The 72,089-nt window shown below is 36.7% G+C and overlaps 1 protein-coding gene across 1 annotated transcript; it reads right to left on the bottom strand.

Moving 5' to 3' along the window:
* Nucleotides 1–28,291: 28,291 nt before the first annotated feature.
* Nucleotides 28,292–39,738, bottom strand: KCNJ3 (potassium inwardly rectifying channel subfamily J member 3). Its single transcript, XM_019628469.1, has 2 exons — nt 38,524–39,738; nt 28,292–28,536 (listed from the first exon to the last, which is right to left on the bottom strand). Exons 1-2 carry the CDS (start codon nt 39,226–39,228, stop codon nt 28,312–28,314), a joined length of 930 nt encoding a protein of 309 aa, XP_019484014.1. The 5' UTR covers nt 39,229–39,738; the 3' UTR covers nt 28,292–28,311.
* Nucleotides 39,739–72,089: the final 32,351 nt, after the last annotated feature.

Here is a 72,089-nt window from a genome sequence, read left to right as displayed (position 1 = left end):
TGGGTCTGTCTCTAGCCTTGGGCAGTTTCCTCATGCACAGGATTGTAAACCCCTGTGGATCTCCAAAGTGCCTTCTCAGTGCAGCTCTCTCCTCACCTGTATTCTGCCCTGTGAACTCTAGCCACTTGGCATTTTCTGGGCTTCCAGTTCCGTTCCTCCATTTAGGGGAAGCTCCAGATCCCACCAGGGGTACCCCACCCCCACCTCTGTAGCACACTCTGCAAGTGGTGTGGGCAGTAAGCAAGGGGTAGTCATAGGGCTCACCTTGTTTGCTTCAAGTGTCTCAGGGATCACTGCCCTTCCTTGTCTGATATCCAATGTCCTGAACATTATCGTTTCACATAGTTTGTTGTTTGTGAAGCGTTTTATGTTTTAGGTAGGAGAATACACCTTGTCCCTGTTGCTCCATCTTTGCATACACGGAAATTTTTTTGTTCTTTCACATATATAATTTAAAGAGTAAGAGTCCGTTCTTTTCTCCCCTCACTCATTACTCTTTATAATTTCTAATGCTTCATTAAATATATATATATTGTAAACCCTCAGGTTTGGTAAATGGTAGAATAAATTAAACTAGGGTGACCACAATCAGAATCCAATCTTTGACCTTTTTGTTTTGTTTTGTTTTGTTGGTTTTTTCTTAGGCCTAGTGACTCCTGGTCACTTTCTTCCACTTTAAAAGGCAAGATAAGATGTCAAGAATCTTTGACTCTCTCTTTGAAACTGGACATTAAAATGACCTGTATCAAGAGCTGTGATAATTAAATTCATGATTTATTATACCAACCAATGTACGACAAATTCGGGAAAACTGTATATAGTTTACAGCAACAAGAAAGAAAGATGAAGGAACACAGGAAACAGAAACTCCATGAATGATTCAGAAGACACTGCAAGTTTCCAAAAAGGAGTGCCACAATAAATTATACACACTGCCCTAGGACATTAATAGAAATATAGTGGCCTTTTTTTAATAGTCAAGAATTATAACTTAAAATTTCCAATTGAATTTATTGCAGATTTTATTGTATCAAATTAGAGGAATGGAACTTAAATTGCTTAAGGCAAGCCATAACAGCTTTCTATGACACAATCCAAGGCCTGTCACTCAAAATCAAAATTTCTCAGTTCTCTTGCTTCTCTTAGAAGATACTATAGGTGAAAGAGTAAAAAATATAAATGATGACTTTCTTCAGGAATTCTGACTGTTCTGGAGGAAATAAATATTAAAATAGTAATTAAATGAAGCCATTTGTGATAATATTGAGGAAAAAGTAAATTTTCAGAATAATTGCCAACATCTCTATAGCTCCACTTTAAGGTGAACTTCTTAATAGTCAAAAACATTTTGGATTAATATCAATAATTCAAACAAATTTAATTATGTTTGAATTATTGATGAAAACAATAATATTATGGATTTTACTAAGTATATTTCCAGTGTGTCCCTTCATTTTTGGAGAAAAGTTGCCACATAATTAAACCAATTCTTACCCTGTAAGGCTGATTATTGTCTTGCAGTCTCAAGGGGTTTGTGTCAACAGGAACACAGGTTAAGATATTGACTCCAGTGACTTGGTGACAGGCCCACAACGTGGTGCAAAGTCCAGCAAGTTAAAGTCATCACTACTACTTGACTGAACATAAATGGAACTTTTTTACTGAGCAGTCTGAACAGTTGTAAAAAAAAAAAAAAAGGCTCCTTTTTTCTCTGTTTTCTGCCTTTTAATTCACTCTGCTGGATCTTCATTCTTCAATGAATGACAACATCTCAACTTTCAGATACCTTTCAGGTATAGAACAGTCCCTTTTCTGATCATTACAATTCACTTTTACTACTAAATGATTCAGCCTTGTCTAAAATCAAACTTCAATCTCATATTTAATTTTTTTCACTCCTTATCAGTGGTCTGATCTTTCACTCTCCCCATCTCCTCCCTAACCCTCTTTCCATTTGTTGTTTCTGCAAAATTAGAAAGGGCATTGGGAGTAGGGATTAGAGGTAGGGGGTGAAATACTGGAACCTCTCTAGTTCCATCTTTATTAACGCAAGCTGGCTGTCTTGCTCTCCATTCTGGCAACTGTTTGTTGCTGCTGTTTCTATCATGGTGTGTGTGTGTGTGTGTGTGTGTGTGTGTGTGTGTTTTCAGGGACCCCATAATTTCTTATCGTTAGTACTTCATATTCTTGGTGGGGGGTTGCTGCAATGACTTCTTTTTCAGATCCTGACCATAGGGAATCATCTTAGATGTTCTTAACGTTAAGGTGACCTCCCCTCCAGCAGGCAGCCTCTTGGGCAGGATTTGCTTCAAGACACATGAAGCCCAGCTATTTCCTCTGGTATGTAGTTAGCTTATGGCAACATAACACACCCTTGCCATGCAAAACCTTACATGCATTAGATGTTCTCAGTCCTGCAGAACTCTGTCATCTCAAGCATCTCTAGTAAATGTCCATGAATTTTCATGAATTCAGCAAGCGTGAAGCAAATATTAGTTTATATTAGAGATAGGCGATTCATAACAATAACGAAATTTAAGCTCAGGATGGACTCCTTCCAAATGGGTCCCTTCCAAATCTTTGTAAAGGGACTTAGCAATGTATTCATATAGAAAAATAGTTTATGAAGTTTGCAAAATTAATATAAGGTGTAATATAACCAGACCCTATATTCTATAAGCTTTAGACCCTACAAAACTTGGATCTTCTGACATTCTCTATAGTCACTTATATTCACCAGACTTCATGAGGGACAAAGATATGTCAACTTTTCGTAGAGATTCTGATTAGGATTTCTCCTCTACAATCTTCTATGAGAAAGGATGGAGAAATGCCCCCAGCACAACAAACTCTTCAATACCCTGACAAGCTTTTCATTAATACACCTTAATAAGACCCTTCCAAACGGAAGTTGGAATTGGGGGTTAGTAGTCACTGAACCAGCTTTGCTATGTATCTGAAAGTCCTACATGAATGTATTTAGCACTTTCTGATGCGAGACCTTTATCACTTAGTAATTTCAGCTTTGAAGCTTCAAGCTTAAAATTCAGGGTAACAAGGAAATTTCATGTAACTCCCGATGATGAAAGCATGCACCTGAGACAACACAGGTGCACAGGTGATTATCACTGACTCAGGCTTCTTCCTCAATCCATAAGACAGCCGCAACTTAAAATAAAAACCATGAAAATATTTAGGAGGAGAATTTATTTTTTCTTTTCCTAGGAAAAACACACATTTTTCTCTTTAAGGCAACATAGGAATAAAGCTGACCATTCACTGAAATGTATATTATATCTCAACGAGAAGCAAAACTCTAAAGATTAAGTTCGCAGAAGGCAAAAAAATCTATGCCTTTTAAATTTAAATGTATTATTAATACTGAGTAAGAAAGAATCACTTGCAAATCAGTTTTAAGGGTAGGTAACCAATTCAAATACAGTAATTAAAAAAAATGACCATTTAATTTTGTAAGTAAGAGAAAGGTAAAACTGAATCTGTTGGGTATAATCTGTTTCAATACTCAAAATGGTTTCTTACCATAAGTAAATTGGCTGGTTTAGTCTCTTAAGTCTGTATTAAGGAAAGTAGATTTTGAAAAACAAGATGTATACATACCAACAGGTGAAAGCAAAAATCAATGTTAAAGTTTTTATATGTTTGCTTTTTCTTATGTTAGCCTGGGCTGACTTGACCTCTGTTTCCTAGAAATGCACTCAAAACCTGATTTATTTTCCACTTTTAAAGTAAATCACTGGTAAATGCTAAATATGGTTTATATTTTCCATCCTTGATTAATCCCTGGTCCGTTGAAATGATCTGCAAATAATACATGCTTTTGTATGATATCTTGCCATATTGTTTTTAGCAGAACCACAGCTACACGTTGAATTTTGATGGGCAGTTAGTGAAACATGCAAAGAAGGCAGAAACGAACAGCTAATGAGCTGCTTGGGATGTCAGCCTGGCATTTTGTCCAGGAAATTCAAACCAAGCGGTCGTGCAGAGGAAAAAAAAAATGATTAAAGTCACAAATCTTTTGAATCCTGTTCCAAAATATGACCCTGAAGATGTTTCTATGTTTCTAAAGAGTTCACTGAAGTCTGCAATTGTCTTTAATTTATCTAAACACCAATGGGTAAGAAAAGTATGGATTGCCATAAGGGTTGAGAAATAGAAAACCCCATAAATGTTATGATAATTAGGAAACAATGACAAATTCCATAGCAACAAAATTGTCCTGGAATATCTAGGACATTTAGAAATTTAAAATACAAAGATATGCAAAATCAGACATGGAGCAAAACTCACTTGTTAACAAGCTCTACCTCTACAAACAGTTTCATAATGGCAGGAAAAAAAATGAATATAGTGTAGTACTAGCACTTCTTAGCCTATTAGGTAGATATCTTGGCTTATCTAACAAGGTTTAAATGGAGACTTTGACATAAAAAGCAAGTTACTCTCAGATTGTTTTGTCATTCACAGATATGAGAAAACAATGCTTAACTCATGAGAAAGTTAAGAGTAAACAAAAGGTGTATTTTAACATGCTTAGCCCTTTCCTGGCACATTATATTCACTATATAGTAAATGTACTAGCATTACACATCAGTAGAGCATTATAATTATTTTTTGCTTTACAAAGACCCACTAATATGAATTAGCGTTTTCATTCTGTTAGTAGAAAAAAAAATGTTTCCTGAGAACAGCTACACTGACCCAGGAATCCCCTCTACTAAATAAAAAAAAAAAAAAGAAGTAAATCTGATATTTTATTTGATAAGTATTGACAGACAAAAACTTTCTTTTTTTTTCCCAGAGCGAGATCTATTCACCTACTACGTATTTGAAAAGACAATTTCATATAATAACTGGATAAGACAGTAATACACAAATACAATCATTAATTTTATAAACAAAAATCACAAGTTACCTATATAAAAAGATACCCAAAGAAGTTATCTGGTTTATACAGGACAACTTAAATATGTACATAGTAGGCATATTTTAGAAAAAAGATTTCCTTTGAATTAACTAGGTAAATCTCTGTTTTCAAAAAGCAGGTAAACTAGCATAGGTCCTTTGGGCAAAAAAAAAAAAAAAATGATAGGCAACAGACACTAGTAATTGTAACATAAAAATGTTTAACCTATAAACTGAAATTTTCAAAACTATTGAGAATTCTGCTAATCCCGAAGAAGCTACCTGAATATCTTCATGATCTGGCAACTTGATTTCTTACTTCGTGTCCCATGTAAAAGGGCACATAACTTATCCCAACCACACCACACCACCGCATCCCTCCTTCAAGACTTGCTCTTGTGCTAAAATTCTAATCATCTTTTAAAATCCTGGTGAAGTGATACTTCATCTCAATGGGCTGCCTTGACATCGAACTCTCAGGGACATTTAATCATCTCTTCCTCTAAAGAGTACTTCTTTATTCCACATCCTTCTATTATTATATGAATCGTACCATAGAGTTTAAATGAATTACAAACTTTTCTCTTTTTAGAAAAAAATTTTGCTAAATGAATGTTTAAATGTGATTTCAAGTTTTGGTAGGCTGATTGCACCACATCTTAAGTAGGGAACAATTGCAGCTATTGAAGGGAGTGATTTAACAATATATTGTAGATAAAGAACCATCTACTGGAAGAACATTTTTAGTCTGTGATGAGATTCAAAGTAGAATTTGTTTATGAGAAAAAAGCTTCTTGTATGAATGCACAATTAAGCATAAAATAAAATTGGATATTTCTATAATATTTTATATGGGCTTTAACATTTACTGGTTCAAAAGTAATGAGGTAGTAAAAAAAATGATGCTGCTTTTCTTTCCTTATACATCAGCCTTATTTCATATTAAAAAGCAATGTAGGTTTGGTTATTTGGGTAAAAACCAAATCATTAGAATGAATAATTTTAACACTCCTCTATCACTAAATTTTCCTGCTTTATATTATCGTTTATGAGAAAAAAAATGTAAAACTCTTGCATTTGATTATTTGTAGTTTAAAATTATTAAGAAGGAGAAATTCCTTTTAAAAGTTACTAAGATAACTTAAAACTTGGTGAAGCAAGGGTTTTCTTTTTTCTGAGATTATCCATTCCCATCCCATTATTCTTACCAAAAAAAAGAAAATCTTATTTAGTCCAAGAAATTATGCACAGCTGAAAATACTCAATTCCTAAAAGTCTTCCAGATGGGGCAAGGAAGTAGGAAGCGGTCCTGACCAATGCAATAGAAAGAGAATTTTCTAGGAAATATCCTTTCCTGAATGCAATTTCAAGGCTTCTCCAGGAGAAAGCTGAGTTTACCTTCCTCCCCCCTCTTCCTGCTTGTAACTCTGAAATGATGCCTGAAGGTTCAGCAGCTCATGACAATGAGCAGGAAAGACAAATGTTAAGCCAGCAAAGCAGGAAGGCAGGAAGAGTCTGGTCTTTGATTACATCCTTGAGCAGCTAGACCAGCCTGGTTGCCTGCTTCTAAACATCTTGTTACAGATGAAAAATAAACCTCCAGCTGTTGAAACCACGGGTTAGATTTTCTATTATTTGCAACCCAAATCATGCCTAATTTATATAATATTATTTGAGAGGAAACATACTGCAAATTTAAACCAAGTTTTCTGATTGAAATTTACCTAAAGGTAGTTTGCTTTATAATAAAATGTTAAATTGTTTGTATTCATCTTGTTTTGAAAAACTTATTAATATAGTCTCTTTTCCTATAGATGTGTAGTGTTAGTCTCCAGTCCTTGCTTCTCATTGATGATGAGAAATCAAAATAATTAACCTTTTTTTTTTTGTCAGTCACTGTAGGCCAATGTAATGCTTTACTGGTGATGGTTTATAAAATAATTAAAATATTGAAAAATGCTTTCAAAAATACAGTGCAACAGAATAAAAAATGATCTAAGTCAATTAGTAGCTAAACATATAGCTTTTGAAAAAATAGGATCTAAGAGAGGTATTCTGAACACTAAATTTTACATTTATGTCATGGACCAGTTCAATAGAAACTTAATGAAATGATCATGGCTTGCTCAGTTACAGAAAAGTCCCTTACTCTTATTAGTACTTTTTGACATTTTATAGCATGTAAAATGAAAAACTAGGTAAATTACTTTCTGCCTGGCTGGCAAAGCTGATTGTAAAGACTATAAATTTTTAAAGTAATCCCTCCAAACTGGCATAAATAAATACAACTTTTAATTAATTCTAGTCATGCTAGATGGCACTTGTCAATTGAAAACCTGTTGAAACTGAGGGAGCCTTCATTTCTCTAATAGTAAATAAAATTTCATTGTAATTTCACATAACAGTCCATCCTTGGTCAAGTTCTAGAAAATTAGTATAAGGAAATTGGTATATATTACGTATGTTAATATATTATTAGTCTTCAAAAATGAGTTAAAGTAAGAATTCTGTATTATTTATGATATTGATTATAACAATAGCAATCAGTAATATTTACTGGGTGGCACCCAAGTACTAGATAATATATTAAGCAAACACATTCTACTATATTAATAGCATTAATTTAATACCCCCACAAAAAAGAGAGATAAGTAAAATTCCTACCTCCATTTTACATATGCTACTACTAAGGCAAATGGAAGTCAACATGCCCAAAATCATGTAAATATATGGCATATAGACTCTAAACCCTGGCAATCTGACCCTGAAATCTGTATTTGTAATCATTGTGTGTACGAATTCTCCCAAATTCAACAACCTAGTCTTCTCTATCAGCCAACATATTTTTTTTTTTTTTTAGATTTTTTTATTGGGGAATTAGGGGGATAGGAACAGTGCTGGGGAATTGGGGGAAGGGGAACAGACAAGTTGCTGTCGTTTTGTTCTTCAATCTAGTTGTGGAGGACGTTGCTTCACTGGCCCAAGTTGGCACCATCATTGCGCTCTTCCCTGGTGAGGCAGATCAGTCGCCGGCTTCTGGACGGCCGCTCACTGCGGCTGCTGGCCGCTCACGCTGGCTGCTGGCCGCTCACGCTGGCTGCTGGCTGCTGGCTACACACGGTAGCCCACGGCAACCCACTGCCACAGGGGCTGCAGCCCACGCCGTCGCCGGCGACTCCCGGCAGCCCAGCCCCAGGTTGAGCCGCCGTTCAGCATCCCAGCTGCAGAGGGCAGTGTCACTGGCCCTCATATGCGGGATCCGAACCGGGGCCCTCCGGCATCCCAAGCGAGTTCTCAACCATCGCGCCACTCGGCCAGCCCAGCCAACATATTTTTTAATCAGCAGGTTGAATTATCATGCAATGCATTCTTCTATGGGAAAATCAACTCTGCAAATACTGACTCTTTTTATTAAGAGTGACAGATTTGTTCAAGGGGTTTCAAGAACCAACCACATACATTTCTAAAAAGTAAGGTCAACTCTATAGTAAATAAATAGGGAAGATATTTCTTATAACTTCACAGAAGTTTTGAGAAACAGTGATCTTTTAGATATTTCCCTTCCAAACTGATATCAATAAAACGTAGTCTGTTCATTTATGTGGGTACTCCAGCATCAGAGTAGAGTATTTTAAAATACATTAAGACAAGCATGTAAGACAATAGATAAAAGTAAGCCACAAGGCTATTTCTATAAAAAAATAAACAATTTCAAGTGGTTTTACTGCCTATAACTACACTATCATAAAACAAAATGAGGATGCAATGAATAAACAAGGGTGTATCATTACAAAATACATATGCAAAATGAAACAAAATGCTATTAGAATTTTTATACAACCAGAAGAAGAGTTAAGAAACATAATTGAAAAATAATGACAAATTAAGTACTAATAAGATGAAAATATAAGAAAATGATGCTTAAGTCATTTTCATTCATCAAAAGTCATTATATTTCACATATTATGGCACTTAATAATTTCATGAAATATCAATTTCCTTTGCCTTATCAAAAATCAAGAAAAGAAATATTACTCACATATTGTAAATAAGAAAATTTTACTTAAAAATACTGTTTGACAGGTCAAGATGGCAGAGTAGGTACAGGCTCTGCTTGCATCTTCTCATGACCACATAAATATTACAACTACAGAGCCACAATCATTGAGTATCACCTGACGTCTACTAAACAGAAGTCCTACAACTAAGGCTATATAGAAGTAGCCACTTCGAGACTGGTAGGAGGGGCAGAGACACTGAACAGGCTTGTCCTCATACCCATGTGTAGCGGTTAAAAAATCAGAAGGGATACCTTGGCTGCAGAGGTGCCTCCTGAGTACTGAGGGGTCTCAGCACACAACAGTCTCCCTGGCCCAGAGTTACAGTGCTGAAAAAAGAGGTCCCTGTAATTTCTGATTGAAAACCAGCAGAGATTTTTGTCTAAGTGAGAGGTAGGGCAGCTGGAGTCCCAGGGGTCCCTCTTAAAAGGCCCATGCATGGACTTACTCACTGATAGCCTCACACACTCTGAGCTCCAGCACTGGGGAAGCAGCTCAAAAGGTGCCAGGGATATTCAGGGAGAAGCTCAGTTATCTGGCTTCAGAGGGAGAGCTAGAGGGGCAGCTTTCTCCCAGACAGAAATGCTGGCAGAAGCCATTGGTTCTTTGTTGAGCCCTCCCCACTCCCAGGATGCAGACACAGGTGGCCGCCACAGCTGAGTCTCCATCAACCTGGCTAACACTGTTTGTCTGCCCTGGTGATTCCCTGAGACCCTACCTGACCCAAATTTCAGGCCTACCTAAGCCACTTCTAGTGGCTTTTCCATACAAATGGCCTGTCTTGACTCATGTTACAGACTTTCCTAAAATCTCTCAAAGGTTGACAAACCCCAAACAAGCAGCATTTGGCCTTGACACACCCCATACCTCTTGCTGAGCAGCCCTAACCCCAACCCCGGCACTAGCAGTAGCCAGCCTTGGTTCACAGCTTAGTCTGTCTCAGGTATCTCCAAGGCCAGCATGGGTGGAAGGCATTTGTGGATCATTTTGTGGCTGATGCTCAGTAGCCCGGGATGGGGCTGCAGCTGAACCTGGCCTGTTGCAGGGCCCTGCCAAGAGCATCACCAGGCCACATCCACAAAACACACCAAAAGGACAGACTGTGCAGGCACCAGTGCCCTGTGAAAGCAAATCTTGATCTGTGGGGTCAGCCTCTGCATAGCAGCTCCTCCACTGTAGTCACAGCCAGTCCTCACAACCAGTTAGCCGGAGGGTCAATTACTCCCAGTGATTTGCAAACAGCAACCATGGCTCAACTACCACAAGAGGGCACACACAACCCATACGAAGGACACACCTGGAGCACCCAGCTCAGGTGACTAGGGAGACTGTGCCACTGGGCCCCACCTACTACATAAAGCCACTCTACTAAGACCAGGAGATATACCAGCTCTACCTAATACATAGAAACAAACACAGGGAGACAGCCAAAATGGGGAGACAAAGAATCATGTCCCAGATGAAAGAAGAGAACAAAGTTCCAGAAAAAAACTAAACTAAATGAAGACAAACAATCTACCAGATGCAGAGTTCAAAACACAGGTTATAAAGATGATTGATGATCTCAGGGAGAACTTCAACAGAGAGATAGGAAGCATAAAAATAGAGATAGAAAACATAAAAAAGAACCAGTTAGAAATGACAAATACAATAACTGAAATAAAGAATACATAACAGGGAATCAGCAGTAGATGAGATGAAGCAGGGATTTGAATCAGCAATTTGGAAGATAAGGTAGCAGAAAACACCCAACCAGAAAAGCAAAAAGAGAAAAGAATAAAAAAAAAAATGTGGCGTGTTTAAGGGGACTCTGGGGCAACATCAAGTTACCAACATCCATATCATAGGGCTACCAGAAAGAGAAGAGAAAATGCAAAGAATTGAAAACCTATTTGAAGAAATAATGATGGAAATCTTCCCCAACCTGGTAAAGGACATAGACATACAACCCACAAAGTACAGAGTCACAAACAAGATGAACCCAAAGAGGCCCACACCAAGACACATCATAATTAAACTGCCAAAACATAAAGAGAAAATCTTAAAAGCAGAAAGAGAATGGAAGTTAACTACCTTCAAGGGAGTACCCATAAGACAGTCAGCTGATTTCTCAACAGAAACTTTACTGGCCAGAAGGGATTGGCACAAAATATTCAAAGTTATGAAAAGCAAGTACCTATAACCAAGAGCACTCTACCCAATAAGCTATAATTTAAAATTGAAGGAGTGATAAAGAGCTTTCCAGGCAAGAAAAAGCTAAAGCGTTTCATTACCATCAAGCCATTATTACAAGAAATGTTAAAAGGACTTATTTATGAATAAGAAAAACAAATCAAAACTATGAATAATAAAATGGCAATAACTATATATGTATCAATAATTACTTTAAATGTAAATGGACTAAATACTCTAATAAAAAACATATAGTGGCTGAATGGATAAGAAAACAAGACTATTACATATGCTGCCTATAAGAGAGTCATTTCAGATTGAAAGACACCCACAGACTGAAAGTAAATGGATGGAAAAAGATATTTCATGAAAATAGAAATGAAAAAAAACTGGAGTAGCAGTACTTACATCAGACAAAATAGACGTTAAAACAAAGGCTATAACAAGAGAAAGAAGAAATCCAAAACACTACTTCGAAGAAAAACATGCATCCATATGCTCATTGTAGCATTGTGTACAGTAGCCAAGATGTAGAAGCAACCTGGGTGTCCATCAATGGATGAATGAATAAAGAAGAGGGGGTACATACGTACAATGCATTACTCAGCCATTAAAAAGAATTGTATCTTGCTATTTGCAACTACATGGATGAATCTAGAGTGTATTGTGCTGAGTGGAGTAATTCAGACAGAGAAAGACAAATACCCTATGATTTCACTTATATGTAGAATTGAAAGAACAAAATAAATGAACAAACAAAACAGAAGTAAACTCATAGATAGAGAACATTTTGATCATTGCCAGATGGAAAGGGCTTTGGGGGAATAGGTGAAAAATGTGAAGGGATTAAAAAGTACAAATTGGCAGTTACAAAACAGTCATGGGGATGTAGAGTATAGTATAAGAAATATAGTCAAGAATATTGTAATAACTATGTATGAGCATGATGTCATATGGGTACCAGATTATTGGGGTGCTCATTTTATAAGTTATGTAAATGTCTAATTACCATGTTGTACACTTGGAACTAATATAATATTGTATGTCAACTGTAATTGAAAAACAGAAAAAAAATTATTAAAAAGAAACAAAAAACTATTTGACTTGGTAAAGATAATATGGCCAGTTAGGGGCAGAACTGGATTCTAACTCAGCTTTCTTTCTACCACAGTAGCTAGCTATGCAGCTATAAGACTATTCTAAACGCTGTTTTAAAAAGTTAATACCGGGCCCGGCCGAGTGGCGCGTTGGTTAAGGGCTGGCTTGGGACGCCAGAGGGCCCTGGTTCGGATCCCACATGTGAGGGCCAGTGACACTACCCTCTACAAAAAAAAAAAAAGTTAATACTATATATTATAACCTCTGCAGTCTAGAAGTTTTCAATATAATACAACTTTTATTGTGAGAAACCATATAACACAATCTACAATATTCTCTGTAAACACTGAAAGCTAAAGCGTTTGAATAAATTTTGTTTATACACTTTCCATAAATTAAAATAAATTTCAAGTTATCGGCAGGCCTGTGTAGAATACAGCAAATAGTTAATAAAAATGGAAAGTTAAGAGTACTATCAAAAGCTAGTGAATTTAAGTTTAACACAGGAAAATTAAATATTTTTAAGAAAAGAATACTGGAAGTAGAACTTTGAAAGTTTATGTTTTTAAATAGGTGGCACAGGAGTTGGAGTGGATGGAGTAAAAAATGAAAGATACGATGAGTTTGAAGACATTTTCTTATACAGGCCTTCAATTTTACAACACAGTATTTATTTGTATTCTGTATTTGGGAGATAAATGGAGAAGGTATACTACCACTTTCCAAAAAAGGAAACTTTCAAAGGAAGATATCATTCCAAAACACCCAAGTGGTTGACAGAGAATGCAAGATATAAACAGTAAAGTAATAGAAGGCAAATCTCCAGAAGATAATTTTGGAGAGAGAAAAAAGAAAAGAAACATTTATTGCCTTACTAGTGAATGGCAGGGTGGGAAGTGATCAATACAGTAACAATTTGAAGGCTTTGATTTTCCAAAAAACAAAAGGCTGTAGTTGATATTATTACCTATGAAGTTATATTTTGTGAAGAAGAATTTTGAATATCTAAGAAAGGTATTTTGAAATATGGACAATTAAGCAGAAGAATATCCCAAAGGAAACATTAAAAGCCCAGATGAGTCATTAAAAACTCTTCAGAATGAAATACTTCATGCCTCAGCTCTGTATTAAAAGTACACGTATAGGTTAAAGATAAAAGGATAAAAGGGATCAAATATATGGTGATGGAAGGAGAACTGACCCTGGGTGGTGAACACACAATGTGATATATAGATGATGTATTACAGAATTGTACACCTGAAACCTATGTAATTTTACTAACCTTTGTCACCTGGATAAACTTTAATTTAAAAAAATAAAATAAAATATTTTACTTATATTTATAAATAATGTAAAGTGAAACATTACATGTATAATGTAACAGTAATATATAACCTACTTCCATTCATTACATCAGATTTTATTCTCCCAGCCAGGTAAGAGCCTAATTTACCAAATTACATTGGGACATCGCAAAGTTAATGCAGAAAGGCAATAAGCCCATCTATGGAAGACACATAATTGCTGTCACAATTCCAGAAAATGAAATCTGTCAGGGAAGGCATTTTCCAACAAGTTATGCTCTATTCTCACTTTTGCTTGCAGAGTAAAAACCACTGCATGAGCAAGAAATATATCACACTTTAGACTGACCTTGGCAATACATCAAAAGAAAATCCTTGAGCCGTAAAAAAAATTGATTCATCTATATCTTTTTTTCTAAATCAGTTCGAAATGTATTTTATTCAAAAGTAAGGCAGAATTTATCCATAGTCAGCATTTACTGAACTAAGTTATTATAACAGTACAAATCATAATAGCAGCTCTCAGTTACCCTCTGTATGCTCATCAGAAGACACACATACACACACATCAATATTTTATAATTTCAGATATTCCTAGTACATAGCTTATTAAGTGGATATTGTCACTAATAGGCTAATCTCCATAACTATAAAATTCATAATTTAATCTTCACGCAAAGCATTAATCTAATTTTAACATATATAGAATTTCTAAGATTTTATTTCTTTTCATAGTCACAATTTTACTTTTTAAAAATTCTGGAAAAAACTGTGAAAGACAAGTGGCGCATGATTCAAAGTGCTCTCTAAAATTTAATTTTCAGTTATAGAGTAAAAATGTGTAATTGAATGAATTTAAATACCTTCACAGATTCTTCTGAAAAAGATTTTTAAATTCCAATTTTAATTTGACACTTCACTTTTCATATCACTATGTAGTGAATCTTTAAAGATTGTTTTGAAGACAAGCATTCTAAGTATCTAAATAGTCTTTGAAAATTAAATTTAGCCACAAATTTTGGTTAAAAAGAATAATTTAGGACCATTTATTTTTACTGAAGCACAGAACATATCTCATCTGATCTGTAATAAGTACTGATCACATTGATGCAAAGATTTTTTTCAAAAACTGACTAAATTTAAATCATATCCATTTAACCTATGCTTCCTCTCCCAGGAGGGACAAACAGAACACAGAACACAATGAAATAAGAAATACAATGTTATATATACTTATTTTACACATTCCTATCCAGAGACGTTAAGTACAAATCAGACCATAGCGCTCTCCTGCACAAACCAGTGATTGCCTCTTTCTCACCTAATGAAGTTCAGGCACTCTAGGCTGTCCATGACCTTCTCCCAATACCTTTCCAGCTTTACCTTTCTAGCTTACTCCACTTCCTACATATATATCACTCATAAATCCAAACCTGAACTTAGCATTTCTCCTGCTACCTAGTCCCTTCATTTTTGTACCCCTGTAGCTACACTTTCACCATCTCAAATGTCTTCTCCTTCATCTTCAAGCATCAAACTTGATTTCGGGTGCAACATTAAATTTTACTTAATTCAAGTTTCAACAAGTTTTCCCCAATCTCCTAGCCAAAAGTAGGTGCTGCTTTTTCAAACCTCCACGAGCAACAGGTTATCACCTCTCATCTAAATTCCTGACACAGGCACCCAAATGGACTGGCCCATCTCCAGTTTTCCCCCCCTTTATTACTTTCTCCAAGATCAGTCAGAGTCATTTATTCCCCCAAAAATGTTACCGTGATCATGTCATTCTCCTGCTTAAAAAGCAATCTGACTTCCTGTTATGCACAATTAAGCGCAAACACATTAGTTACTTTAAAAGGCTACATTTTCCAGTCTTGACTCTTGCACCTCCTGCAACTCCTTCTTTGCCCCAACATACTCTACCTCTAACCCTACGACTCACTCAGTACCTTAAAGATAGCAAGTTATCTCTTTCTCTTACACTTTAGGTCTTCCAACTTTGTTCACACTGAACAATAATACTCTTTCCATCCCTCTGCCTGGCTAACTCCCACTCGCCTTCCTTAGCCTAGGTGCTGGCCTTCACACATCATTCATCACTGCTTCTGCATGTGTTTTTATCTCTCACTGGATTACGAGTTTTGCTGGTGGGACCCTCCCAGTTTCTTATTCATCACTGTGTAGCCAGTGATTGGCACAGTGCTTTATCCATAGAGGTTGCTTAATTTGTAGTTATTGAAAATATGGATACCTCAATAACCAGCACTCCTATTGCATTTGCTCAGAAAAGAACTTTTCAGTGTTGTTCAATACCAGGCCTATTTATAAGGCATTAATCTCTTGACTGGCCTTTACTTCTGCTCAACTAGGCAACTAGCTGATCTGACCTAAAACTTAGACCCTAGTAATAGAGAAAAAGATCACTGACACGTCTTAATGAAGTATAGTCTCCATCACTGTAAACTATTTTAAAGTAGATAAGCAAGAAATGTATTTAAATAAGTGAAACATTGTTGGTAATAAGAAGAATGCCAGAATAACACTCAAAGCGCAAAAACATAATCCAGACTATACCTGGAACTGGTTCTGAAAAGAGGGGTTAGTTGTTTTACTTCATGGAATCAGTTTCCACTTCCATCAGATCAAATGGAGGTTTTCAACTAGTTATAATTCTATCATTCTAATTCTACTATGCAATTAAATAACAAAGATTCAATAATTATAAATGTGCCGTTTTTCTTTCCTTTCAACTTTTTCTGGTTCTGGTAATATTATGGTTTTTACTACTACAAGGACAAGAAAGAAAAATGCTTCTTCAAAGGTGAAAGTAGCATATTAGATTTTACCAAGCATATCCAATCGAGGGAAGACATATCAGGCAGATATAATTCAAGGATCAGTTCAAATAAGATACAATACTTTAACTGGTATCTGTATGACTGGTTTTGTAGAACCTGGGACATAGTGGGGACACTCTATAAGGGTTAGGTCCCCTTCTTTACTAACAATTCAGACACATTTTAAAGATCAATTGTATAAATTCAGCTTGTTAGACTGAATTTAAACAATATTCAGTAACTGAATTAAAAACATTAGATCATCAGTATGCTACTTAGGATAGACATCAAGTGTTCATGACCAAAATCTGTCCTCAATTAGCCTTAAAAGCTTAAGACACCAGAATTTCTTCATAAAGAATGATTGTGAGGCATGACCATTCTACAATTCACAGGCTATAAAATATTAACTAACTGGAGAGAATAAGCCATATAACTTTAATAACATTTTTCATTTTTCATGTAATGTATAAAAATTTAAATGGAAGGTAATAAAAACTATTTGGGGGAAAAAAAGCTACTGGTAGAAATTGTAGAGCAAAGCAAAACCAGAAAGAAACAGATAACACATGTTAAAACATTTTTGGAACTGATAATGCTAATCTGAATAAACACACACATATAAAAAGGCTACATCATTTTCTCTCTACATTCTCTAAGTAGTGCTGCCAAATACGGAAGGATTGGAGCCATTTCTGGAGAACTGCTGAATCAGGAGTGTGAGTCAGAAAGTAAACCCTTTGCACAGAAAAAGTACTAAAAAAACTGCTGATAGCTCATACACAAAAAGACATACATTCAGTTCTTAAGACCCAAACCTTCTCTAGTCATCGCGGCACCATGTACTCTTCTCTTTCCAAATGTATCTCCTCATATTATGTATATTTGGAAGACAGTTTTCCCTCCAAGGGACCAGATTTTTTCCTGTATCTAAATGTTGAGGTATAGCAGAGTTGGTACTACCTAGAACTAAAGATGTCTCTAAAAACTAATGGCATGACATTTTTCCAACTTAAATGACAAGAAATCTAAAATAAAAATAGAATTAAACAGAATAAACAACTGAAATTGCATTGAAAATTAATTTAGAGACACGAGGAAAAATCACTTGACAGTAATTTAAGGGAGCCTAAGACGCCCTTTCTCCAAATGCCTTCATGATCTAATCATCCCTCTGACATGGTCTAGACATTGCTCTTCTCTGAAGTAGGTAGCAGAAATGGATCATAACTGGAGTTACCCTCAGATTCGAGTATATTTTTGGCACAAGAGGTTCAGCAAATACACCCCATATATAATTAACACAAGGTTATGCTCCAAGGGTAAGTCACCCTTGGACAACAAATAATTGATTGTTCTCCTTCCCCAAGACAAGATCTTCCCAGTTCTGTGGAGTTCCGTCACCATCATTAATAAATATTAAAATGCCATGGTTTATAAAAGAAATTCATATTTTTATCTCACTCAACACTTATTTTCAACAGCAACAATAACAATAGCAGCAATGATTTCTCGCTTGAATTTCAGTTCTAAGCACTCTTCTATGGGCTGAATGGGCTAATGATTTTAGCTCTTTTTCAGACAGAGCCTAAGGCACAGAAATAACAAAGTAATAATTAATCAAACCGGGGCAATGTTAAATTGGGCCTAGAATCCTTATTTGTCAAGATAAGCTCACTCTATCTGGATCTCAAAATCTTACTCATTATCATTTTCTATTAAAAGCATCTTTCAATTTAATCCCTGTAATCTCTGCAAAATTTAACTCAGAAAAGAAAGCCCTCAAATAGTTTAGCTTTAATGAATAATAGCCAGTGTTAGTCTTACTGTAAAATCAGGAAAGTTGTCTTTTTTAACTTTTCAGCAAGTGTAATGATACCCCCTCCTGTGAGACAGCCAATAACCCCACACAGTGTTCTGGTGTAATGCATGTGCAGCAAATTCAGTAATCAGAATTCCCTCCATCAATGAATGGTGCTAACATCCTTGTTTGGCATTTATATTACATCTTCACACGATGTTCCACAATAGCTGTCACATCTTGTTCTCGGTTATGATGATGAATAGCAATGCATTTTAATTCATACTCCTGGTTTTCACTCTTTTCTACCCACGTTCATTTGCATTTGGCTGCATTGATCAGCACAGTCTGAACTGAAATAAAGCTTCAGCTCCAAAGACTTCAGAAATGTAAAGAACTCTGTTGCCCTTTAATCACATGCCAGTGTGGAAGATTAGGGCAAAATATTGTGATTGAGTTGTTAATTCAATAAATATTAGTGGCTTTCCTAGTTGCTGGATTGAGGAGTCCCCAGACTTTAATGTTCTTAATAATAATTGCCTGGGTGTTAATTAAAAATGCAAATTTCCTAGGCCACAAACACAAGGCATTTTAACATTGTAAATCCAGGTGAGGGCCAGAAGACAGAATTTTAATACGCATCCCAAGGGATTCCAATGCAAGCTGTCTCCCAGAATCACACCTTGAAAATCTCTGAAAGTGAGTTAATGTCTAAACTGTGAAGTTTCTTGTCATTGAACTTTGCCACATCTTAACCAAAACTGCTTTTTTCAATTGCAATCCCCTCCATGCCTACATTTAACAATTAGATAGATTATTTATAAGGTTTGCAGACATCTTTTATTCATATCAGCCATAGGCAAGCCTGACAAGTATTGTGTCCATGCTCTCCAACCCACTATGTACCCATTGTGTACCCATACACAATGCCCACTAATGTACCCATACCCATCTCCTGCACAAAAATGATAAACTTCCATCCTAAAATGCTAATGATTGTATTAATTAAATGTTCTATAAAAGACAGCAATGAAAAGAATAGAGAAAATAACATGTAAAAATATTATTTTTCTGTATTTTTGAGACAATGTTGACAGAGTGAGAAAAATGGTGGAGTAACTCCAATGATGAGTTTGAAAAGATCTATTCCACTATGAATAAAGCAAACTTCTCAATGAAATCGAAACGGGCATGTAGGAAAGCTCTGACAGCCTCAGACTGCTAAGTTGAGTGACCAAAAATCCCAGCTTGCTCAAGACTCCAGATTTTAGCGCTAAAAGCCCAGGCCCCAGAAAACCTTTCAGTCACAGGGTAACCAAGATGGTTGACCACCCTATTTTATGCTTCATAATCAAGGCACTAATTTTTTAAAGTCCATTGAATCTCTACACTGGCCTAGAAAATAATAATGTAGGATTTTATTTTCAAATTGCTCATAAAAAGATGCCTCAGATTAAAAAAGGACCCATGCCCCCCCCAAAAAATTTTAGCCTTTGACTCAACAAATTATTGAAAAGGTATCTATAAAAGAGAAATATATATATATCATAATTAGGAAGCAATAAGTATTTAACAAATATACAATCATAAAAGTTACTGGGAGGAAGGTACTTTGAGATTTCTAATATATAGAGATCAACATATCATGGATTTTACCTGATAAGGTGGAAAGTCTTCTGAAACGGCAGCAGTTACTTTAAAGGTAACAATAATCTGGGTAAACCAGAGAGGTAAATAAAATGCCCCTGATTGAGGTTCTGACTACAAGTAGGAGCTCACAGGCAAATGGGACCTGCAGTGAGGAAGTATGAATACAATTCCCAAAGGTCGGGTGGATGCTACCTCATTTACAATAACCCTAGGGGATTTGCTGATCGCTGCCTTCTGACAAATCACTAAGGAGCAATGATTAATTACAGCTAATAAAGCTAAATAGTGTAGAATCATTCATAGAGGAAAATTATAAGCACATCTCAGTTATTCACAAATTGAGCTTCTGCTCTGTGATTTATTCATTACAAAATTTCAAACTGTTTTTCACGAGTAAGGAGAAGCGTCAGTGGCTGGTTCGTGCTGTTTTATTTATTTTTCTCAATTTATCTTTTTTCTTTCCTTTGGGAGTTTTGGCTCCTTTTAAATAGCTTGCAGAATCCTGGGGCCCATTTTCCCATTCCTGTTTAATCACAACCAACAGCTTTGAAACCAAAGGCCCTTTTTCATTATTTTCAACCGTCACATAGTTGCCGGAGCCAGACAATTCCATGCAGGAACCAATTATTTCTTGTCTGGCCTACTGTAACAGCTTAATAACGGGTCTTCCTCTGGTCTTAGCCCCACTCAATCCATCCTCCACCTGCAGCTAGAGGGACCTTTCTATCATGCAAATATTGACCATGGCATTCTCCTGCCTAAAATCACTCAAGGGCTTTATTGCTTGCAGACTTAGGTACAAACTATGACTCAGGGATAGGCTCATCCCCAGCCAGTTCCCCTCCACCTCTTCTACACCCTGACCATACCAATTATTTGACACTTCCAACAAAATGAATCCTCACTGACTGTCTCTCTGGCCAGAAAGCCCAGCTCCCTTTACCCCGCTGATGAACTTGTGCTTTGCCCTGATGTCTCAGCTCATGCTATGTCCTCTAGGAGGTGCCTTCTCACGTTCCTTTAAGAACAAATCCATTAGGGATCTCTATTTTAGGCCCCTATAGTCTGACTGTGGCCTGACTTATGTCTTTTTGAGCACATATCGCAACTATTCACTTTACCTCAAATGTTCTCTCTGTGGACTGTGGGCTTCCTCCTTAATCATCTTTGTACTCTCTTACACCTAATACAACAGAGATAACCAACAAGCATTTACTGATTGCTTTCCTATAAGAAACAATTAATGTCTCTGAAAGGAAGCTTATTAAAAATAAAAAAGAGCAACTCTATTAAAATCAATTAAAAATAACCACAAATGGATCAGAAGTGTTTACTGGGATCTACCACTCTCTGAGATCTATGACATATAAAACAAGCAGCCATAAAATGAAGTCCTCAATCAATTTTGGAAATTTAAAGTTTATCTGGAGATTTCAAAAAGCACATATAAGATAAATGTGATAAAATTATATGTGTATAATCTATATATAGAAAATATTTTGATAATAATATACAGATTACTAAGGACATGGTTTAACATAATAGTGTGCTAATTATATAGTCAATTTATGCATAAAAAGAATTGCAAGTAAAATGAGCAACATTAACCCTGAATTCATTGAATGATACTCATGGCCAATAAATACAATAATTTCAGTCACACTAGTTATCAAAATGGACAAAATAATATCAAATGGGAAAAAATATCTATTGTTAGCAAGAGTATGACAAAATGGGAACCTTCATATACAATTGTAAATTGGTACCAACTTCCTAGACAGCAACAGTGAAATACATGTTAAAAACTAATAGATTTACATTCCCCTTTACTCAGGAATCCTAGCTCTAGGAATTTACAAAATTGTAATGTTGGTGGTAAATAAATTAAAACTATAAACTATAAGAGTATTTACCTTTTTAAAAAGGAAATGATTTAATATCCCAGACTAGGAAATAGGTACTAAAAAATTAAGATAGATACATAGATTAGCATACAACAATGCCATTAAAATTAATGGTGTAGAATTATAATTAAAGTAAGTTATAAAACAGCACTTGTAGCATAATAACAATATATCTGAATGCAGACACGGAAAGGTTAATGACTAATATGCTAGTTGAAATTAAGAGTAAAGTGTTTATTTTGCACATTTCTATTTGTTTTATTTTTTCAATAATGAGTATTCATTTACTAGCTCTTTCATAGTAAACAAACAAACAAACAAAAATAGTTATTTTTAAATGAGTTATTAAAGAAAAACATATGGACTAAAATACCCAGGAAAGGCTGAAGAAATATGGCGGCTCCACACCATGTGAAAGAAGACGGAAATGCTATGCTAAGGCAGTGAAGACGGCATTACCATCCAGATGGGAGTCAAGAGTGAGCATTAGTGTTTGGACGTTACAGGATGAAGAGCAGCCTAATTTTCTCCGGAAGAAATACAAGCATTTTGTTACAGCAGTCATTAGGGATTTTTGAGCACAGATATATCATGAAAATAGTGTTGTAAGCAAATTTGCTGGGCAGTAGTGCACAATCTTCATGCAAGCAGAGCTCCTAGAGATACTAAATCCATTCCTGAGACAACTACTGTGATTTAGAAGTACTATTATGTGGACTTAAAGAAGAGGAATTGAACTGAGAAACATTAGGAATGAAGAGAGAGGAGTATCCAGTACCCTGCTCCATTAGAGCATTTACTGATACCTCTACCTGGAATGCCTTCTTCCTTGGCATCTGCTTTGCTGTGTTGGCCCCAAGTGCCACCTTCTCAGCGTAGCCGACCCCCCTCTCCCTGCACTCCCCATCTCTCTTGCTTTATTTCTTTCCATAGCACTTAACACTTTCTCACATTCTGGATAAAGCACTTCTTCATTTTGTTGTCTGTTTCCTATATCAGAACAGATGTATCCAGAAGAGAAAGAGGGTGAAGACAGGCTGAAGTGGGTGAAGGGAGGTCAAATATAAGGTACAACAAAACAGAAGGAAACCAGATTTGGGGTGGGGAGCACACAGATGTTGAATTATAATCTTGTACACCTAAAAATTATATAATGTTATTAACTAATGTTATCCCAATAAATTTGATTTAAATTTTTTTCAAAAAACAATATACCCACAAGGGCAGGAATTTTGTTTTATTAGCTATTGTGTCCCCTATGGTCTAGAATAGTGTTTATCCTGTAATAGATGCTCAATAGATATTTGTGGAATTAGCAAGTTAATTGGATATAAAAGGGAAACAGGTGAGAAGAGGTCTGGCATAAAATTGCAATAATTAATAGAGACAAACTTTCCAAGTGAGGGTGTAATTTGAAAGTTAGATGATGTACTGATATTCAGATAAGTTGACTATGAATTAAAATAGCAGCATCCAAATGAAAACAAACAAAAAAGCCCTGGAAATGAATAGCAACGACAAGGCTATAGCTGGTGGGAGGTTTTATGGCTGGAGATAAAAGGAATGATGGACTTGTGGGTACTTTGTGAGCTCATTTATAAAAAAAAAAGGGGGGTATGTATCTTGACTCTAAAGGGAAGAAAGCGAGGACAGAGATGCAGGAAACATTTATGCGAGAGGAGGAGGAAGAAGAGATAGCGATGCAGGATATAAGGAAAAATTGGAAAACATAAATCAGAAGTGGGAGGGAGAATGTGGTGTTTCTGTATCCCAGGAAGAACCTTGAGAATAAAAGGACAAATAATGAGATTTTGTACTTTGTTTTTTTTTCATGTGGAAAGACCTGGAAATGTGTGACAGCAAGTAGACTCAATGGGATTTTAGGTATTAGGTCAGTATTGAAGCATCAGTGAGTCTGAGTCACAGGTGGTGGGAAACAGAACTAGCTATAGAGATAATATTGAAGAAGAATAAAGATACTTCCCCCCACAGACATCAGGGAAGAAAAGGAGAAGATCACAATGAGGAAAGGATTAATGAAAGTAAAAATAAAAACAGAAATTGAAGTGCTACATTCTTTTTGATAGACTAGGTGGAGGGATGATATGCCAAGAAAAGGATAGGACAGCTGGGACTGGGGGCATGGAAACACAGAAAAGGTCTAAAATAGCTCCCATGAGGAGAGCGCCTGGGAGTACAGAAAAGACAATTAAAAAGACTGCCAAATAGCAGCAGAGAGCAGATTGAAGTTTGAAAGCATCCAGTTCTAATGAGACAAATCTGCAATGCTGTTTGCCTCTAGCAGTGCTCTCTCTCCTGGGAGAAGCTGCAAAGAGAGCAAGAGTTAGAGGTAACCTGTGTTTAGGAATTTGCTGGATTAGCAAAGAAGTAAAGGTGATTAATGAAGAGGTAAATTCCGTGTTCCTTGTTGGGAGTGAAAATCCAACTCATTTGAAGCAAGGAGGGCAACAATGGCTGAGTCTGATCACTGAGGAGTATTTCCAAGGAAGGAGGGAAAGTAATTATTGCGAGTGTTGAGCTGAAAGCTGAAATTTCCAAGGAAATTAGAAAGCTTCTAATTTCTCACCTCCCCTTCCCTGCCAAGCACTCCTGCTGAGACAACAGGAATGGGAAGAAACAAAAACTAAATGAGATCAGAAGATTCTTATCTGAGGACTGCTGTGAAGTGAACAGTGTGTGTGTGTGTGTGTGTGTGTGTGTGTGTGTGTGTGTGTGTGTGTGAACATTGGAACAAAGTGGGGATGAGGTGGGTATTGCCATTAATATACACAGAAAAAAAAGTAGTAACTGTCTAAAGTTTTATTCATTTCCAAGACATTAGGGTCACACATTTTTAAATAAACTACACGCAACCCAGCAGGAAAAAAAAAAAGGTGTTGCTTTTTATTTTGTTATATACAGTTTGAGATTACTAAATTATTGCTTTTATATAAATATAGGCTTTGTTTTTTAATCAAATCTCAACACTCCTTATTGGTGCAATGCAATTATCGGCAGTGCAGAGGTGGCCCCTCCACCCCTCTGACTTCTCACCCAACTCTCCACATTGTTTATCTGCTCCAACCACCTCCATGTTGTTGTTTTTTTAAAAAAAATCTTGAAATCATTCATGCTGACTCCCAACTCAGGGGCCCTGTACCAGTTTTCACAGTGCCTGTCATGCTCTCCTCCCAGCTGGGTCCAGGAATTCCTTCTTGACAGGTCTCTGCTTAGGTGCCACCTCCTCACAGAAACTGTTCTTAATCATCAGCCTAAAGTAGCCTTGAATGCACTCTTTTTCCCATCACCTTGTTTTGCTTTTTTATTCCTAACACATTATTATCTGATAATACCTTGCATGCTATTTTTGTTGTTGTTGTTGTTGTTTTGCTATCTGCCTCTTCCAATTAAAATATAACCACCATAAGGAAAGAGATTCTGTCTGTTTTGGTCACCACTATAATGCCAACATTTCAAATACTTTCAAGCAAATAGTATGCATTCCAGTAATTGTTTAATAAACAAATGATAAAAACTTAATATTTTAAAGTTAAATAGGACTGAAAGTTACCATGAATAAACAAAAATGTATTCACAAGGCTGTGTTCCAAAAAACATGGTATAATTGCTGTCTCAAAATATCCCAGAAGAGCTTTAACTACCTTATTCTAGCAATAAATATTATGAGAAAGTAAAATTTACTGTAAATGAAAGGATAGAGAAGGAAGCATCCTTAAAGATGAATCTAAATATATTTCAGTAAAATTATAAATGTTCAAATGGACATAAAAATGTTTCTGTTATAGTTACCAGGCTCAGAGAGGTCTACAAATAATAGACAGATTTTACAGAGTTTGAACAGTGTGGGATTTAATTAGCTAGAGCAAATACACAAACAAAATGTCAGATAAATTTTTCATGAAATAAATTCTATAAATTGTGAGTAATGTTTTTTTGCTGTTTGTCTTGCTATATTAGATCTAGAAAACAGGCTTAATTAAGAGGTTAAGAGGAAGCAGACTTCAATTCTTCTCCATAAAGGGCTATCTGTAAATAAGAAATTTGGTCTCCAGTCAAGTTTTCACATTTTCTGTGGAACGTATTCTCTGCCAGTTCACTGTTTTATTTTTTAAAAGGACATATGAGGAAATGTTAAAATAAAATCAAAAGTCCTTATGAATAAAGTTACAAAACTCCTAATGGCCTTATGTAAAATATTATATACTACCCATGATCCTTTCAAATATGAAGACATATCAGTTATGTCAAAAATACAAAGGTGAACTTCAAAGGAAAGAATTTCCTAAATATTTATACAATGAAAACAACCTTAAGGAAAAAAAAGAAAAAGAATACAAAGGTAAAATTTTAAAAACAACCTGCTTCAATATTCCCTTAGGATGCCCGTGTCAAACATCTAAAGAACGAATAAGGAAACCTCAGAAAAATACAATTTGAGAGACTCTCTACAAAATACCTGGCCTGCACTCTTCAAGCACGTCAAGTTCAAGAACAACACAAAATAATTGTGTTGTTATCTCAAAAATGTTGAGACTCTGAAGACAAACAAACAAATGGAGGGCATAATCCTCAAGCTGATGTTGAGCTGGGGCAACAGGAAACGCTATGATGGAAATTACTAGGACAACTAATGAAATTTAAACATGGACAGGGAGCTGAATGGCAGGAATTGTGTCATTGTCAATTTTCCTGACTTTTTGTTCATAATTGCACTGTAATTTTGTAGGAAAATATTCTTATTCTTAAGAAATAAACATAAACTAGGGATAAACAGAAAAAGGGATGGATGGATAGATGATAGTGATGATAGATGATAGATAGATAGATAGATAGATAGATAGATAGATAGATAGATAGATGGAACTATGAAAGACTTCTAAGGCTGTCAACTGAAACAGAAATTTCACTCATGTCAGCGATTAGAATAATAAGAAGCAATTGGTAAGTTATAAGCAGGTGTGTCAAAGAGAGAACCATATGCTATAAGAAATAAATCAATAAAAACTGCAGCATCTGGTGTTTAAGTTCTAACAATATGGTATTACTTCAACAAATAAGATGAATAAAAATTGAAATTGAAATGTCAAGATTTTTGAAGTAAAAGCCTTTGCAAATTGGTGGCATTCTTCATCAATATGTAGCATTTTAGAAACATACTATGGCATCATTTAAGTTTTAAATAAAAAAAATAATAAATGGAGGATTTAAACCATAAAATAGTCCACAGAAATCAAATTTCAGGTATCATGTTGTGAGTTAAATCTTTACTCAATATTCTTAAAAATCTTATTTTTTAAACTGAAGTAATTACTATAATAATAGCAGTATGACAAGAGCTTCAAGGTTATATCAGTCTTACTTTTCAGAGAAAGAAAAGAAGCTTACAGAGATTAAGTATCTTGCCCAAATTTCAAACAGGTGATATGTGACAGGTGTAGAAGAACTACAGCGCTTTCCTCCCCCTGCTCCTGGGACAAAGCTTTATGCCAAGGTCAGAGATCTGTGATTATGCAAAGTCTCCCACTTTGTATTAAGTTTGAATGTTTCTATGTTACTGCCAATGTTACTTTCAATAACATTACAGTTTACACACAATAATTAGCCTTTTAAGATTGCTAAAATAGTATTGGTTAAAAAAATGAGAGCTAAAGTATTTCTTAGTTTCTCACTACTTGTAGAAAGGTTAAAACTCATTTGAGATACACACATACATATATATATATATATATATATATATATATATATATATATATATATTTATGTTAATACTATTAGTCTCAGATACCTATCAGGTTTCAAACCAACTGGGCAATGCTTAGGCCCCAGATAATATACTCTGATTTATAGTTTCTTTTGATAACCCTACTGTCCTCAGAGAGTAGCAAATTGTGTCTTCGGGGCATACCAAAGTTATATTGCATCTTAAAAATTAACATACAGCATGTAGCTTATCCCAAAACAGAAAGAGAATAAAAATAATCCTATAAAGCAATTTTGGTCCGGGTTCAGCTGGGGAAATCTACTGACCCACTTTAAAATTAAAATGCTGCTCTAGCACGCGTGCACACGCGCACACACACAGGGAATTTTCCACTGAGGCTGCACATCGTAGCCTATCAATGACACCCCAAATCACCATCCCCAAGGCAAGAATGTGCACGCTGAGTTCAGGCTGCTCACTAATTATGCTGAATTTACTTTAACCTTAAATCTTTAAAGAAAAATTATGATTGTAGGAAATCCAAGTTTGTAATTAAAACAGAACATCATAATCATTCCTAAGGAGTCGTCTCAGTTTCCTCCTCTTTTTCTTCTTTTTTTTTACAGTGAGTATTCCTCAGTTAACATTACATCTGCAATCATCACAACAGTAAATCTTCATTTTCAAAGTAGTATCAATTTAACGTTACAAACAAATAAGAGGCAAGCCATTACTTTCATGATTGTGAACTGAGATAGTTAACCCAATTTATGACAAGTACTGTGCATATAACAGAATGTCATTATGGAATAAAGAAACTTGATGGCATAGCTATGTTTTTACTCACCAGTTGTTTCCACAATGCCTTCTAGGATGACGACAATCTCGAACTGTTCGGTTTGCATGCTTCGCTGGGATAGGTCATAAAAGGGGCTTTTGGCATCGATCACGTGGCAAATCGTGAGGGGGGAAACAAGAAAAAGTTGATCTGCCCCTGTACTAAAACCTACATCCAGTTCAAGTTGATCAAGGGGAAGGAACTCACCCTCAGGTGTCTGCCGAGACTAGACAAGCACACAGAAAAAGAGAAGAAATCACCACTTGCACGGAAATGTTCAAGGCAGCCCAACATTAATTTACATCATTGCCAACAGTCGGCACATCAATCATCTGCAACAAACTCCAAACAAATCATTATGCATCTATGTTCTGGCAAATGGGCTGAAATCCCACATAGCTCTTGCGGAACATCCATGCATTATTTATAATATATGACTTACTATAATTATCATTCCCTAACTCATGGGCTTTGGAGAAATGCCTGGTCCCACAATGGCTGTTAGCACAAACTGTGCATCGGGGTGTACATGCGCTCCTGCTTGACATAAATCATTGCGTGATAACTCACGTCACGCCAGATTTTCCTTTACCTCGCAAAGCAAATAAGTAGCCACATCTTATAGAATGTGTTAAAGCTGAAAAATGTTGATCATCAATTAAGAAGAGGTCTATTACATTATTAAAAAGCACAACATAATTTATTTTTCCAGGACTTTTGAAAAGTAACAAATAGACATCAACTAGAATAGAAGACTGAAGATGTCATTGTATTAAATTATGTTATGTACACAACAGCTTACTTAATATAAAAGGCAGATGCTGTTAGCTAACAGCTTTCAAACTCATTTTTATTTATTTTTGTTTGGCAGTTACTTTAAACTGCATCAAAGTTGTTGACTTCTCTATGTATTTTATGAATTTTAAAGCATAGTAAAAATTGTGCTAGACTTAACTTTTAAAAAACAAAGTGCAATTTACAAAATCTATATTGGTTAATCTTATAGTTTACTAAAACTTTCATAAGTTAGTGGCATTCAGTATTAGTATAAAACACTGTAAACTTAATTGACTAAACTACTTGCATGCTAAATTCTGAAAGAAAATTAAATGTAACTATTAAAAATTAGCAAACCATGAAAGTAAATTTATTTTTCTTTTCTGTTCATTTTCATTTTATTCTCCATGTCCATTACTTGTAAGGATCATGCACAAACAAATATTAAAGTTCAATTTATATGATGATGCTGTGTTAAAATAAAAGGTTGCATACAGAAAAATTTAGTTGGGGAGGGTTTGCTGTTGGTCGAATAGGACTTGGAAGCATCCAATATATTTTAACAGACTCTGCAAAGCAAATTCAATAAACAGAATCTGTAACGCTGGTCCGTCCAACAAAGTGGTAGTTTGAAGACAAAAACCTCACTCTTGGGGTTCCAAGAAGTAAACTGGCTTTTTATGTGGAGTAAATGAGTCTGAAAACACTGAGAAATGTGGTTTAGTAAGATGTCCTCCATGGCCAAACAGAACCAAGGGTTTCAAATCGGTGGCGATTGTCACGGCAGCAATTGCTGGAAGGGGCCTTACCAGCAGAATTAGTCAATTAGAGAGGGTAATGGGTAATTAGTGAGACTCAGGAATTTTACTTCTGTGGAAAAAAAAAAATCCAATCCAAATATTGAGACTTTTTCTTTACCTTGTAAGTAGTTCATAAACATAAAAAAATTTGAAAAAAAATGAAGAAAATGATTCCTTACACTAAAGATCTATAGAAAAACCTAATGGTGAGAAAAATAAAAAACAGCTGTTCTAACAATCAATGTTAGAGAAAATTAGGAATTTCTTTGCCAGTAGAAGTAATCTATGTTCCTAAACCTAGTCTCAAATTACTAAAAGATGAATAAGACCTGCATCTTTCCAACTACATGGTTGTATACAAGTATTGATTAATATAACACAGTAAAAGCCAAAACAAAACAAAAATACAAACAAAAAACCCATGTCAGTGTTCCCTCACCTACTAAGAAACAGGTGCTATATAAACACAAGGTGGTATTCTGATGTTTATAATTAATGAACAGATGTTGTGTTGTTTTACTATTCTAAACTGCTTTTTTAGCACTACATGAAAGTGTTCACATTGTAATTCTTTAAAATCTCAATATCCCATTTATTTAAAAATCATTTTTCTCAAAAGAGATATATTTTTCTAATTATTATATATGTACCTCAAAATTAAAATTCATCTTCCTTTTTTTTACATATTTGTTATTTATGCCTGTGCCTCATTCTAAAAGGCTTTCGAGTAAGCAATTAACTTTTATATTCCCTGATCATTTAACAACCCATGAAAAAAAGTGGCCTAGAAACAAGGCAGCCTATCAGAAGAATGCCAACCTAAAATAAGAAATATTTTATTTTTAGCAAAGCAGTTAATTCATATATTGGTAATTTAGGCTTAAATATGCATGGATATTCTCCATTCAAACTCAATACACTTTCTGAATTTAAAAACTTGTTCTATAGACTCAAAATTATACTTATGTTCCTCCCGCACCCAAATGCCTTACCTCCTATCCAAGTCTAGGTAGAAACAAAGTTGGCAACTGTATCTATTACATGACACTATGGGGAAAGTAATATTTTATTTCTTTGAAAGATGTTTTCTGTGCTTACAACTTTTTCAGAAAAGTGAAATTTCCTACATATTCCTTAAAAATTATTTTCCAATGGATACTATCTAATTTAACATTTCTTTAAATGATTCTGAAACACTACATATATCCACAATTTTATCTTTCAGGTTTTCTTCCTTTATGTAGTCCATCAAATATTTCAACTGTATATATACTTACCTCCCTAATTTTTGTTTGCTTCCCTCACTCGGTAACAGACTGAGAAGGCTATTAATCACTGTGAGTTAAATAGGAAGCTTTTCTATTTATAAGAGTAAAGGTTGTGGTTTTAGGGTGACAGGTGCTTGGAGTCCTGGAATTGTTTAAAGTCTGAACTCCTAGCTAGAACAATGTTATGTCATCAGTGCTAAGCCAAATACTTATGATGTTCTAGAAACCTGCATATGCTTACCAAATACACTTTTAGAAGCATACACTTCTACTCTAGGCTTACAAAAATTTCTAATCTACTCTTTTCTAATTCTGATGCAATTCCAGAGGTATTCTGGAACAAAGGGTGGGGGGGAAGACTATGTTAGATGTAAGTCTCTCAACTTGTACAACCAGAGTGAGAGAACTTTTGTTCAAGGAACTGTAATACACATGTATATGAAAATAAAAGACAAAAGAAAATGGTGAATTATGTACGTGACTTTATAAAATTAAACCATGATCTGCACCTTGAGTATGTAGCATTGATATACCATCAGTTTCTAATTCTCTTATTTAGTTACCAATTACCATATTTTGTCCAGAAATTTTGATAATAGGTAGAAGAAATTTTAGATTTAAAAAAACGAACCTTTCTTTATCATGTTACCTTAAGAATTATGATACAAGAAGAAATCTTTCACTTACAGAGCAATTTGTTAATGGTCCACGTTATCTCCTTTAGCTCTGTAAGCCTCCTAATTTTAAAGGGAACCCAGAACCATGATAATTTTCTAGACAAAAAATGTGTAAACATGTATGGAGATCAACCAGATCAACCATAATTCAAAACAACTGCTAAAGGTTAAGGCTTATATAATCAATTATTTAAATTTCTAAAAAGCTGACAACTAAGGTTGACTTCAATTGATGAAATAATCATTTAGAATCATAAAACTATTGAATGACTAAGAAAGTAGGGACAAGGTGGAAGGAAATTCATGGACAACTGATAATTCTTAAAAATCAACTACATAATTTGAAAACACTAGCACCTGAGATGACTCCCACACAATTTTTATTTTCTATTGTACGGACTTTTGGGAAGGAAATTCAGATCTGTCTGCCATTTTAAAGCCTTGCTGGTTGCCTGCGTTATAGCCATTTCTGGGAGTTAAGAGAAAAATCAAGAAAATCTAAGGCTTAAAGTCATTTAAATTTACTGTCCAAAGAAATGATTAGATGATCATGGATTTTTGAAATGATTTTGTAAAATTTAGTTCGTGTCAATCATCTCCAAGTTATTCTTCATAATAAAAATATTGCTATTTAGAAGGTGTAAAATTTAAAGCTTGTTCCTCATTTTATAGACACATGCACTAATTTCAAAGAGGTGGCTAATGTCAAATGACTTTGAACTGAGAGTCCAAAAAGGTCTACAAGTTAATTAGTTACAACTCTGACTGCAGGTGAAAAAAGATGCAAAAGTCACAGATGCCTGGAAGGGACTATCATGGTCACATACTTTACAGATAAATAGCTTTCATGTTACAGATGAAAGACTGTTGAGTATTTATCCAAAGACACACACGCAAAACTGGAATACACATTTAGCACTGCCCCGGCCGAAGCAGATCCACATTGGGCCATCCTCTTTTTTGAAAGTTTTGTGACCAGCTGTCCACATTCACTCAGCAAGAACACATTTCACCAATAAGATCAATCTCTTTGCTTCCTTTCTCCCATCTCTCTAACCCAGAACTCTGTTCTAATTATAACCATTATGCTATTTCCTAGCTCCGGGGGAGGCTAGGGGAATTTTGAATACAATATTTAGTCACTGACATCTGACTCATGAAATTTACCTCTATCATATTCTAAGGCTTGATCCATGCCCCACCACCTCCCACAAGTCTCTACTAGAGAAGAACACTGAGGGTCAGAGGTCAGGAAAGGGAAGGAAAGAAAAGGAACTGAGGAAACCTTAGAGCACACAAACCATTCTTGTCTACCACTCCACCATGATTTTATCTGTAATTTCACTTCTTTAAATATTCCATGTGTGTGTGTGTGTGTGTGTGTGTGTGTGTGTGTGTGTGTGTGTGTGTTGAATAGATGCTGAAGTTGGGAAGGAAGTCACATGGAATGAGGTCAGAGTACTATATGAAAGCTAAAATTAGGAAATGAGCTAAAAGGTGGTACCAGGATAAGGAACAAAAATGCCTTGTGACTCAAAGCAGTTCTAGCAATGGTTTTGGGACTCAGGCCAAAATTCAAGTCAGGTAGAGGAGTTATGTGGACCGATAATTCTATTTGGACCATCTACAATTAAACTGTAGCATTCCTTTTGACTCCTGAAGCTTGAAATTCCATCAATACTCAGGTGGAAAACATGGGATCCCCATTAAATCAAATATAAAGATTTTTAATGTAAGCTACTTATCTCATAAAATATGTTCATTTTTATAAAAAGAAAGCACTTTATAAAATGAAATGTAATTTACGTATAATAAATTATGTGAGCCTTTTATACCATTCAAATGAAAGAACAGCTTCATAATTCCTTGAGGCCCTTTTATGGAATTTATAATAACTATGGAAAGGATTTATAACCTTACACATTCCTCTCCTACTCACCAAACACCCTAAAATTGAGCAAATGCTTTTTCCTGCTTCTCTTTTACCATTTGTCCTTACCTACCACTGTTTATTTGTGGGTCTTTATGCCCTCCCTTTTTTCTGTTCACAATGCATTCCCCTGAGCACAAGCTACCCTGTACTTTCAGGAACTATATTAAAAATAAAGAACAAAACAACATGTTACTACTATTTAAAAAATTATAGATTTTAAAAAGAACACACGTTCTATACCTATTGGAGAATTATTGTATTTGTGTCAGAGACAGCAAAGCTAGACTAAATAAGAATTATACTTTTTTTTTAAAGTCATAATTCCCCTAAAAAACTCACCAACATTATAGGATCTAGCCCCAAGACTTCTGGGGTACTTAGTCTTGGACTCCTTGATTATTTTTACTAACGGCTTGTATGATGTTCAGAAGAACCATTTTTAAATAGATACTCATTTGTGGGTTTAATTTTTTAAAAAGGAGGTAACTATCTCAAGATTAAAACTAAAATGCAAATTGGCCAAGGTCAATTGGTAAAAAGAGCAAATCATACAAACTAAGGTCATACAAAGTCAAAAGCATAATTGCATTTAAGTGCAAGGTATGGAATGCAGACAAACTAATAAATATATGAAAGAATTCAGGAATCACGTGGTCCAGGAATCACTGTGGTTAAAGTATTGACAAACTGTTAGGACATATGAAGAGCATAAAGAGCTTATTGTTGGCAGACAACATTTTTTTTATTGCCTCTACACTTGATCACATTTATATAAGAAAACTAGATAGCATCCAGTTTTGAGTATCTATATACATGAAGAATTTAAAAAGTGAGTACAAAAATAATTTATGTGCTGCACTAGAAGATGATTACACACCATTACTTTTCAATAAGTGAAAGTTAAGGGTTGCACAGCTGATCACCTAGGAAAGAAAAATGATGACTACTAGCAATGAATACAAATAAAAATAAAATCACACTTTCATAAGAAAAAATATCCTTATCTCTTTCATAAAGATATGGACCAAACAATAGTTCACTTTATGTTTACTTTATGTAAATAAGGTTTAACTGGGTGCCTATATATAATACATATGGTGGTTTCTGAATAAGTTTGTAAATTCTTGAATAATGTATCAAAGATTATTTCAATCTTCCCCTAACAAGATGTAAGCATAGGGTAGTCAATCTTAAGTAGAAAAGAGTGAAATTTCCAAATCCTTTATACTCAACCTTAAAACATGGTGTCCAACTTTTCAGCCACTAGTCTCAACTCCCTAACCCAGGCATCTTTATTAAAACTTTCAAGAGGATGATATATTAACTTAACATGATTATGTTATTCATTAGTTCCTATATTGTAGGTTAAAAAAATACAACTAAAATAAATTGAAAATTCAAACGGAACATCAACATTGAGATGAGAAGGGGAAAAGAGAAAGAACGTTCATCTTCAAAGAGCTTTTTATAGCTGTCTTTATAATAAACATACATTTTAAAGTAAAGTAAAAATAACTTCAAATTATATATTTTTAATTTTTTTTTATTTCATCTCTTTTTTTTTGTGACTAGGAAAAGGACTGAATGCTCCAAGCATAAAATTGGAAAATCTATATTTAAATATCAAAATAAATTTCAGTATTTGCAAACTTGGAAAACAGGAGTTGAGTTGAAGTAAAATTTACTTTCATATAAGTGAATAACAATTAAAAATTAGGCAGAGAAGTTATAAAAAAAACTTCCATCAAAACTTAGAAAATTCAAAAGATACACGCATGGAAGATTTCATAATGTTAAGGATTAGAAAGCCATATTCATGTTCTTAACTGTCTTCCCAAGAATAGAAAATGCTTTATAGTCATTAAATATAAATTTTATATTAATATTGATAAATAGGATTTAGTTCAGCAAATAAGAAAACAGCAATAGAAAAATATAGATGAAATTAAATTAGGTAAGAGGAACATACATAGACTATAATTACTATACTAAAATATTATGTTTTTTAGCCTTGAAATTCTGTATATTTCTCTGTATTAAAGTTACATATATCTTAATTTAAAATGGCAAACAGGTTAAAGGAAAAAACTGAGTATGTGTAGTAATATTTAATAAAATGTATAAGACTGGTATCAAAATATTATTACTATAAGCTTCTTTTTTAAAATATAGTTGGCTGTTTTAGGTCATTTCATCTCAGTCCATAAAAGAAAATGAGAGTAACTTATTAAAAGCAGTCTCCCACCTAATTTTGCTGATTCCCTAATAAAACATGACTTTTTTTTAATGAAGTCTAAGGGAATGACGAGAACTATGAGAATTCATTTTAATTACCATGGCTACAGGAAAAATCAACTTCAAACAAACTACAGTAACTGGCTGGATAAAGAGCTGCCACTGATCAACCCTCCTGCTTCACAAAAAGCAAGACAGGATTTCGCCATAATTTTGTTTAAATATAAATTGATGCCAGGTGTCAACCATTTTAACTTCTAGCACTGACATCTTCCTAACAAATCAAAAGCAAAGAATTTTATAGGTCTATTATACATATTATTTTAATTAGATATTTTTTTATCACCTTGTGTTAATATAGCACCTTGCTCCAACTTTGCTAACACTATAAGTCTTTTACTTTGTTAAGGACACTCATTATGGTATATATGATACATGGCCTTAGGTATAAAAGTCATTATCAATGTTCTGAACCGCTGTAGAGACTAGGTATTTCAGCTTTATGTACCTTTGTTAAAGAAACAAAACAAAACAAACAAAAAAGCCAAGTGGTGTGTAGATAAATTTTCATTATTTCTGGCTTTGTTAAAATAAAACTTGATAATGTCTAAAAATATCTAAAATACGTTGCCTTGAAAAGATATTTGTTTTAATAAATAACTTTACATGTTTGAAAAACTAGAGAACAGCATTTAAAATGACCTTTAAAGTCTAATTTTAAATTTCCAATAGACGAATCAATATGGTAAACTACTCTTCAATAAGAATCTCAAAGTGACATATAAACATTGATTCCTTGACAGACGTTTGCCCTGTATTAAGAAAGTGTTTCTATCTTCCAAGTAGGCCTAACCTATAAAGAGAGATTATGTATCTTTTTCTATTGCTAGAAAAAACCACATACAACAAAAAATACCATTGAAATAAACATGTCTACAACACAACTGCTTAGCCTGATCAAAACAACTTGCTTAGTTCAAACAGGGAAATAACACAACATGCTAAGTTAAGTAAAAAACTATATGCAGCTCATTGAAGCTAATTATAAAGAATATGATCTACTCTATTTATTTACGGTTACCTTAATGAATGTGCACACCAGAACTAGGCTGAAAATTTTCCACTATGCTATACAAAATTCAGTTTATTTACTGTCTGTAGCTTAGTAAATGTGCATATGATGTGGAGCAATAGGACAACTGAACTGCTTAAATTCTAACCCTTTACTGGGCAATATGGTCAAGGGTAATTAGGGCAAGATCTTCTAAAGAAATAATGAAAATGATACAAAAGCCAAACTTTGTTTTATAGCACAATGGGTCACTTTTAACTACAACATAAGTTGAGGCTGTGTAAAACAATATGCAGTTGTAGAGTGGAAACTGAAATTTCAAAGACAAAACCTCAACTTAATGTATTTATCAGATTTTCATTAATTGCTAAATTCTGAAACTGGCTATGGTTCTTTGTGCAATCTCAGATCATTTTTAAGATTTTATTTGAGGTCATCTTTTTCAATTTATGAACATTTGAAAACTACCTAAGGCTAATCTCTCAAAAAGATGAATTATAAATAACACACAGAGGACTGGGCTTTTATCCAGCATTCCCAGACTCTAATTGGGTGAGTGATTAGGGTGGGCTTCTCTTCTTGTTTTTAGTGGTGCCCTCTAACGACTAGATGAACCTTGCTTTAATAACCACTCTCCGTGCAATTGGGTTTAGCATTTACACTGCTGATGGTAGGGAGCAATCTTCTTTAATGGATGCTGAAAAGCTTCAAGTGAAATCTGTAATTGACAAAGACTTCATAGAAACAGGCAATTGAGAATAAAATTAACAAGAGGCTCTACAGGAAAAAGCACTCACGCTTTCACAGAATACTTCTCTAGGAAAATATTTAGTAAAAATAAAAAATTTAAAGAACCAGGTGTTGTGTTGTTTCTTCCACTGTTTCTCCTGTGACCATAGAGTTAATGTGATTGTGTCTAGAGGAATAATCCACCTGCTGATATTATTAGTGTGTGTGTGGGGGGGGGGGAAGGAGAAATTAAAAAAAAAAAAAAGAAAAGCCCTAAGTGAAAATTGAGGCGAGTTCAACACCTAGTTCTTTAAAATAAAAGCTGTTCAGTCTTAGTACTCCGAAGTGAAGGAAGTAGTGTATTGATAACACATGAAAATAGCTCTAAAGAGCAAAGCAGCAAGGGTAAGGTGGGGAAAAGGGCACCCTCCTTTACCTCAGGGCTCCAGGAGCTAACACCACTCCGTAAGTGTCAGTAACTCAGAAAGCGACACGAGCACATCCGAGCGATGGATGTAAAGAAGAGCATGAGAGTGAGTGGGGAAAAGAACAGAACTGTCAGCTGTGCTCGCTTTGCCTAAGCCCCCAGCCGCGCCTCCCCAAAAGAAGTTCACCTGTGGCGAGAAGGCAGGCTAGGGGGCTGGGGTGGTTCTCAGGTGAGTTAAGTCCCGAGCTCGAGGGCTGGCGGGGACCAGGTGGGGACGGGGGCGGGCAGCACTTACTTTGAGCAGCTTGCAGCGGATCTGCGCGGAGACCATGTGGCTATTGCGCAGGTTGCCCACCCGGAACATGAGCGTGAGTTTCCCGTCCCTCATGGAAATCACCGCGTACTCGCTAAACATAAGGGTCTCCGCGCGCTTCTTGGGCTGGGACATCTTAATGAACATGCAGCCGATGAGGAAGGCGTCCACGATGGAGCCGAGTATGGACTGGAACAGGAAGAGGATGATGCCCTCGGGGCACTTGTCGGTGATGTAGCGGTAACCATAGCCGATGGTGGCCTCGGTCTCGATGAAGAAGAGGAAGGCAGAGGGGAAATTGTAGACATTGGCCACGCATGGCGTGTAGTTGCCGACGTGGGCTTTGTTCAGGTCGCCCCGAGTGTAGGCGATCACCCACCACATGGACGCCATGAAGAGCCAGGCCACGGTGTAGGTGAGGATGAAGATGAAGAGGTTCCAGCGCCACTTGAGGTCCACCAGGGTGGTGAAGAGGTCCGAGAGGTAGCGGCTCGTCTCGCTGCCCAGGTTGCCGTGCTGTACATTGCACCGGCCGTTCTTGTCCACGAACCGCTGCCGCTTCTTCTTGGGCACAAGCTGCTGCTGCTGCGGGCCCTGGCACGGCCCCTGGGGCTGCAAGCCCGAGCCGCTGGACGAGGTGGTCACTACCTGGTAATCGTCCCCAAATTTCCTTCGGAGTGCAGACATAATACGGAGGGGAGAGCCAGATTCAAACGCGAAGCGAAGGCACCGGAGCTGAGCGCTGCCAGCCAGCACCAATAAGGAGGTGGGGGTGGGGGAGAAAGGGGGGACAACAGCGAGCGCGCCTGGGCTGAGGGGGCGCACCCGACAGGTAGCGGCTGTCTCTGCCCCCGATAGTCGCCTCTCCTCCCCTGGGACGGTGGCTTTCCTCCCAAGCTGAGTCAAAACCCCCCCAAAAAAGTGTTCTCCCGCACTCAAGACAGGAGGGATGCAAAACCAGGAACCCAAGCGCAATTTTGCCTCCAAGCTTTTCGAGGCTTCGCTTTTCTTACCCCACTACCGGCATCCCGAGCCACCTCTCGCCTTCCTCCACCCCTCCTAACTATCCTACACCACTCCCAAACTGACTCTTTTTAAATTAATTAGTTGACAAGCGAGTCCCAACCCACCTGCCAACTCACCAGGCTGCCCCAGCTGCGCTACCTGCTTGGACCAGACCCTCCCCCCTCCCCGCCGCTCCCCGATCTCCTATCTTTTGGCCAAAATTCCGCCCAAAAGCATGTCTGCCGGACACTGGTGCAACACCCCCTACCCACGCCCTCCTGGCTCAGAGTCTCCTACTCCGGACTCCAGAGACGTGTCTTCCTGGCGTCCGCTGGCCGCCCAGTTTCCGTGGGCGCCACCAGGGCCCTCGGGCGGACCCTGAAGGGCCCCCAATCCGCCCCCGCGCGCGCAGCGGAGACGCAGTGGTGCGCGAAACCAGAGCACTCACCCAGCGGGAGAGGGCAGGAGACGGCGCAGCAGGCGGCAGCGGCAGCCTGGCCTCGCGCTCTGCGCTCGGGGCTGCAGTCCTCGCCCCCACCTTTCCTGGTGTACCACGATGGGCGCCAATGCAGGTCCCCCAAGCTCCGCACCTTCCAGAAGGCACTCTGCCCAGCCCAGAAGGATCCTGGCGCGCCGGGCACAGACTGACTTAGGCGCAGGACTTGGGGCTTCCTTGGCGCGGTGCTTTCCTAGCAGGCGGCAGTGGCACTGCTGTAAGGGGTTCGAGCCTCCGGCTGTTGGTCAGACTTTCAGGTTAAATACTAGCGCCGGCCCAGCTTTTCCTCTGCTCACTGCTTTCCTTTGCCTCTTCCTTGCTCAGTCCCGCTACACCCTGTCCGCGTCTAGGTGGCTCCAGCGGAAGACGCGAGGCGTGAGCGGTAGCGGCGAGAGAGCGGCATATGTGCTGGTGTGTGTGATCAGCTGCAGAGCCGCGCTAGCCCCGCCTGTCCCTGCTTTCCTCCGCTGATCCACCAGCCTGAATTGCACCTCCGCGCCTCAGTTGAGCCTGCAGTGTCTAGCAACTCAGGGGAAAGCTAGACCCTCCAATGAGAAGCGACTCTAAATCTGCTCCCAAATGCCAGCCAACATTTCTTCGCCCCCCTGCATCAGGCAGAAAGCCCCCTGCAAACAGCAAATGCTGCTCTCTGAGAGAAGTGTAATATGACTAGGGCTCTCATGTAAACGGATGTCTGGATTTGGGGATGCATCATAAACAGAGATCCCAACTGCCTCTGAAATAAGCATGTTCAGAACTCAAAGTTGCAAGTAGCAGAGAGGACCTTAGGATGGGAACAGAAACGAGAGGAGACACCTATAAGAAAGCTCCCAATCCACCCTGAAAATGGCCCTATTAGAAAAGCTCAGAATGTCCAATTTATGTGTGGCTGTAATTGAAACGAAAGAAGGCTGGATTTTAATGGCCCAGGCCTGGCGGTTAGCTTAATGGAGGGGCAAGGGGCAGAAATAGCTAATCTAGTGCTCATGTGTAAGTGCCAGTTTATTTACCACATTTCATTGTTTTAAAATACCAAACAATGGCATATTCAGTCCATTCAGTGCAGATACATAAAACTGATTTTGTTGGAAACTTATCAAATCATGAGATTATTAAAGCAAGAGGTTGCTATTTAGATGCCCAAGCAAAAGAAAACAAGTACATAATCACTCTACCAGTTCTCTGCCTATAGGTACTCCCTTCTACCTCTGTACCTTTGTACCTCTGCAGCAAGCATGTGTCACCTTGTCAGCCATAAGCAGAGGACTCTTACACTGTCATTTGGTTAAAACAGCTATCTGGAGTTACAGACGCTTCTGCAGGCTGTCTGATAAGAGGTTAATAACACTCTGTTATTCTTTAGAATTACATAAGAAGGGAAAGTGACACCGTGAGGAGAGGAAGTCATAGGACCTGATTTGAGTCCTGGCCCTTCCATTTACAAAATGAGTGACTGAGCAAGTAGCTAAGCATCTTTGAGCCCCACTTTTCTCCTCTGAAAAGCGGAGAGTTTCCACATATCCCCAACAGCTGGTACGGAAAAAGAGACTGGCTGTGGTTTCATTAACTACTTTTGCTGCAAGGGATGTTATCTACTGGGCTGTAAACGTGCAACAAAGCCAAAAAGAAACTAGAAATGAGTTTTGGAGTTGGCCCCATGCTGTCAACACATGTATTGTCCTGGCATCTCTTACTCCCCTCCCCCTAACTCACTCTGCCCTTGCCAGGCTGGTTTCTTTCAATTCCTGAAACCTACAGAACCATAATCCCTATCCTTGCACCTTTGTGTTATCTGTTCATTCTTTCTGGAATGTTCTTGCCCTGCGGCTCCATATTGCTGGTTCCTTGGATCATTCAGTTGTCAATGTGAATACATCCTCCTAGGGAGTTCTTCATGAGTCTCCCAGGCACTCCCTACTACATCAGCTTGGTTCATTTTCTTCACAGCACTTTTTATTTTTTTCCTCCCTAGCTGCTATTGTCTTCATTTGTTTGTTGTCTCTCTCCCCTTCCATCACAGTCTGGGAATGCAAGCTTTACAAGAGCAAGGACCTTGTCTCTCTTGCTCACTGCCATGTCCCCAACACCTAGAACACTCGCTATCACACACTAGGTCCACAATAAATATTCGTTGGACCAATAACATGTACCAGTCTACATCACTAGGAACCCCACATACATTGAAACTCTCTTTCAGTAATGCAGACTGAAGAGTCATCACTAAATCAGGTTACTTATATGATTTAATATAAAAGAATGTGTAAATTAAAAAAGGCAATACTCCCGCGATTGTCAGCTGCAGAATTGATATTCAGTCAGGTGCCAAATTCTTTGGATTGTACCACTGCCATATCTGTCTTGTGATTTCCCTTCTCCCTTAAAAATTGCTACTAACTTTCTTCAAATCCCCATTTTGTTTTAGGCCCAATGTGAAATGATTTCCTCACCTTCAGTCTTTTATCCCTTCAAACTGTCCTAGATAGTATTCCTAGGTCCATCTCCTTAGGATCATATAATCCTTAGCAATGGAATAGAAACCAAAGAGTTATCTGAGTATTTCATTTGATTATTTCATTCCCAAGCTTTTAAACAGTTCCACTTGAAAAAAAAATTACATTTGTATGAAAAACCTTTGCCATTTCTCAACAACCAAATTTATAAACAAACAAATTTATACTTCAAGAGACATACTCTAATCCTCTCATTTAACAAATCAGCAACTTGAGGCTAGAAAGAGAAAATAACTTGCTCAATATCACAGAGCTGGTAAGAGGAAACTTTGAGATTTGAACTCAGAACAATGTACCTCCAGAACCCTGGTGCTCCGCCATCCCTTACCAGGTGCCTCGAAGACAGTCTAGGCTTCCTGATCCATAGCCAGGGTCTCCCCCCATGACGCTATGCTTCTCATATAGGTTGAGATCTCAGGTCCTTCAAAATACACCTACCCTATATTTCCAAAATTATCTCCTACCTTCCCTTTAATGTGGACTTTAGTCCAGCCAACTTCGACCATCACCGATTCCCCAAACATGTCCTACATTAACTTCATTTGCTCAACTCTTTTCCCATCACTTCAGTATCCTTTTTCTATCCCTGTGAAGTCCAAATCACTGTCACTAGAGTGCAAGCGAAGGGAAGAATTTCTTCAGCTTTTATATCAAGTGCCACCCCCTCCATGAAGCTTTGCCTTATCCCTCCACTGACAGAAATCTCTCCCTTCTCTGAATTCTTATTCCCCTAGATTTGCAATGTAGAATTTTTTTTTTAATTTCTAGCCTGGATTTGAGCTCAGAATTCACCAAGATATCCCCTAAAACTACCCTGAGTATCCACCTTATAATATTTTGATACCATCCAGCATTCCAGTTATCCAACCTTGCCTTGCACATTGTAAATATTTAATACATTTTTAAAGAGAACAAAAATTTATTCAGCCTGCTTTACTGTGCCAGGCAACTTGTTTGGGACTTGGAACTTTACAGTTAGTATTTCCAGTATGTAGCTAGAAAGATGGGAGAGCAGGTATTCCAAAACATGTCTGCCCATTTTCATGGTCTTTATTCTTCTAGAGAAACACTACTGCCTGATAAGTTAAATATTTTTCAGGATGCCATCATGTCGCACTTTAAATGTGACTAAGCCTTTGACCTCTTTGTGACATTAAGTCCAACTCCTTGAAAATATTGAAAGATGAACCGAATTCATTTTCCCCTGTCAGGACAGCTGCTTTCATGATGAGGTTCTGGAGGGCAGCCAGCCCCACAGTGCTGAAGCCAGGAGAGATGTGTGGGGGACAGATGACAGAAGGCCACCTAATCAGGTGCTGTCTGATGAACTGAAGTGAAACGCTGTAAACAGAATGGGTCAAAGGAAGGAGAGGAACACCTTTCCAACCAAAGCCACAGAGCCAGAAAAATCTGGAAAATGTAACTACAGAATACACAAATCATTTGAAGTTCTAACATTCAAAGATAGGGTAGGAGCTTATAAACAAACACTCATACAGTTCTTGGAGGGAGGGGGATAGGAAATCAAAGCTACATGTAACAACAAACTCTGTTAAGAACAGCTACATATTTATTCTGCCCAGAAAGTACTTCTGGTAATGTCTTATTTGTTGTGTCCAAAATTAGTAATATCACAAAACACTGTAACTTTGAAAGTAGAGGATATAACCTTGTGTTTTAATACTAAGAAGACATGACTCTGCACATGCACTCGCCCTATTATGTAACTGAACAGTGTGAGGAAAAGAGTATATTTAATGTAAAAGAAGAAAAACCTCTGCCCCTGAGAAGTCCAAATTCTAAAAATGAATTAATCGGCCAACTGTGAAAAAAGCAAGGCTTTGAACATTTCAGTATAGCCGGAGTCTGTCTTCTCGTCATTCACTTCTTGTCACTGTGACTCCTGCCATGTGATAGTCTGCATGGCCAGAAATATTAATTACTCTCAGGTGAAAATGGTATTATATTATATTTAATACTCCTTTACTCCTAATCCTACTATTCTCCAAAGTACAATGAAGAGATATGCAGGCCTGGGGATCTGAAGACCTTATGTTTCAAAAGGTGACACATTCCCGTTGCCACCTAAGTTCTGCTATATCTGGGAATAGGTCACTCTTTGAAGTTCTATATGCAATTTGGGGCAATAGAATGATGTTTCTTTTTTTTAACCCTCCTAAAAAAAAAAAAGAACACTGAATTTATTTTCTCTCTTGCTAAAAAAAAAAAGAAGAAAATGAAAAGGAGACATCAGCTTGAGAACAGAATCATTGCCATACCATGGCAGATGACTCATCCAGCCCTTAATGTTGGCTCCAAACCTTGCCCTCTGCCTGAGGATTCAAAGAAAAGCAAAACGCCATTGTCACTCAGAGGCCATTTATTTAGCAAGGCTTTCCTGACTTAAACCCTCTCTTTACTCCAGTACTGTGCACGGGAGTACTCAGGTTTATGAAAGAATAGGGCTTTTAAAAAGTTTTCCAGAACTCAACATCTGTTAACAAAAACAATTGTTTTATCAGACCCATGGGCTTGTTGGCAGGGCATCAAGGAAAAATAACAATTTCCTATCCTTCTCCATGTCAGTTGGAGTTATACTTCTGAGGATTTCTCCCCTGATAACACCAATGAAATACCAGATGTCAAAATATGGACAGGAATGCTGTTTAGTTCAAAACAACAGACACTGAATATGCACAAACCACGTGGCTAGCTCTATGCCAAGGGTTGTGCAGGTCATAAATGATGACATCATGCCAACAAAATACATAATAACAATGACAACTAATTCAATATGGTGAGCACCTAAAGGAAGAGATTGCTTTATTAACATTCAGAGGAACAAGTATCTTTAGGAAATACTCCTCCAGCTAATGTACGTTTTTCATACCTATCAAAGCAGAATCACTTACATTTGGTTAAATGCCAAGTTATCTCTGTCCAAACGACTTTATTTTGGAAATCTGAAGGTGAATTTTTTTATTGACAAGATTTCTAAGAAGTAAGACTTTTATATAATTGGAGAAAGCTAGATATGATTTGTACTAATTTTATATAATCTTACAAACATATTAAAATACTTAAAGAAAAACTATGAACAGTAGCATTTTTAGAGGTGGTAAATTTTCACTCTAATTTTCTGTATTAGTATATATTCAAAAGATTGTAATCATGTTCCATTATCGGAATATAATAATGCAAATTTTGTAATTAAAAATATTTTAAAAGATTGACAGATTTTTTTCAGTACAGTTTATCTGTGAAGCAGATACTGAGACAAAACTAGAGGGTCAAAAGGTTTGTTAGAGGGTAATGTGTATTAGGAAGAGGATGAAGCAGAAAGATCTTTAGACTGTGATGCTGATCTGACACCAGCTAAAGGAAACGACAGGTAGAAGAGGCAATAGCAAGACACTCAGATTATGATGCAAATTTGACAGTCTTCGCCAACTCACTGGGGTGCTTCAAAGCAAAAGTTGCCCTTTAGAATATTACCACATTGGGCCTAGATGTCTATGTCTTAAGCACCTGCTGAGCTGTCATTGGCAGGGGTAATTCTTGGAAGAACATGATTTCTGCCGGATGCTGCTTCAGATTAGGGAAGGTGACATTGTTGGAGGCCATCAGCAAAACGCACTCTTTCTAGCCAAAGGCAAGTTCTTCTTGAAGGGAGATCAAATGGCACACCTCCATGGCTGCCAGACAAAGTACTATAAATTCTGAGTGGAAGTGGAATTGCTCAGTGTCTCTCCAGAAGTTTTGTAACAAATATACAGAAATAATAGTATAATCTAACCAACTGGTTATAAATATAAGCTCAATATTTTCAGTTTTGTCCTGGTTTGTCCTATCCTGGTACTATCCCATGAATCTCCTTTTATTTACTTATTTATTTTTTTTTGGAGGGGAGGTGATGGTAATAGCCCATGGCCATGTTGAACTTGCCTTCAAACATAGTCTGCTGGAAGGCAGGAATGCACATATTTAATTTCTTCTAGCATCTTCCAATTCTCAATACTAAGGCTGCATTAAGACTGCATGAAGGAAAAGGAAAGATAAGAGTAATTAAACAAGCATTTGGGCCATAGGGCTGGGGAGGGGGATAAAGAAGAAGCCAGTAAATCATGAAAGACCCTGGGTCACAAAGGGATGGAGAACAGAACTCAAACAATGTTTCATAGCACATAAGCCAGGTGAGAAAGGAAAGGAGAAAAATGAATGGAAATTTCTGAAATTGAATGAACCCATTTATAGTTCCTAGATGTGCATTAGACTCACCCCAGGGCTGCACCCCAAATCATTATATCAGATTGTCTGGACATAGGAGCCAGGCATTACTATTTTTCAAAAGCTCCCTTGGTGATTCTGACAGCACACTAGGATTGACAAACATGGATCTATGGGAATTTCATGCCCATCAATAGAGGAGCTTCCCTGGAAAATGTCGCACACACAAGTACTATCTATCTTCCTTCCCCAATCCTGAAAGCCCTCATCCATTGGCATCAAAGAGAGCTAGCTGGGATCAGAAACCCTGGTGCCCTTCACTCTCCCAAATCACCAGAGTCCGATGTGTGTTCACAAGCTTAAGGCGACAGGAGGATCTTCCCCTCGTTGGAAAAGCACCTGAACAAAGCACAACACACTGTGGGTCGACTGCAGTTTAATCCAGTCCTATCACCCACAGTCATAAATGATGAACTTAATGAAGGAATCTAGGACCAGTGAATTGTAAAGCCTATATATAAATGTTTTAAGTTTTTTCATTAATAATGTTCCTACTGCTTTTTTGTAGATGTGGATATGAATGTAAAAATTCTGTCTTTATAATCTCTCTTCACTACTATTTATCATACTTTCCTGAATCAAAAAAGGATAAAGGGAGGGAGGAATAAAAGGAGGAAGAAAGGAGCAAGGAAGAAAGGAAAGATGAATGAGTACAAACATTAAGATCCTCAGAAAGAGTACCAATAAACTAGTAGAAGAGCATGTCACTGGTGGAACTGTGGCCACATTGGCAGACAGCCAAGCTGGGATCAGCCGTTTCCTTTATACTGAGTATTTGGAAAAGAAGGGGTGAAGGAGAACTGCAGAAGTAAAGACAATAACCACTAGAAATGAGGATGTCATTTTTACACACTCATTTCTAGACTCCCTCCCAATTTTTATTCAAGGAAAACTCAAGTAACTTTGATTTAACTTTTCACTCCAGAAAAGATAACTGCTTGGAGTTCATCCAGTAAAATGACAGCATAAATTCACCCACTTTAGAGATTACCCAGTAGTTCACAGCTCATCTTCAGTTCCCCATGAGATAATGGAAGAGGCTCTGGGGATTAGTTCAAGGGTGGAGTGAGAATGCATTTAAACCCGCCACTTCCTTGTTATGTGGTTCTCTCCTCCAATTTACAAAGTGGGTGCTTAGGCAACTCAAATTTCCATTTGAGTAAGTGGCATTTATTGTTCAAAACTGATTTGAAAGTAAAAGTTGTATTCAGTTCATTCCTGGAGAGCTTCTACCTATTTATAATGACCCCATAAATAATACTGTGGCTCTAGAAACATCTTGGTATTGACAGAATAATTACATGTGATGATTCTCTAAAGCACTCCTTTCCTTCTCTCATCTCTCTCTACTAATTGGAAAGTCTATTCTGCAAACAGAGCTTAGATGATTGACAGATTTTTAAAATACAGAGAATTTCTCTATTAGGGTGGATAAACATTAGTACTCTATTAGGCATATGACATAAAAAAAGATGTCTGCTGTTTAACATTTCCATTTCTGTATTGTTTTCGTTTTGCATCAAGCTGAAAGATCAAAAAATTAAATAAATAAAAACGTCTGTGACATGACCAAACAATGCATTAACTTTCTACATAAACAGAAAGTTCTTTCAGTGAGTTCTGTTTTAGTAAATCAAGAATAGGGGTGTAATGATTAGTGAAGGGGGAGGATGAAGAAGAAAGATGGAGGAGCGAGGTCAAGGCCCAGTCCTAGCTATCAATAACGTAGTGCATATTCATTTTTGCATTCTGTGAGGCTGGAGTTGCTGCTGATGAAATGTCCTCACATAGTCTGTCAATGTCAGAATGAAAACATTACTAAATAAACCCTTGTGTGATAAATGTCAACTAGTGATTATTTATTCTCCTTGACAACACCAATGAATGACAAGGCTGCCTCTGTGACTGTAAAGTTTGCATACCAATTGTTAGAGGTGACATACATGAAGGACAATTTAGTTATCAGAATTCATTCACATTATACCTTTAAATTAGATATGTTACCAGTGCTCACACAGTAAATACTACTGTGATTCTCTTGAGAGAAGTATTGACTAAACAATTTAATGCAAAGCATATAATAACTAACGTGCATTTTTAAAATCTCTGCTATGAAGTAGATAGTCATACTGAAAGAAAAGTGTCATTTAATTTTCTTTTTTATTAGTCTCAATATGCTTCCTTCTGGAATTAAATTCTGAGTTCATCCACACATTTAGGGGAGACTGCGATTACTAGTGAAGTTTGAATAACACAAACAACCCCAATGACACAATGATAAAATCTGCAATATGTACGCAAAGTGACTAAGGTATTCATCCCCTCAGTTATTCCTAAATTCCATATTGTCCATATTCCAACTCTCCCCAATGAAGAAAAAGAGACACAGCATTGATCAATGGACAAAAAAAAAATATATTGTGAAACCTTTCTCTAATGAATCAGTAAAATGTATAAGGTATAATTATAAATCTGTTAACATACATTTTAAATGTTAAAGAATAACTAAAATATATTGTTTTATTAAGGATGACATTCCACTAACATTGTACTCAATTAATCATGCTGACACATTTCATGTTCAAAACACAATTCGAAGTTACTGAAATGTCTGTAACTTTTAGGGTCTTGAATTAGGCCTCTGATGCTGCTCCCAGGATTGTTGAAGTGTGTGTGAATCCTTGCTTTGAACTTTTCTGTATGATCTTAGGCAAATTACTAACCTCTCTGTGTTTGGCTTTTCTCATTACTAAAATGAGATAGAAATGACATCTACTTCTATGAGGTAGTTTGATGTGAAAATTAAATGAGAAAATCTACATAAGGCATATAGCTTAATATCTGGCACAAAACATTTTCAAGGTCAGTGAAAAACAAATTCAAAAAAGTGAAGACAAAATCCTCATGGAGAATTTTAATCTGCTATTAGCCTCCAAATGATTTTATAGTAATAGAAATATAATGAAATTAAAGCAATAATTAAATTCAAATATTTCTAGTGTTTCCACCCTTCTTTATAACACTGTAGGTTCATAAGTTACAAACAATGTTTTCTCAGCTCAATGGAAATAAGAATGTGCTTGCTTTTCCTCCCTACACTCTCCCATGTTCTTGCTCCTCTCTTTATGTTGGTTGTATCTGAAGCTACCCTACAGTGGCACTGCTATTTGTGGTCTTATAGGAACTTATATTCACTCTTATTCATGATACCTTTGCTGAAAATGGGAAGAGAAATCCACTTACCACACCATTCCACCCTCCACTCACCCTCAGTCCACATACATACATACCCTGGAAGAGCTTGCTTGCCTTTTATATAAGAAAGAATTGGCTTCTTAACTGTCCAATAAAAACGTAGCACCCACCACTCTCAACAACAGCAGACTACTACCAAAAGCAAAACAAAATACAACCTTCCTTAAATTTTTCCTGTGATGAAATGGTGAATGACATATTCACCAGCATGCTTCTTATGAAGTGCAAATGTTTAGGCTGGCTCTGCGACATCAGAAAGTGGATGGGATTATTTCAAGGTGAGACCTCAAGAACTGCTTGTTACTCCTGCGAGGGAGGAAGTAGGACAAGAGGAAGAGAAAATAAATTGAGAGTCGCATCGGCACTGTGATGGGAGACTGTCACTCTGGCAGGTGACTCCTCCCCATGACGGTCCAAAATTCACAAAGTTCATCAGTGTGATGATTGTTTTTGAAGCCAATGAAGTACCTGGGATTCACACTCACCTGGATATAAGGTAAAGCCAGCACAGTACCTGCAAGTGCTAAGTCAGAGATGCGAGAAGAAAGAACTCCTAAAAATAGAGATATCTCTAGGGCTTCAGATTGGTTAAGACCAAAAGGTTCAAATCAAATTGTAACAGTCCTGTGAGGGGCAACAATGACTCTTAGTTTATAAATCCTCTTTTTTCTTTTTTTAAGGTTCATTCAATAACATTTTCTTCACTAATTCAAGGAGTCCAGGGGCTGCACCAAATCAGCATTCTTACCACTAACCTTTCATTGTACTCTATGTGGGTTAAAAAAATGAAACAACTGAAAAAAGAGCATTTTGAAAGTCACAGATAGGGCTGGGCCAGGCTATCTAAATAACTGAAAACAATCCAGAAACACTAGCAGAGCATTTCCAATAATTAATTTAGACTCTAACTGACCTAGCATAATAAGGTTCATTTATTTATTTATTTTTTTAAGATTTTTATTGGGGAACTAGGGGATGGACACAGCACTGGAGAATTGGGGGAAGGGGAACAGAAAAGTTGCTGTCCTTTTGTTCTTCAGTCTAGTTGTGGAGGATGTTGTTTCACTGGCCCAAGTTGGCACCATCATTGCGCTCTTCCCAGGCGAGGCTGATCAGTCGCCCGCTTCTGAAAGGCTGCTCACTCTGGCTGCTGGCTACACACGGTAGCCCATGGCAACCCACTGCAGCAGGGGCTGCAGCCTACACCATCACCGGCGACTCACGGCAGCCCAGCTCCAGGTTGAGCTGTTGTTCAGCATCTTAGCTGTGGAGGGCAGTGTCACTGGCCCCCACATGTGGGATCTGAATCGGGCCCTCTGGCGTCCCAAGCCAGCTCTTAACCAACGCGCCACTCGGCCAGCCCATAATAAGGTTCATTTAAATTGGTGTTATTTAAAGGCAAATAGCTGTGCTGTAAAAAGTGTCACTGATACTTCAATTCTACAAGCCTTTCAAACAGTATCAAAAAGGTAACTTCAGGCTATGATTCAAATAAAAGCAAAGAATTATAGCAGTGAATATACAATCTTCTAAGAAACATCTTTTTACATACATTCTAGAGCAAGAGAATTTCATTTTCAAAAGCAAGGACACTTATAAGTAATAAATTAGTTTCATGCAACTGTTATGAGAATGCATGAATGTGGGGAGAGGAAAACTTTTGTATTGAAAGTACGTTTCCAAGAATTACATATTGTTCACCATCTATTTGCCAGAAGTTAGGACGACTGCATCTATAGCAGGGTTACTGTTCATAGTTATCAATGCTAATACTCAGGAACCTAAGCTCCTTCTAGAACTGTAATTGGAGGTAGGGGAAAATAAAGTCCCTGGAACTCATTCTTGAAAAGAAAACTTGTGAGAGAGAAAAAATAAATCAGAGAAGAGCAGAGCTACCCCTGTTGAAATTTGATTGGGGCACAGAAACCCACTAACTCAGACCTTTTCTCCTCTCTCCTAGAGATCCCCAGCAAAGCTAAAAGAGGCATAGTCCTTCCTCCATGACTTTTTGGAATTTAATAGGAGAATGGAAGGAGTTCAGAATAAGGGAGAGATGCCAACTTCATCCCAAACTGTGTCCACTTCTGAGGTTTTCTCACATTTAGAAAATGATGAGACCAACCTAATAAAAACAAATTCCTTGAGGGACATTAAAAGACAACTCATTCCTTTGAAGAGAAGAGGGAATCAGGCAAAGATATGAGTAGCAAAGACTTAGGGATGAGCAATTTTACCAAAGGTTACTTGTCACACAAAATGTCTCTCATCCAGGCACTAATGGTCTAATATAATGTATGAATTTCACAAATATACAGGTAGGGGAAAGGGTTTGTGGGAGTCTAGATAAAAATTGAATAGACTGCTTCATTAAGAATTTTGTGAAAAAAATGTTGGGCATAAGCAACATGCTTTGGTAGTCCTGTGGGAAAGTATTAACACTGCAGGAGAGAATTACCTTGAAAAAGCCTGGTTTCTGAACATGGCGACATGCAAAGAATACCTAGCCTAGTTAGGTATTGGTGTTGTGGGGTGAAGTGGACTTGATCCCAGTTTCAGAATGGGGGTGAAGGATGTCACAGCTGGAGAGTGGAAAGCCCAGATATGGCAGCATACAGGGGTTTCTTCTTTTTGTGGTACTTTTCATTCCCTTAGAGGAGGCAGAGCAGGAAAAAGAAAAAAAAAAGTCTATGTTATTTGGGCAAACCTGGGGAGTGACCACCAGAAGATCCCCCTAAGATTAGTTGAATGGTGGAAGTTTCATTAATTGAAAGGAAAAATGCTGAGGTCAAGTGGCAACGAAAAAGAGGTTAACCACATAGAACAGGATTGTATAATCTTCACCCTTTGAAGTTTTAAGTAAATAATTGGCCACATTCCTTCTCTACTCATTACACATTCTGTCCTTGCCCCCTCCTGAAATAGTCAAGTCATTCTGCATTTTGCTGGTTACAGATCCACAGTCCTCTGAGGCTCACATGTAGTAGGTACCCTTTCAGCCTTGTTGCCTTAGAAGAGATTGGATATGTGAGTTTTCTACTTCTCTTCTTTTGTGTGAAAAAGCGGTGCTATATTACAAGACAAATAAAGATGGTAAGTTATTATGGAATCACCCACCGTAGCATTGATTAGAAGGGTAATCCATCTTAGAATCGCTGGAAGTTGCTTTCCTTAGGCACAGTAGGAGGCTATAACCTTAGTATGGTAATGGTTGTGGCCGCATGTGGATGAGAGCTAAGGCAATAGAGGCCATGTGTTCTCAGTTCATTAGGTGGCAGAGAGCTGTCTTCTGCCCTAACCCAATGCATGTGGGACTAGATTTATCTTCCTGGGGAGATAACCAAATGATAGGAAAACCTGACTCTCTAGAACTGGAGCTTTGGGATGAGAAAACAGTCTCCCAGGTGACACAAACATCAGATGCTGGTTTGGGTAGTGCCTCATCTTTAACCACCTTATTCCTCCTCAGCAGCTCCAATGTGCCCTGCTGCTGACATCCACCATAGCCTGAGTCTCGCTGTCCCATATTCATGATGTGACAAAGAATTAAAAGGACTTGAACCTCAAGGGCATTAGCCTCTTTGATTGAAGATTTTCCCTTTTGTAGATGTTTTGAGAGTTCTTTTTGATAGCCCTCAGAGTTCCCCTGCTTGTGCCTCCCTATTGCTCAAAGGACTCTGCTGGCTGGCCTGTGAATCCTCCCTCAGCCTTTTGCCTTTGGACAGACATCTCCTGCCTCTTTTCTTTCCTAGCAGCAGCACCCCTGAGGTCCTTTCCAAAATGGCTCACAGCTAGCTCCACTCCCCAGAGATCCTTTGCCCCACCAAGTTCAGCTTGCTTCCAGTGACAGCCCTGTCATCTTGCTACCTTGGCTGCTCTACCCCCATTAGCTCTTTTTTACACTTTCCAGGTGTGATTCAGTTTCTTGTTCCAGTGTCCTTCAAGCTCCAGGGAATCCATGTCAAGCTTTCTAAAACAGTCCCTTGAAATTTCTTCTATTTGGCTTTCTCTTTCTCATTCCCTCACTGACAGTTGTGAGGAGAACACACAGTGACATGTTAACTTTTTACAAAGCAATTCTCACTACAGCCTTTGAGGCCTCAAATAACTCTTTGTTTTTTTATATCCGGTTGGGAATGACTAATGGAATAATGTCAGCTGACCCAATTTCAGAATCACTGAACATGTCTAAAAGAGGTCAGGCACTTCATTTCAGAAGCACGAGGACTTGGTAACTACTGCACAGTTCATGACTTCTAAGGTCTGAGATGAATGGGACACAGTTATGACTCTGATAACATTACGTATGGATCACAAGACACGGTGATCCAATGATGACAATGATACAATGGTGACATTATGATTAACAGAAAGAACATTTTGAAAATAAAGAAAAATGTGGAAATAATTGGTATATCTCATATTAAAATATGTTACATAACTATACTAAGTATACTAAAGAGACATCAATGAAACAGGGTATACACCCAGAAACCTAACTAATAACCTATCATATCATAAGAGAACTCCAAACCAGTGAAGCAAGAATGGGTTCTTAATAAATGCTGCTGTTTCTGATATGATTCAATAATGTCTTAGCTTTGGATTCATGGAAAGCAGATCAAAAGTTAACGACGTATGAGGTACCCCTTAATTAGAGAGTATAATTCCAGACAGCAAGAGTAAAGGAAATTGAATGAGGGAAGGAGCAGGGAAAGCCAACGATGGGCACAAGGATTGAGCTGATTGCTCCACCTTGGAAGACCGTTTCTAAGAGGCAGTACAGGCAATTGCTTCTCATCGCCACCATCTGGAGCCAGAAGAAAGAAAAATGGATCTTTAGCTGCCCTGCCCCCACCCATCCGTTACTGGTGGGTCAAGGATGTGCCCCAAGGAGACGAATTACTCTAGTTACCTGCAACACACACACACACACACACACACACACACACACACACACACACACACACACCCTTGTCACACATATTTTGGCATCACACAGGAGCTTTGGCCTCTCACTCGTCTGCATCAATAAGGAAGCCATAGGGCAGAAGACATAAGGTATGTGTGGTGAAGCTAGTCACAGTCTCACCCCAGTTAGTCTGGCAATGATCACTGGGGCTGGAGTGAGTAAAACAGATGGGACAGAAGAGTTGAGGCAGAGCCCGTTGAAGTGGCACATGTCTGAGACAGGAAAAAATTACTTTTAGGTGGAAGAAGGGCATCAACCTAAACCTGTGTTACATTTTACACCAAAATACAGTAATACCTTGGTTTGCAAGTATGATTCGTTCCGGAAACAAACTACTCATGTTGCAAGACATTGCTCGTTTACCATGTTAAAGTGTATTAGAAATGTTTGCTCATCTTGCGGAACACTCGCAAACCAAGTCACTCGCAATCCAAGGTTTTACTGTAAATTCCAGTAGAATGAAGAATTAAGTGTAGAAAATGAAATGATCAAATAGAAGGTGCAGCTGATGCCTATTTAACATCCCTAAAGAAGGGCTCTAAGGGCTGGCTGAGTGGCTCAGTTGGTTAAGAGCTCGCTCAAGAGTGTGAGCTCAGAGCAACAGCGGTTCGAGTCCCAGATTGAGGTAGTACCTCTGCCTTTGTCCTGATCATCAAAGCCCTCAAAGAACCACCGGGAGACAAAAAGAAAAAAAAAAAAAAAATTAAGCACACTAGCAATGGAGGAAACTTAAAAGGAAAAGAAACATAAAGGAAGCCCAAACTCTGCATCACTGACGGATGCATTGATGCTTGTATTGAAATGTCTTTCTTCCTTATAATCCAGAACACAACCTCACCTTGTTCTCCTTGAATATTTTTGAAGTGCATCCTCTTGGACTTCTCCAAGAGCTCTCCCTCATTAGTGTGTCTTAGCCAAATCCCTGTCTTGTTTCTGTTTTCTCCTTATTCTTTGGGCTCTTTGAAAGCTCTTGTCCACACTATCTATCGGTGATGACTTCCAAACCTGTTTTGTCAACCCTGGTCTCTTTTGATTTCCATACCAGTATTCTGCCTCCAATTGGATATGTCCATGTTCCTGCTGTGTGGGCATGTCAAACTTTCAAATAGGTTCAAATCTGAAACCAGGACACATCAGTGCTCCTTCCCCTGTGTTCTTGAGGTGTTGTTGGAATTACCATCCATGCCATGCACTAAGGTAGAAATCTTAGAGTATCCTTTGATTCCCCCTTCTTCTTCCCCTCCCCATGTTCAGCATGCCAGCTTCTCTTGTCAATTTTTGCTCAGAATGTCTCTCAAATCTGGCCTGTCTTCTCCAATTCCACTGCAATCACCTTAGTTCAGAAAATCAGGATCACTCATCTGAAACATTGCAATAGCTTCCCATCTGTTCTTTCTCTCACCAGGCTCTCCTCACCATAGTCCCTGCACCATATTCCTGCCAAGTGATCTTCCTGGAAGCATTTTTCATTGATTATGTCCCTATCCTGCTTTAAAACCTCTTCTTGTTGCCACTTCTCACAGTAAGATTATGTTTTTTCAAAAAGAATCATTTTTTATTTTTTTTTACCTCAAGTTTACCTTGAAAACAAATATATAATCCTCAATCTTTTGTACCACATTATTTGGGTCTCTATTTAACATGTATATCATAGTTTTTCAATTTATCCATTTCTACATCTGGAAATTTCATACAATGCCTTCACTCAGAATTATTCACATTAGTATGTACAGAGCATAATATATTGCCTAGAACAAAGTAGATCTCAAAAATGGTGGTTATTGAATGAATAAAGACAGAACACTGCTAAATTAGCATCTTTCAAAAGTATGTTCCAGAAGTATGTTAAATAATTATATAAAAATATGGTTTTGTAGATAGACTAGTTTGGGGCATTCTAGAAAAACAAATGAAACAATTTTCTTAACTGGAGTACTTCTCAGAATCTTCACTAGTCTTTATGGCATGTTATGAGTCTTAAGAAAAGCAATGTAGTATAAAACATTCACTAAACTTTTTGACCACTAAACCAATTTTTGAGATAAGTAATGCTCTAAGGAAATGACTTTGGAAATGCTTTTATAGACAAATTCACTGATTTCCTGTAGTAAGATAATAAGCACAGCTTCCTTTTATGTATATCTTTATTCTTCAGGAAAATATATAATATGACCCCAAAGTGCAGGGGATTTTTAATAATTAAATTCAGAGTATTCTGTAAGGCAGGTAAGAGAAACTTAGAGTAAGGTTACTCTTTCAATGCCATTTTCAGCAAATAACATGGATAATATTCTGTTCCACAAAACAACAACAATAATAAATAAAAGATCATGTATATCTTTTCTGGGTTGTAATTGTACCTTTAATGAAACTGTTGTCTCAAGTTCATGAAAATTCAGGGCAATGTTGATAATGGAAAGCAGGCATATTGTTCGTCTGTGTATTAGTAACACAAACAGTTCAAGAAAATAATAATAACTACCACATTATTAGATTATTTCAGGGAAAAAAGCAATTTCATTATCCTCAAATGTTACTAGGTAAAAAAAATGATTTGCTGCATTTATGAAGAGGCAAGTTCTGATTCTATTAATCTGTATGGGGACCCAGGAGCTCAACAGTTGTCCTTGCAATTATTACACAAATAGTTCAAAAATTAAGAGATAACATGTTTCATACCCTGCCTTAAACTATACCAGCCTATTAAAAGGCTACATGAAGGAAAATGAACAAGCAGTGTGATGGCTAATTTTGTGTACAACTTGACTGGGCCATGATGCTCAGATATTTGGTCCAATATTATTCTGCATGTTCCTGGGGGGGGGGTGTTTTTGGATGAGCTTTGCACTTCTGCAGTAAACTTTGAGTAAAGCTGATGGCCCACTATACTTTGGGTGGGCCTTATTCAATCAGTTGAAAGCTTGAATAAAACAAAAGACTGAACTACCCCCTCCCACCCAAGCAAGAGGAAATTCTCCAGCGGACTGCCTTCAGGCTTCACCCACAAAAGGGGTTCTTCTTGCCTTATCAGAAGACTGCCTTAGGACTCAAACTACAACAGTCCTGAGTCTCTAACCCGCCAGCCTCCCTTATCAGGTAGATTTTGGACTTGCCAAGCCTCCACAATCACCAGAGCCAATTCCTTAAAGTGAATGAATGAATGAATGAATGAATGAATGAATGAATATCTTATTAGTGCTCAGGAGGACCCTAACTAATATTTGGGGGAAACCATGACAGTGATTATACAATCATTCTAGTCCCAGCCTTTCTCAAACTGGGTTATAAAATTCCATTGATGAGTTAGCCAGCACTATATAATTTTCTGGGAATCCACATTCCATTTACTACTCTACCTGTTTACTCCATCCTATATGGCTGGTTAAAGCAACCAAACTCTGCCCCTGGAACATCAGACATACAATTGGGAAAGTGAAGTCAATCTCCCTTGAGGTACCCGAATAAAAGAATCCCCAGTAGTTATTAAAAATTGATATCAAAACTTGAGAATCACTGATCCAGGACCTTATGTACCATATCAAGACCAGTGGTTTGTTTTGTTTTTAACTCTGGGAGGAATGGGAAGCCACTAAAACCTTCTAAATAAAAAAAGCTGTCCTTATTGGGCTTGAGGTCTTTTATATTTTCATCCTGGCAGCTAGGAAAGAATGAATTGGGCGAGGAGGGACAATTACAGATACAGAAGATTAAGTGAATTAGATGAGGGAAGCAGCAGTGAAGAGCGAAAAGTTGATGGATTCAAGGCATCTTACAAGATGAAACTGACAGGAAATGATCTATTAGTTGTCAGGGCGTGGGCATTAGAAAAAGTGAGGGCGTCAGTGTTGAATCCTAGATTTCTACAGGCAATAGATAATGGCAACAAGATGCTGGCATTTATTAAACAGCAAATGATGCAAGGGATCAAGTTTTGAATTCTATCTTGGGCATTTGAGTTTGAAATGTGACAAGTTGAGTATATACATGTCTAGAATAAAGATACACATTTGACAGTGAGCATCACATTGACAAATTCGGTACAATCTCTTCTCTGGTAATACACTGGTCTCAGGGACTATGAATTATTAAGAAATGAGAAAGTCTGATATATTGCAGTAGAAATTTTTTTAACTTATTTAACGACTGGTCAAGATGTTCTTCTTTGAACTATACTTAAGACACTGCATTGTCTGGTCTGAAAAGGAGAAAACAGAGATCAATAAAGTTTCTAAATGATCAATTCAAAGCATTTTTTAAAAATTTCTATTTTGCTCAGAACTTAACAGGGGTCACAATTAATAAGTAGTCCCCAGTAGCATTTAAAGTCAACAATAACCCAACTCTAATCATTTCACTAAAAGTTTCTTTGATTTTTTATTTAAGATATTAATAAATTTACATATAGTAATATAATTTATTCTTGATGTTAGAAAAATATATCTAAATGTTGTCTGACTCCAGGTTTTATTTCGTGGTGAACCTGAAAAGTAATGATGACATCGGGAAACTAAGGGTGTGACCAGAGAACTGTAGTTACCAAAAATTTTCCAGAACTTATCAGCAGTACCCTTCTGAGAAAAACTGAGTTTCCCAAAAATTACCATTCTCTTATGATAATTTGGCAGATCTCAGCTGTGGCCCTGTAACCATCATCTCTAAAGGTGACAGAATTGTGAAGGCATACAAACAGTTGGTGGATGGCAGTCAAAGATATGGTGGCTTTCATTCAGCAAACACATTCTTCCAAAAGATAAAATAAAAGTTACTGATAGCTTATTGATATACCAGCAACAGATGAAAAAAAAAAACAACCAAAAAATTGGTTATAGTCGTAGGAAAAATAATTTATAATTAGGAGATTTATTTATATGTTCTTCTAGGTTAAAAAGCTTAAGTATAATATGTTTGATAACTATCTATTTAAAAAACAGCTTATACTTACTTATTATAATAGAAAAGTTAAGACCAATATTGAAAGATAAACAGTGAAAAAGGCTGAGAAGACCTCATACTAACAAATACCAAACCATTTGACATCCATATTTACCACTAGAGTTGCATTTCTAAAATAATAAATTTTTCTTCGATCTTCAAAGTTCACTATAACTGCTCAAGGGTTCCCTATAGAAGGACCTAATCAGGCTGTCATTTATCCAGGACTCATAGGGACATTAGCTGGCAACCCATCTCCTTGGCTGAAGGCACTGTGATTGGCAGAAGTCCATGACATAGCAGTTGTTAAATATTTTGAATGTCTCTTCTGGGCCTCACTAAAGCCATTATTGGATAAAATCTAGAGGAATAGTTACACCTTATCAAAGAGATATAGCTAATACAAAATGATACATTGTATAAAAAGCATTCATATTTGAAATGTATTTTTGTACTAACATTTGAATGTGTGTCTGATGTTCTGAGAAATTACTTCAAAGAGATTAATGAAGCCATACTGTGAAGACCTGACTCAGGAGAGCTGGGAAATTGTCCAGCTTTCTCTTCATTCTGCTTCCCTGCTGAACTCCATTTTGACACCCACTCTCTGACACCACAAGGAATAGCTAAAATGTCTGTTAGAATGTCAGTTCTTATAGAATGAGAGATGAGAGTTTGAGTACCACGAATTTCTTTGCAACAGGCAATGCAGATTTTTAAAACAATAGCTATATTTATTGATTATATTTATATGTCTTTTCCTTTTATCAAATCCTTTTCCAATTGTCCCCAGTTTTCATTTAGAGATCCAGTGCTTCCAGGAAAATTGGCTCTCCTCCCAGCTTCAGGTATGGGTAATGTGACCTGGGCATCCTCCAAGCTTCAGGTGTGAGAATGTGACCTTGACTCAGTACAATCCCATTCTCTTCATCACTGTCATAAGTTCAGATCTGAATATTCATTCTAAGCTGGCCCGATAACATTCGACCTCAGAATTATTAAAATGTTGCATCTGGGCTCTCTTCCTTTAGATGTTCTTATATATAGTGATATGAGGCCTACATCTGCTGCAATCATTTTAATAAAATCATCATGAGGAAAAACCAATATATAAAGATGAGCAAAGCTGAGAGACACCAAGCTAGATTCCCCATATTATAAACCTCTGAATGAAATCATTCCTGAGCCCTGCCCCTACCCCTTTTACTAACACATGCACTCAACCAAAAAATTATTTTTAAGCCAATCAAATTGGGCTTTCTGTTATGTGCAACTTAAGGCCTCCTAATTAAGCCAACAAGTCAACAAACAGGTAATTAAGCTGATTAGGAAGTGTCAATTATGTTAAAATATAAATGCATACAATTTATATAAAATAGAGGTTCACCACAGATAATCACAAACTAATACACATATCCACTTCTCTTTCTACACACACAAAAACACACCACCATTACTATTACCACCACCACCAATCTACGTTGCCTGCTGTATTTTAATTTAGTTGAGCTATAGATTTTCAAAGGATACATGGCAACAACATACAAAAGTAATCTCTATGCTATGAGTTAAATAAGGTTCACTTGATCCTGGAAGAGCAGCTTTCAAGAAAGCTAAAATGTATCAAATATTGGGCTGTTCAGCCTCAACAGTTCTGGTAGATTAAGCTTGCTGCTTTAACCTGATTGAAATGGAATAATTTTGTACAAAGAAGTATATACATTTTAATTAGAAGAAGAATAACCAGGAATGGCATTAGCAATAAATGAAAATAACAAATTAAACATGAATTAGCCTTACTTTTATGCAATTGTAATCCTCACATAAGCATGCCATCATTGTCAATATTTTGAAATATTCAGAAGAAAGAGTGTTATGTCCTTTATAGGTAATTTTTTTGTTATGTTACACAAATAATGACAATTTTCTTATGTATGTTAGAACCGAAGGCCAAAAAAAAAAGAAAGAAAAAAGAAGTCAGTATGCAGCAAGGTTAATCAAATTAAAATAATGCTTTGTCATTTTTTGAAATATGATGGCAAGTAGAACTATATAATGAGTCTTTCCTCCCAAATTTTGCTACAACAGTTTCAAACAGTTTCATTGACCTTTGATCCAGGGGTTGCTCAAAAACAAATTCATCAGATAACACTTTGTCAATATTACTGGGTATCTGCATAGAACTAAACAAAAAATTAATAAAGAGAGTGTCACGATTAAAGATTGTGTTGCTTTTGGTCAAGCCCCATAGCTAGATAATTGCTTTCTCTAAGAAAAATTCTTGGAGGTGCTTCATTAGCCTTGTCCTATAGTCAGAACAACTGCGCTGAGGCTATTCCAAAGTGTGCTCACTAGGGGAATGGCTTACAGAGGCTCTCTGCTTCCTGCTGCAGAGATGCGTGGGACCCATCAACAGGCTCATCAGCAACAATTGGGTAACAGGAATTATGGTATAGTGGAAAGGTAATTCTATTGCAGCTATATCAGCCAGAGGGAAAGGCAGAAAGAGACAATTCAGTGATGAAAAAAGCAGTTTCAGTGGCTTCAGTTGCAGACATTTAAGATTGAGTCAGCAACTGAATTTTGAAATTCAGCAAAATCTGAGAGAGTTCAAGTGTGGGGGTTCAGAACAAGTCACCCTGAGATGTGCTTTTGTTTTATGTAGATTGTTTTGAGCTAAAGGCAACCAATACCCTCTCTTGTGTGGGCACAAAAGGAACTTCTTCCCCCCAATCCTTTAACCACCTAGAAAAGTTTGAATTAGGGTCCTCGTCCATAATAAGAGAGTATCAACAATAACATTTTAAAATCTATCTATATAGCAAACTACTAATTACTGAACATGTGCTCTCCCTGCAATGACCTTCTGAAGCCCCAAGGTGCCTTACATCATTACCTAGCTCAGAATGTCATATATACATTTTCCCTTTCTACCTTTGAACTTCTCATGTATGTGGGGGTCTCTCACTCTCTCATGTAGGCAGGGTTTCCATACATATGTGTGTAATTAAATTTGGTCATTTTCTCTCTCTAATCGATCTCATGTCTATTTGATTGTTAGACCATCTAAAGGAACCTTGAGAGTAGAAGTTTCCCCCCCACCCCACAAGGTAAGTCATTAACAAATCAACAGTTGGTGTTTGGTATGAAAGCGTTCTAAAGAGAGAACCTGTGCTTACTTGGCAACGAGGCAAAGGGATAAGTGGTTGTACCCACAGGGTCTTCTCTTCCTATAATTCAAAGAGGAATTTATCATACCATGTTATATTATATCAATTGGAAATTGATAATGAAAGAACCCGTATAATAGTTATAGACTTTTTTTCTTTTTTAAGCACATGGAAGCAACGGGAGGCATCTGCATCTCCCCCTTCATCCTAGCAATGAACTTTATAAATTAAAAAATAAAAACACATATTGTGATTATTGACTTAAACTATAAATACAATTTACATAGAATTAAATTTAAAGAACACAAAACAGTTTTACATCATTATTTTAGCCTCCTCCTCCTCCTCATCATCATCCTTGTTATTAGACAAAATGACTGTCAAACAGCTGAACTATATTCTACAACTTATAAATATTAACATACCTAATGTGAGACTGTGTTATCAAGAGGTGGATTTCTCTGCTGTGAACATAGAGTAAAAATAAGCCTAAATGGGCAATTGTTGAAGTGCCAACAGCGCTCCATAAATAGGATCAGTTTTTATATAACAGGGTGTAGGGAAGGCTGCATTCTATTCATGGCTCAATAAGCCTGGCCATAGAGATAACTCTCCATTTTCCAACTTCATCTTCACCCAGCATTTTTTAAATAATAATTTGATATTTTTATGTAAAATTTCCTGTAGCAGTGAATATAATTATTATTCTCATTATTAGTCATTTGACATTCAGATTTTTATGCATCAGCTCCTTGTTTGTGTATTTACTAGGAGAATGTTTCCCACAATCCTATGATCTCTTAATTTAATTTAATTTCTAATAAAAAGGGGAACAGACCTTGAAATGTGGAGACACATCTACATGGGAAGACAAACTTCCTGGTAGCATCCATTCTCTTCCTCTGTGCCTTTGGTTTTCTGAATTTCTTTACTCATACCTCCCATTTACCAAAGGAAAAATGATTATTAATAATGGTTCTAATTGTCATTTTTGCTGATTAACAATAACTAGCCTAAAAAGATTTGGTATATAAGAAATTATTAATTCTTTACTAGCAAGATGTGTGAAAATAGCAAAGGAACTAGGAAATGAAAGTGCAGATACTGATTCAAGGGAAAGTATATATTTGATCAGTAAAAATCTCCTTACTTGTAATTGTAATTTGAAATACTAGAACAATTGAAAAAACAATGAGAGGAGGGAATAAAATATGAAATAAATAAAAGCAATGATGGATTTTTCTCACATTTGTCAAATTTAAAGATTTAAATTAATACATCCAGTTCTAAAAGGAAATGAAAATATATTCCTAAAGGGAGTATGTTTTAGGATAAATTTTTGGAAAGCAATTTATGAATAGATTTCGAGTATCTTAAAACTGTCCACAGACTTCAGACTAGAATTTGAGTTACTCAGCACTCTAAGAAATAATTCCTTATGAAGAAACAAGGGTCACATACAAAGATGTTCATTGAAGCATTGCTTATAACCTAACAATATTGGTCAAATTCAATGACTTAATAAATAAAAGTCATTGACTTAAATGACTCAAATACAATGACTTAATAAAAAAATATTTGGTGGTACCTCTGTTAGCTGGACTATGAAAACAATGTTCATTAAAATATTAGAATAACAAAATATTTATATTTTTATTAATAAGTAAAAGGGAAAAAATCATAGGTGCAACTTAAGTGATATACATTACATAAATTCACATTTAAGAAAAATAAAATTATTATATTAAAATATTAATAGTATTTATCTTTGGATATTATGATTTTGGGCAGTTTTACAGTTTATTTTTCTTTTTTATATTTTCAAAATTGTTATTCATAAGCTTACATTGGTTTTATAGTGGAACATTGCTTACTTTTGTTTCAATATTTAAAAATACTGTTTGGTAGGTAACTGAAATGAAATTGTTATGCTATATAAACTGATTCATGTATAAACATACCATTTTTTTCAGGTAGTTCTTTAAAGCATTTTCAATCTGAATCAACACTGCTCTTCCAACAATGTATTCAGTTATCCAACAAATACTTATAGAACACCTACTGTATGTATAGTACAATGATGATATGCTCTGGGAATGCAAAATGTGACATCTTGATCTTGGAGTTTTCACCTCCAGAGCTGTGAGGGATACCAGTCATATCAAATTAGGGCCCCACCCTTATGTCCTTATCTAACCTAAGTACCTTTTCAAAGACCGTATCTCCAAAGACAGTCACATTCTAAGATACTAGTGGTTAGGAGAACATATGAATTTTGGGGAGATACAGTTCAGTCTATGATAATAGCCAGTCTAACATAATGTATTAATTACAAATTATAAGAGGAATTAATTATTTATTTCAGTTTCCTAAAATCAAGGCAAATAACTTACAGAACTGTAGCATTTGGCCTGGAGTATATATATAATTACAGAAATCAGGCATAGTATTTTTATTTTTATTTTTGCCAAACTATATTGAGATGTACTTGACTTATAACACTGTGTAAGTGTAAGGTGTACAACATGATCTTTTGATACTCATAAAAATTGCAAACTTATTACCACAATAAGCTTAGTTAACACATCCATCACATCACACACTTTTTTTTTTCGGTAGTGAGAACATTTAAGATCTACTGTCTTAGCAACTCTCGTGACATTTTGAATACCAAGTACAAAATGTCAGATAAAGACTCTTAAAATGTTTTTTTGTTAGGTGGAAACATTATTTTAAAATAAAATAAAAAATAAATTTATCTGATTTAAGAATAAGGAAATATTTGCTGTAAAGTACTAAATGATGACAACATTTCATGAAGGCAAAAACAAACAAACAAATAAACAAAAACATATTTCTAAAGAAATAGAGCCAAAGATTTTATTTCTTAGCAACTAATTGGAAGAATAGAAAATAAGTTAATAGTAATTTAATAGAATTCAAATTCATAATAACCTAAAAACCTAAAGTATAGGCCAGAAGCTTTTACAAATTTTAAAGGAAAAGGCTTTTGGCATCATCTATTACAGAAAAATAAATAACGCAGTGAGCAATGTCCACTTGGGAGAAAGCATAAATATTGACCACCAAGTTAGCTGAAAAAAAATGTGATCATATTTGTACATCTAAAGTTACAGGTACTTCAGTTTTGAGTTTACCAAAATATATAGTATTTATTTTTGCTGTAGTTCACATCCCCAAGAAAAGTATGAACAGAAAAGAGAGTAGGACCAGTTAATTCACATAATGCCACACCTTTAGTTCTCTTAAAATATCATTTTTGGGTAGAGATAAGGAAAGAAAAAAAGTGATGCTGGAGCCAAGAGTGGTATTGATCACAAGTTTTGAAGTATTTACTTATCCAGGCTAAGTTTCTCTTAAATTGGAATAAAAGTAGTACCTACTATTTTTAACAAGTTATTGTAAGGATTAAATAAGATAATGCCTATTAAGTGTTTAATTAAATGCCTATACTGAATAAAAGGAAGGGCGGCTTTGTCTCCTTCTATTCCTTCACAATCTCTCTTTTTTTAATCTAAAAACTAGGGGAGGGTAATATTGGAATTTTAGAAAACAGGTATGTGAAAGTCATATCCAAACTCAAAATTATTATTCTTTTCATTATTATTTTGGCTTGTGTGTCTTTTCTTTATGAAAGAGCAGCCCTAATATTTCCTTAAGTCAAAAAGGTTTTTTTATTTTCTCTAATGGACTATTCACAGATAAAGTCCAGGAAAGTCCTTTTACAAAAAATATCTACTGTTCAGGTCTGTTGTATAATTTTCCTGCAATTTCACATTGAATGAATCATCTGTTGGTATCAAGCAAGCATCAATCTGTCTTCTTTACACTAGAAGTATCTTTACAAGAGTAGGTTTCAAACCTTTCTCTTTGGTAGCACAATACATTATTAAAATAAGCATTTGAAAATACAAAACAAGCAAAAACAGCTACTTTGGTTGAAGCAGACTCAGGCAGCCAAAGCCCAGAATACTACGCTAAAATAGCAAATTTGGAATACGATTATCTTATAGAATGTCATGTTTCCCAGTGAATAAGTTTAGCAATTAATTTTCTGCAAATGCCACCAAAGTGGTGAGTGTGACTGAATTCAACAGAAAGACAACAGAAAATGAGGTGTCTTTAGAATTGAGGCTAGCACTAATTGGCCCTTTCTGAATCCCCTCCCCTCCATGCTTTTTTTTTCCTGTGGCTCAGCTATAGCTACAGAAAGTATATGAACAAATCTTAGTTACTTCCTCCCTAGTCTGTTTTTCCTAGAATTATTTCATCAATGTTCTCAGTTGTTCACTAAACCATGCAGTTGCCTATCTCCAAGAAGTACATTTTCATACACAGATTTATTTAAAACTACATAGCATTATAACTTGCACAAATAAATATTTCAAATGGAGCTAGTGTTTTTTAAATGCCTAGGTGGTACTGGAATACTTACACTAAGAAATTAACAGCTGCCACTTCAGTGATTTGGAAATAATCTACTCAACTATAAGTCATGTTGCCATTTCCAGATGTTCATTAGTTGTTGCATACTCAGAGGATTGGCTATATTGGTCTCCATATATTTTTAGGTTTATTAGTGTGTGAACATATACTGTAATTACGAGATGCAGATGAGCAACCATCTGCAGATATTTCTCCTCCTCTCAAGGACTTTCAGATCAAACTGAGTCATATTCCACTGATGAGTTTCCCCTGGATTAAAGCTTTACAGCGCTGTAAATGAAAATAATCATGGTGCTGGAAATATGTTTCTCTGGACTAGAAACTTCCTTTTCTGTCCTTTTATGCTTTACAATAACATCAAAAATAAATACCTTGTGAGATATGTTAATAAGTGCTTTAGGTCAACAATATTAATTAGGTTTTAAATAGACTATTATTGATAAATAAGCAATTTATTTTTAGGTCACAACTAGGGGGACCAAAAAGGGCATCGTAAATGTTTGATGCTAATTCTTATAGATATATAACTTCATCCTATTAGTCACCTCAACGTGTCTTTCTTTTCAGTGCAAAGATTCATCCTATTTCAGTTTATCTCTATTTATTAGAAAAAAAGTAGAGAGTTCCTCTGAAAGTTCTCCAGGTATTCCTGCCACAACCTAACAAAACAAATGGAACATTCAAATTATATCAGTGAATTTTGCTCATGAAAAATGAATTTATAGAGATTATTTGAAATGGGGGTATTTTTTTAATTGTGTTTTCCTTTGTCTTGTGGATCACACACTCAGGAATATATCAATTCAATATTATGAGGCAAAAGAATATGACTTTGTATTGTCTCTTGGAGAATACCTTTGTTTTTCAATTATAACAAATTAATGAGCTTTGGGAAGTTAATTCAAAGTTAACTACATTACTAGTATATCCAGTTTGAAAGATTTTCTCCTAATCTCAATGTTACATTATTCAACACAAATTTATTGCAGTCTAAAACAAGCAGAACTCCATTGTACATTTAGTGGATCTGCAAAGAAACAAAAAACAAAGAAATAACAACAAAAAAACCAACAACTGTTTTTTGATGTCCTGCTTACTACCTAGTAGAAGCAGGTAGACCTAAAACTGTCCAACTCTAGTAAGAAAAATTAAGTTAGTGCCAGAGGAAGATGAATAGTAAGAATTCATTCTGGTTGGGATAGCTCAGCCTCTTGCCTGCCAAGCATTCTCCTTCTTGTCTTCTACCTCAGTTTTTGAAGTATTTATATTCTTCTCTACCATTTTTATGGATTAGGTGTAGAGAGCTGAAGATGGCGTTTTAGGCTCAGTCTAGAAATCAGAGATCAACGAACAAATGACAAGCTACTCAACATGTCCATGGAAATACAAATTACAGCAATAAAAAAAATCAGTTTCCGTGAAGGTGAGAAAAAACGAGTACTCTCAAACACTGCTGCTGTGAATATAAATTGGGATGGTCAATTTGGCCATAATTAAAAATAATCATATATACTCTTATATAGCAATAGTTTCAATGCTTACCTTAGAAAAACAGCCATAACTGGCCACAGAGAGGAATGTGTAAGGGTGTTTAATGCAGACCCTTTGAAAGAGTAAATATTAGAATCAAATTTACTCACCAAATGTCTATCAGGATGTGAATGACTAAATTATCCAAGAATGAGATAGATCTCTATACACTAGAACGGATTTATAAGATATAAAATGACAAATTTTAATATCATTTATGCAAGATACAGCAATATGCATTTAGAAATAATATAAGTTTTCTAGGGCTACATACATGTGTATGTAACTACAACAAAATTGTTCTGTTAAAATAGTTTGCCCACAGAAAGGAAGAGAAAATATTATTAGAGGTTATGATAAAATGGGATTCTATTTTTATTTCTGATTTTAATATATTATTGAAGTATAATACACATAGATAAAAGGACGTGCCATGAGTGCACAGCTTCATGGATTTTCATAAACTCAACACACCTACATAATTAAAACCACGGAAGTCCATCTCATGTACCACTGCAGTCACTAAACGTGCTTTAACAGTAACTGTTACATAGTCTTCTGAAAGCCTAGATACAAGAATAAGACGGGAGATCCAAAATGGCAGAGTAGATAAATACTATGGCTGCTTCTCTCCATGAACACATTAAAATTGCAACTAAATTATAGAACAATCAACCTGGAGAACCCTCTGAAGCCTGAATGAACACAAGTTTTATAACTAAGGATATAAAAAAGAAGCCGCATTGAGACTGGTAAGAGGGGTGAAGACGATAAATGGGCAGGCCCCAAACCTTCCTATAGTGATTGAGAACAAGGAGAGATATCTCGGCCATGGAGGTTCCCCCAGAGGAGCGAGAGATCCCAGACAGATACCAGCACCCCCAGCCTAGAGTAATGGTGCTGGAACGAGGAGCCCCGACAACATCTGGCTGTAAGAAACACTGGGGGTTCTGACCATCTGGGTGGGGAAGGTGGTGGGAAACCCAGCCGTCTTCTTAAACGACCCTTGCACAGACTCTCTCTCTCACAGTCACTTATCTTGAGCTCCAGCGGAGGGACAGTAACTCACGGGGCATTGGAGGCATATGAGGATGCACACTGAGGTATGTGGCTTGGGATGAGGGCTGGAGGACAGTTGTCATTTCCCCAGTGTGTGTTCCTTCTCCTGTGCAGCTGGCAGGCAGGCAGGCGCCATCTTTCCTGTATAGTGCCCGCCCCCTATGCCTAAGGCTAAACCTGAATCTCATTAGTTTGGTGAGCTCTGCTCCTCTGCCTTGCTGACTCACCGGGACCCTGCCTTACCCAATTACCCTCAACACCTGAGATACTTTATCTGAGAGCTGCCAGCCCTGACTACATTGAACTCTTTCTTAAAAAACTATTGAAATCCAGCAAGCCCCAGGCCAGTGGTGACTGGCCTCAGTGTGCTCTGAGACTTTTGCTGAGTAACTCCAGGCTCAGCACTGTTACCAAACAGAGTCTACGTGTGATTTTGCTTATATGTGGAATCTAAAGAACAAAATAAACAAACCAAACAGAAACAAACTCAGATACAGAGAACATATTGATGGTTGCCAGATGGGAGGGGGGTTGGGGTGAGTAAGATAGGGGAAGGGATTAAGGAGTACAAATTGGTTATTACACAGTAATCATGGAGATGTAGGGTATAGCATAAGGAATATAGTCAATAATATCATAATAGCTATGTACGGTGTCAGATGGTTGCTGGACTTATCATGGTAATTGCTTGTTTAGGAATATAAATGTTGAAGAATTATGGTGTACACCTGCAACTAATATTGTATGTTAACTATATTTTAATAAAAATCTTAAAAAAATAAAATAAAATAAATCATAGATACCATATGATTTCACTACATGTGGAATCTAAGAAAAGCAAAATATAACAAAACAAATGAATAAACAAAACAAAACAGAAGCAGACCCATAGATAAAGGGAATAAACTGATGGTTGTCAGTGTGGAGTGTGGGTAATGAAACTAAAACTAAATAAATAAGAATAAAATGTTTAAATTTAAATATATAATAAATAAAATAAAAAACAATCATATAGTCTTCCTGGACTATATGATTATGTTTGAAAAACAATTTGCATGCTTGCTTCACCTTGGTAACAGAAAATAATTAATAAAGGCAAAAAAGCAAAGTCCTGACTTCATGAAGAAGAGAAACAATAAACAAGTAAACAAATAAGTATATGATTTTAGGAAATGAGACATGCTATGAAAATAAATTTTTCATTAAATGTATTGGAGTGACATTCGTCAATAACATATAAGTTTCAGGTGAACATTTCTATAATACATCATCTGTACATGTATTATAAAAGTCCAGTCTCCTTTGCCACCATATATTTGAATGCTTTACCCTCTTCATCCTCCCCCAACCCACCTTCCCCTCTGGTGACCACCATACTGTTGTCTTTGTCTATGAGTTGCTTGTTTTGTTTGTTCATTTGTTGCTTTCGTTTTATATTCCACATATGAGTGAAATCATGTTGTTGTTTTTTCTTTTTCCATCTAACTTATTTCACTTAACGTGATACTTTCAAGATCCATCCATGTTGCAAATGGCAATATTTTATCTTTTTGTATGTCTGAGTAGTATACCAGAGGGGAAGGGGTTGGAGGTTGAAGAAAGAGGGTAAAGGAGTCAAATACATGACGACAAGAGGAGACTACACTTTGAGTGGTGAGCACACAATGGAATATACAGATGATGTATTATAGAAATGTCTTCTTAAAACTCATGTGTTATTAACCAATGTTACTCCAACAAATTAAATTTTAAAAAGATACAAGCATTCTAAAAAATATAAACAAACCAACAAAAATATATCACAGGATCAGGAGACCCTAAAGGTTTTCTCATTCACCCCAACTCTTCAATTTAATGTTCCTGATTAG

The sequence above is a fragment of the Hipposideros armiger genome, unplaced genomic scaffold, assembly GCF_001890085.2.
Source record: "Hipposideros armiger isolate ML-2016 unplaced genomic scaffold, ASM189008v1 scaffold_794, whole genome shotgun sequence".
Taxonomy (NCBI): Eukaryota; Metazoa; Chordata; class Mammalia; order Chiroptera; family Hipposideridae; genus Hipposideros; species Hipposideros armiger.
The sequence above is the reverse complement of the archived record's forward strand: the minus strand, read 5'-3'. Positions and strand labels throughout refer to the sequence as shown.

Coding starts and splice junctions, on each gene's coding strand:
- KCNJ3 (XM_019628469.1), bottom strand. CDS start 39,228: ATGTCTGCACTCCGAAGGAAATTTGGGGACGATTACCAGGTAGTGACC. Junction 28,537..38,523: donor TCCGCTGCAAGCTGCTCAAA/GTAAGTGCTGCC, acceptor GTGCTTGTCTAG/TCTCGGCAGACACCTGAGGG.